The following is a 72,089-nucleotide window of genomic DNA, read 5'->3' as shown; positions in this document are numbered from 1 at the left end:
CATGACCGTTATACACATATTGAAATTTGGGCAAATTTTACCAGAGTTATGCCCTTGATTACTAACAAACTTGTAATTTGGCAATTTCATCAAGGCATGCTTGCTTTCTGAAATCAACTTCCCTCACAATGTTTATCCCCTACTGGCCAAAAGGCCCGAAGGGGGATTGTCATGGCGATGTCCATCCATTCGACCGAGGAAGGGTACTCGCCTTCTGAAATCAACTTCTCTCACAATTGTTGGAGGAATTTCACCAAACCTGGTAAAAAGCATTGTTATGTCGGTACTACGCATATTGTAATTTCGTTAAATTTGGTCACATTTTACTAGAGTTGTGGCATAGTTGCCAGCGGGGGATATTGTGCTCTTGGAGCACTCTTGTTTAAAGTGAGACGGCCTTTCAATTTCATAAAATCGGTGAAATTTGGTTCCCTCTGAAATTTGGTAAAATCTCACAAAATATCAGGCCATTCTGTGGCTGGGAAGTTATTTAATTTGAGGGGATTCCCGAGCAAATAATGTGCGTGAAATCGCTCGCTTCGTGCAGTCAAGCAGACCATCTACAGGTTTACCTTTGACGGTGCACTGACAGGGATGACATTTTGTCGCTGAACGAACAGCTAATCACACCGAGGTGCTCACCGACCGCCGATATTTATTAGTTTGGTTCTGCGTTTCCTTTTCTTCACAACCTAACGCCTTTTCTTCTCGCTTTCCGTTACTGTAGTCGGTCTTTCCAGTTTCATTCTCACACTCACGTCCTCCATTTTTTTCCTCTCCTGTTTCAAATCCGCATCCCACAATGCCTTGCGTGAATGGGGAAAGCCCACCACATGATGCATGACGTAGTATCTTGTATTGCGTCATGGTGAAGCAGTTAAAAATAGCAGAGAATTTAGGGCCACGTGGCCCTAAATTCATTGTTCTGTTTTTTAAAAAATAATAAAATTGGAAGTATGTGATTTGAATTCAGTAGGTTTCGGTCCACTAAACAAAAATAATTGGATGTCAGGGAAAATTCTTCTTTTTATGACCTAAACTTGAAAAATCTGAAAGGCAGTCTCCCTTTTAAGATTATATTTTTAGGTTTTTATTTTTGTGGGATGGCGTTCTATTTAAATAATAATATTGGCTGGCTATTTTTCGTGGTATATCAGATATATTCCATTCAGCTAGCATGATATTGAGCGATTCAAAGACGAGTTCAGTATCATGTTAGCTGAATGGAATATATCTGATATACCACGAAAAATAGCCAGCCAATATTGTATTATTTTACGTACATACACACTTTTCCAGTTTTTCGAGGTCTGTTGGTGTGTTTTTCTGTTGTAAATATGCATGAAGAATACCTCATGAAGTTTTGGTAGCCTTTCGGGTGTTCAATGCGTCTTTCTCAGCGAACACAAATGCTTCTACGCATGTGCAGCAGAAAACTCTCTCATTGGATATTTGCATCAGCTGTGACGTGTGACATCACGTTGTCTTGATAACCATGCAATATCGTAAACCATATTCAGCGCTCATTCTCCATTGGGTAGAGTGATGTAATACACATAGGATAAGCGATATGCTAACAATATTGCAAATGAATGAAACCTGCAAGAAGGGAATAGAATACATGTTTTTATTCCATCGAAAAAGTGTCCTGTATGTATAATATTGTAGGATGTTCGAAGGCGTCTTGAATATTACACAGATTTAACTGCTCACACTAGAGCTCGCGATGGGTTTGCGAATACCTGGTGATGAAAAATTAGTAGCATCGCCACCAATTGTGCAATGCATGGCAAATGTTCTCCAAGCTTCGAGAATTTTTTTTTTTTGTATCCATCCATCCATCCATCCATAACCGCTTATTCTGTGCAGGGTCGCGGGTAAGCTGGAGCCTATCCCAGCTGACTATGGGTGAGAGTTGGGGTACACCCTAGACAAGTTGCCAGGTCATCACAGGGCTGACACATGGATACAAACAATTCACACTCACATTCAGACCTACGGTCAATTTGGAGCCACCAATTAGCCTAACCTGCATGTCTTTGGACTGTGGGGGAAACCGGAGCACCCGGAGGAAACCCACGCAGGACTCGGAACCTTCTTACCGTGAGGTGACAGTGCTAACCACTACACCACCGTGCCACCCCAACCCTGAAGGTCTGTTATGTTATTCCTCACATAATACACTACCGTTCAAAAGTTTGGGGTCACTTTGAAATGTCCTTATTTTTGAAAGAAAAGCACTGTTCTTTTCAATGAAGATCACTTTAAACTAATCAGAAATCCACTCTATACATTGCTAATGTGGTAAATGACTATTCTAGCTGCAAATGTCTGGTTTTTGGTGCAATATCTCCATAGGTGTATAGAGGCCCATTTCCAGCAACTCTCACTCCAGTGTTCTAATGGTACAATGTGTTTGCTCATTGCCTCAGAAGGCTAATGGATGATTAGAAAACCCTTGTACAATCATGTTAGCACAGCTGAAAACAGTTGAGCTCTTTAGAGAAGCTATAAAACTGACCTTCCTTTGAGCAGATTGAGTTTCTGGAGCATCACATTTGTGGGGTCGATTAAATGCTCAAAATGGCCAGGAAAATGTCTTGACTATATTTTCTATTCATTTTACAACTTATGGTGGGAAATAAAAGTGTGACTTTTCATGGAAAACACAAAATTGTCTGGGCGACCCCAAACTTTTGAACGGTAGTGTAAATGACTCTGTGGTGTTGTGTTACCACAGTGAATGGATTATTTTTTTCCAATAACTGCATATCCTGAAGTGTTTCAATTTAATGATGAATGGTATGTCCTTTATCCTCTGTCCTCCATCCCAAAACCTTTTGTGTCAGAAAGTTTAAAATTACAGCTATAGATAGATACATGTACTTTATTGCCCCCAATTGGAAATTCAGGACTGTGACTGTTATAAAGCACCGACACTGGAGCCTCTAAAAATGATAAACATCTTGTCACAGAAAACTTCACCATATCAATAATTGCACATTTTTAAACCAAAATAAATGTCTATCCTGTGCATGTAGGCTGCCAGTATAAGTTGTTACTATTGAAATGTTAATTAGTATTAGAACTACAAGGCACTGATGTACAGTACTGTGCAAAAGTCTTAGGCATGTGTAAAGAAATGCTGGAGACCAAAAATGGCTGAAAAATAATGAAATTTTTCAACATTAAAAAAATACTATAAACAGCAGTAAGCCATAATAAATGAAACACAGTCAATATTTGATGAGAGACAATCCTTTGCTTTAAAAAAATATATAGTAGGGTCAGGTACAATGAGTGCAGTTTTAGAAGGAAATAAGCTTTAGGTTTTACTGAGCATCTTGCAGAAGCAGCCACAGTTCTTCTGGACACTTTGTCACACTTGGTGTCTTGCAAAAGTATTCCTCCCCCTTGGTGTTTGTCCTGTTTTGTCACATTACAAGCTGGAATTAAAATGGATTTTTGGAGGGTTAGCACCATTTGATTTACACAACACGCCGACCACTTTAAAGGTGAAAATTGTTGTTTTATTGTGACACAAACAATAATTAAGATGAAAAAAAACAGAAATCTGGAGTGTGCATAGGTATTCACCCCCTTTCGTATGAAACCCCTAAATAAGAGCTGCTCCAACCAATTCACTTCATAAGTCACATAATTAGTTGATTAAGATCCACCTGTGTGCAATCAAAGTGTCACATGATCTGTCACATGATGTCTCTATAAAAATCAACCTGTTCTGGAAGGACCCTGACTCTGCAACACTACTAAGCAAGCAACATGAAAACCAAGGAGCCTCCAAACAGGTCAGAGACAAAGTTGTGAAGAAGTATAGATCAGGGTTGGGTTACAAAAAATATCCCAAACTTTGAATATCCCAGGGAGCACCATTAAATCCATTATAGCAGAATGGAAAGAATATGTCACCACTACAAACCTGACAAGAGAAGGCTGCCCACCAAAACTCACAGACCGGGCAAGAAGGGCATTAATCAGAGATGCAACAAAGACACCAAAGATAACACTGAAGGAGCTGCAGAGATGGGAGTATCTGTCCATAGGACCACTTTAAGCTATACACTCCACAGAGTGGGGCTTTATGGAAGAGTGGCCAGAAAAAAAGCCATTGCTGAAATTAAATAAGAAAACATGTTTGGAGTTTGCCCAACAGCATGTAGCAGACTCACCAAACACATGGAAGAAGATTCTCTGGTCAGATGAGATTAAAATTGAACTTTTGGGCAATCATGGGAAATGCCATGTGTGGCGCAAACCCAACATTTCCCATCACCCTGAGAACACCATTCCTACAGTGAAGCATGGTGGTGGCAGCATCATGCTGTGGGGATATTTTTCATTTGCAGGGACAGGAAAGCTGGTCAGGACTGAAGGAAAGATGGATGGCACTAAATACAGGGCAATTCTGGAGGAAACCATGTTTGAGTCGGCCAGAGGTTTGAGACTGGGACGAAGGTTCATGTTCCAGCACGACAATGACCCTAAACATACTGCTAAAGCTACACTAGAGTGGTTTAAAGGGAAACATTTAAATGTCTTGGAATGGCCTGATCAAAGCCCAGACCTCAATCCAATTGAGAATCTGCAGGATAACTTGAAGATTGCTGGACACCAGCGCAACCCATCTACAGTGCCTTGCAAAAGTATTCATACCCCTTGAACTTTTTCACATTTTTCCACCTTACAACCATAAACTTAAAAGGTTTTTTTTATTGAGATTTTATGTAGTAGACCAACACAGAGTAGCACATAACTGTGAAGTGAAACGAAAATGATAAATGGTCTTCAAAATTTTAAACAAATAAAAATCTGAAAAATGTGGTGTGCATTAGTATTCAGCCCCCTGTACTCTGATACCTCTAAATACAATCCAGTGCAATCAATTGCCTTCAGAAGTCATCTAATTAGTTAATAGAGTCCTACTGTGTGTAATTTACTCTCAGCATAAATACACTTGTTCTGTGAAGGCCTCAGTGGTTTGTTAGAGAACACTGAAGAACAAACAGCATCATGAAGACCAAAGAACTCACCAGACAGGTCAGGGATAAAGTTCTGGAGAAGTTTAAAGCAGGGTTAGGTTATAAAAAAAAATCCCAAGCTCTGAACATCTCAAGAAGCACTGTTCAATCCATCATTCAAAAATGGGAAAAGTGTGGCACAACTGCAAACCTACCAAGACATGGCCGTCCACCTAAACTGACAGAGCGAGCAAGGAGAGCACTGGTCAGAGAAGCAGCCAGGAGGCCCATGATCACTCTGGAGGAGCTGCAGAAATCCACAGCTCAGGTGGGAGAATCTGTGCACAGGACAACTATAAGTCGTACACTCCACAAATCTGGCCTTTTTGGAAGAGTGGCAAGAAGAAAGCCATTGTTGAAAGACAGGCATAAGAAGTCCCATTTGCAGTTTGCCAGAAGCCATGTAGGGGACACGGCAAACATGTGGAAGAAGGTGCTTTGGTCAGATGAGACCAAAGTTGAACTTTTTGGCCTAAATGCAAAGCGCTGTGTGTGGCGGAAAACTAACACTGCTCATCACCCTGCACACACCATCCCCACTGCTAGATGTGCTAAGCTAATAGAGACATACCCCAAGACTTGCAGCTGTAATTGCAGCAAAAGGTGGCTCTACAAAGTATTGACTTTGGGGGGTGAATACCTATGCACACTACAGATTTCTGTTTTTTCATCTTAATTATTGTTTGTGTCTCAATAATAATTTAAAAAATCACCTTTAAAGTGGTCGGCATGTTGTGTAAATCAAATGGTGCTAACTCTCCAAAAATCCATTTTAATTCCAGCTTGTAATGCAACAAAACAGGACAAACACCAAAGGGGATGAATACTTTTGCAAGACATTGTACTTCTTAATTTTGCACCAAAACCCAGTAGCCTTCATTGTGTTTTCTTTTTTATCTGAAAAGTGGTCCCTGATGTAATATGCTGCTCAGATACAAACTTTTTTTTTTTCTGTAACGTAATTTTGTGCTGGAAAACGAATATTTGGATTCTAAAATGTTTTTGTACTGACTCGATAATGTAGAAATCATAAAATAGAAATCTGTAACAAAGTTTGTATTAAAAAAAATAGGGTACCTAAGACTTTTATACAGTACTGTATATCTTGGATGTCATTAAAGATGAACATTATGCAAGTCTTTCTGTGTGGATTTCAATTGTAGTTCAGGATAAATCCAATAGGTGGTGCTGCTTCTTAGGCTACGTTCACACTGCAGGCTGAAGTGACTCAAATCCGATCTTTTCGCCCATATGTGACCTGTATCCGATCTTTTATTGACAATATGAACGACACAGATCCGATTTTTTCAAATCCGACCCAGGCCGTTTGGATGTGTGGTCCTAATTCCGATCCCTATCCGCTCTTTTCATATGCGACTTCAGTCTGAACCGCCAGGTCGCATTCATCCGACTTACACGTCATCAACAAGCCACAAACGTCACTATTCTGCGCTGAAGTAGGCGGCGGGTCTCTCAAAAAAGTTACAACAACATGGCGCATAATCACGGGCGCAGATAGAGGGGGGGACTCGTCCCACCCAGATTTAAATTCACCTCGTTCGGTCCCCCCCACTTATAGGGAGGAAAAAACGTCTATGCTGTCTTTCTTTGTATAAGGCAAACCTCACAGAAAAATCAAAAGACTAATTACCATTCGGTTTATTGAGGTGCACAGCAGTACATACATAGTTGCAACAACTCACATAAAACAAAGACTGATATTCGGTTGGTTGAGCTGCGCAGCCTGCACAGGTTGCGAGCTCGAGCTTGGTTGCTATGGTTACTAACAACAAGTTTGACAGGCATATCGGGGTTGGGGTTGGTTTGCTGGCAGCTTTGTCCCCCCCAGTTTTTTGTCCCTCCCAGTTCAAAAAACGTATCTGCGCCCCTGCGCATGACATCAATGCGAGGGACGCTTCGGGCTGTGAAGGTTCAGAATCTTCTCAATGGAAGGACGCAGAGGTTAGGGAGCTGATTTCCATTTGGGGGGATACAGCTATTCAAGCTAGATTGGATAAGTCATACCGCAACCGGGCGGTTTTACTTCCGTAAACACTGGCCATGCTCACTGCGTGTGACGTCGTCGTATCCTGCAATGCGCATGCGGAACACTTTTAGGTCGCTTTTCGTTCATACTGAGGATCACATACAAGTCGCATATATTTGTTAATGTGAACGACCTCACAAAAAAATCGGATTTCACAAAAAAATCGGAATTGAGCATTAAGCCTTGCAGTGTGAACGTAGCGTTAGAGCAGATCTGCTGGAAGGCATGGCAGCTAAATTAGTTCCTCAGTCCAGTAGCTAGCATTTTAGCTGTGTATGGTTATAATCTTGTAGAAAGGAAGAAACAATACTGCAGATAACGTGTGAAAATGTCATGACACGTTTTCTGAAATTCTGGGTATTAAAATATAAATCTTAATTTTACATATGCGTATCAGCAGAAATTGGTTTGCTCATTCGTCAGTTATACTTGGACTGAACTGTAGCTAATTCTATGTTTTTGTTTTGCAGTCACCATTTATCACCATTGTAAGTAGACTCGATGTAAATCACTTTCTATGAGGGAAGAAAGTAACAACTTGATAAAAAAAAAACATTTCTGAACATCGATTTGATGTTAAATTTTGAAAGCGTATCAAATGTGAAAGATTTAATCGTCTCATCTCATTATCTCTAGCCGCTTTATCCTGTTCTACAGGGTCGCAGGCAAGCTGGAGCCTATCCCAGCTGACTACGGGTGAAAGGCAGGGTACACCCTGGACAAGTCGCCAGGTCATCACAGGGCTGACACATAGACACAGACAACCACTCACACTCACATTCACACCTACGGTCAATTTAGAGTCACCAATTAACCTAACCTGCATGTCTTTGGACTGTGGGGGAAACCGGAGCACCCGGAGGAAACCCACGCGGACACGGCGAGAACATGCAAACTCCGCACAGAAAGGCCCTCGCCGGCCCCGGGGCTCGAACCCGGACCTTCTTGCTGTGAGGCGACAGAGCTAACCACTACACCACCATGCCACCAGATTTAATCATATTCATATATATATATATATATATATATATATATATTAAAAAAATTTTAAACTGCAGATTTCATAAAAGCGTGTAGTGTACTTCAGCATACATCATTCCACAAAATGACCACGATCAGGGTGGTCAAAGAGACTGATGAAGTATTTTTTTTTTTAATGCAAAGGGTAATAAAACGGAAGTTGAATAGCAACTTAACACTTCTCATTATTGTTCTCCGTCACGTCTGTGATTGTCCAGTTGAAGCACACTATTCTTTTTTTAGATTTGAATCTTACAGGCAGGATTAATTACATCGGTGACCTATAAAAGAAACACAACTTAAGTGAAACTAATGGCATTATAAACTCAATCAACATCCAGCAAGATATCACTGCCTATGTGTATGATTTAAAGTCCATGGTTTATAAATGTAATACACTTTTTCATTAATTCTTTTCAGATCAGCCATTTGTTTCTCCCCCTCCTTGAACTGCCACCTTATTGTGGTGGAGGGGTTTGTGTGCTTGAATGATCCTAGGAGCTATGTTGTCGGGGGCATTATGCCCCTGTCAGGGTTTCCCAAGGCAGACAGGTCCTAGGTGACAGGCCAGACTAAGAGCAGTTCACCAAAACCCCTATGGAGAGAAATCCGAGGACCGTGACGTCGCCCGGGATGACGCAGCCGGGGCCCCACCCTGGAGCCAGGCCCGGGGTTGGGGCTCGTATGCGAGCGCTTGGTGGCCGGGCCTTTGCCCATGGGGCCCGGCCGGGCTCAGCCCGAAGAGCTGACGTGGGCCCGACCTCCTGTGGGTTCACCACCCACAGAGGTAGCAGTAGGGGACTGGTGCAATGTGGATTGGGTGGCAGTCGAAGGCAGGGGCCTCGACGACCTGATCCCCGGACACAGCGGCTGGCTGTTGGGACATGGAATGTCACTTCGCTGGGGGGGAAAGAGCCTGAGCTTGTGCGGGAGGTTGAGAGGTACCGGCTAGAGATAGTCGGGCTCACCTCCACGCACAGCTTGGGCTCTGGAACCCAGCTCCTCGAGAGGGGCTGGACTCTCCACTTCTCTGGAGTCGCCCGTGGTGAGCGGCGGCGGGCTGGTGTGGGCTTGCTTATAGCTCCCCAGCTCAGCCGCCATGTGTTGGAGTTTACCCTAGTGAACGAGAGGGTCGCCTCGCTGCGCCTTCGGATTGGGGAGAGGGCTCTTGCTGTTGTTTGTGCCTATGGCCCAAATAGCAGTATAGAGTATCCGGCCTTCTTGGAGTCCCTGGGAGAGGTACTGAGGAGTGCTCAGACTGGGGACTCCATTGTGTTACTGGGGGACTTCAATGCTCACGTGGGAGATGACAGTGACACCTGGAGGGGCGTGGTTGGGAGGAACGGCCTCCCCGATCTGAACCCGAGTGGTGTTTTGTTATTGGACTTCTGTGCTAGTCACGGTTTGTCCATAACGAACACCATGTTCGAGCATAGGGGTGTCCATAAGTGCACGTGGCACCAGGACACCTTAGGTCGGAGGTCGATGATCGACTTTGTAGTCGTTTCATCTGATCTCCGGCCCTATGTCTTGGACACTCGGGTGAAGAGAGGGGCTGAGCTGTCAACTGATCACCACCTGGTGGTGAGTTGGATCCGCTGGCGGAGGAGGAAGCTGGACAGACCTGGCAGGCCCAAACGTATGGTGAGGGTCTGCTGGGAACGTCTGGCCGAGCACTCTGTCGGGGAGGTCTTCAACTCCCACCTCCGGGAGAGCTTTTCCCAGCTTCCGAGGGAGGCGGGGGACATTGAGTCTGAGTGGACCATGTTCTCTACCTCCATTGTGGACGCAGCTGTTCAGAGCTGTGGCCGCAAGGTCTCCGGTGCCTGTCGTGGCGGCAATCCCCGAACCCGGTGGTGGACACCAGAAGTAAGGGATGCCGTCAAGCTGAAGAAGGAGTCCTATCGGGCCATGTTAACCTCCAGGACTCCCGAGGCAGCTGACGGGTATCGGCAGGCCAGGCGTGCTGCAGCTCGGGCAGTTGCGGAGGCAAAAACTCGGAACTGGGAGGAGTTCGGGGAGGCCATGGAGAAGGACTATCGGTCGGCCTCGAAGAAATTCTGGCAAACCGTCCGGCGCCTCAGGAGGGGGAAGCAGTACTCTGCCAACACTGTTTACAGTGCGGGTGGGGAGCTGTTGACCTCGACTGGGGACATTGTCGGGCGGTGGAAGGAATACTTTGAGGATCTCCTCAATCCCACCGTCATGTCTTCCACTGAGGAGACTGAGGCTGATGACTCAGAGGTGGACTCGTCCATTACCCAAGCCGAAGTCACTGAGGTGGTTTGCAAGCTCCTCGGTGGCAAGGCACCGGGGGTGGATGAGATCCGCCCTGAGTATCTCAAGTCTCTGGATGTTGTGGGGCTGTCTTGGTTGACACGCCTCTGCAACATCGCGTGGCGGTCAGGGACAGTGCCTCTGGAGTGGCAGACTGGGGTGGTGGTCCCTCTTTTTAAGAAAGGGGACCGGAGAGTGTGCCCCAATTATAGGGGAATCACACTTCTCAGCCTCCCAGGGAAGGTTTACTCCAGGGTACTGGAGAGGAGAATTCGACCAATAGTCGAACCTCGGATCCAGGAGGAACAATGCGGTTTTCGTCCTGGTCGCGGAACACTGGACCAGCTCTATACCCTTCATAGGGTGCTCGAGGGTTCATGGGAGTTTGCCCAACCAGTCCACATGTGCTTTGTGGATCTGGAGAAGGCATTCGACCGTGTCCCCCGTAGTATTCTGTGGGGGGTGCTTCGGGAGTATGGGGTTCGGGGCTCTTTGCTAAGGGCTGTCCGGTCCCTGTACGAACGGAGCAGGAGTCTGGTTCGCATTGCCGGCAGTAAGTCAGACCTGTTCCCAGTGCATGTTGGACTCCGGCAGGGCTGCCCTTTGTCACCGGTTCTGTTCATAATTTTTATGGACAGAATTTCTAGGCGCAGCCAGGGGCCAGAAGGAATCCTGTTTGGGAACCACAGGATTTCATCTCTGCTTTTTGCGGATGATGTTGTCCTGTTGGCTTCTTCAAACCAGGACCTTCAGCATGCACTGGGGCGGTTTGCAGTCGAGTGTGAAGCGGCTGGGATGAGAATCAGCACCTCCAAGTCCGAGGCCATGGTTCTCGACCGGAAAAGGGTGGCTTGCCCTCTCCAGGTTGGTGGAGAAGTTCTGCCTCAAGTGGAGGAGTTTAAGTATCTCGGGATCTTGTTCACGAGTGAGGGAAGGATGGAGCGTGAGATCGACAGGCGGATCGGTGCAGCCTCCGCAGTGATGCGGTCGCTTTACCGGTCCGTTGTGGTGAAGAAGGAGCTGAGCCAAAAGGCGAAGCTCTCAATTTACCGGTCGATCTACGTTCCGACTCTCACCTATGGTCATGAGCTTTGGGTAATGACCGAAAGGACAAGATCGCGGATACAAGCGGCCGAAATGAGTTTCCTTCGCAGGGTGGCTGGGCGCTCCCTTAGAGATAGGGTGAGAAGCACAGTCACTCGGGAGGAGCTCGGAGTAGAGCCGCTGCTGCTCCACATCGAGAGGAATCAGCTGAGGTGGCTCGGGCATCTTTTTCGGATGCCTCCTGGACGCCTCCCTGGGGAGGTGTTCCAGGCATGTCCCCCTGGGAGGAGGCCCCGGGGAAGACCCAGGACACGCTGGAGGGACTATGTCTCTCGGCTGGCCTGGGAACGCCTCGGTGTTCTTCCCGAGGAGCTGGCCGAGGTGTCTGGGGAAAGGGAAGTTTGGGCTTCCCTGCTTAGACTGCTGCCTCCGCAACCCGGTCCCGGATAAAGCGGAAGAAGACGAGACGAGACATTTGTTTCTCCATCCGTCCATCCCTTATCTCTAGCCGCTTATCCTGTCCTACAGGGTCACAGGCAAGCTGGAGCCTATCCCAGCTGACTACGGGCGAAAGGCGGGGTACACCCTGGACAAGTCGCCAGGTCATCACAGGGCTGACACATAGACACAGACAACCATTCACACTCACATTCACACCTACGGTCAATTTAGAGTCACCAGTTAACCTAACCTGCATGTCTTTGGACTGTGGGGGAAACCGGAGCACCCGGAGGAAACCCACGCAGACACGGGGAGAACATGCAAACTCCGCACAGAAAGGCCCTCACCGGCTGCTGGGCTCGAACCCAGGACCTTTTTGCTGTGAGGTGACAGCGCTAACCACTACACCACCGTGCCGCCCAGGCTGCCACACCAGAAAAAAGAAAAAAAAATCAGTAGAGCAGCGGCTACAATTATCGACAAGTTAACAATCTTTTGGCCGTTGCAAAAGTAGAAAAGACTTTCCATACATAAATTGTGCATGAATAGGTACTCAAACTTCCACTGGGAAAAAAAAAATGACTTGATTCCCAATTACTTAGTTTATCAGATCACGTGACACCGTTCCACAATTATCGACACTTTTGTCCACAGTTATTGACATCGAGATGATTATTTATAAAAAATAATCGGTATGCGGTATTAAGTTAACAAAACAGTTTTTATTTAAAATTTGTTTTACATCAACTTATTTAGTACAAAATGTCTTTTATATAAATATATCAATGTCAGTGCTTACGTAAATGAGGAAGTAATTCTAATGTTTGTAAACAAATGAACTGATCATGTTTAGCCTGTGCCAGAAAATCTTTTTATTCCACTTTCTACCCACTTTCGAAGTATTTTTGTAGATCATATTTTGATAATCATTCATTGTTGTTTGTCTTCATTTCTAGTTTTGTAGTTTATCAGTAAATGTCAACAGGCAATTGACATTGTAACCACATGAAAATCCAGGTCAAAGATCGCATGTCATTCCTCGAACCAAAGCTTTTTATATTTTTACGTGTAAAAAAATATAAAATGTCTACTGATATTGTAATATGTGGTAGATATTTACAACAAACTGCAAAAAAAAAAAATTCTGAATGGAATAAAAAAATCTGAATATTTCAAGCATATTTTTTTATATGTTAGGAATTTAATTCTGGTCTAATTCTATTGCGACAGGATTCCAAATACTCTATAAACATTCCATTCTGTTATGAATCAGAAAAAAATATATAAATCGCAACACTTTTTTTTTTTAAAGTACTTCATCTACTTCAACAATGTTACACAAAGATCGATCCATAACGGATGTAAATGTCCCTTAATTCCACAGGGTGTCGATAATGGTGGACACCGGTGAAAGTGATCACTATTATCGACACCTCATGTGACTTCTCAAATGCACGTTTAGATACAAAATGGCGACTGTTAAATGAAAGAGTAAGAAACAAAGTAGGTTTCGACAAAGAGATCATGAAATATCGGTGAATTTGAGAAGTAAAAACATGTCCATGATCTTTCCACCATGCTCACCTGCGATGATGATGTCCGGCTTTTCCTCAACTTGCTGATCGTGCTGAAAAAATATCCATCTCCGGTAACGAGCTGTGTCATCAGACGACAAGATCAAAGGGCGAGGGGGGGTCTGCTGGTTGATTAAATTAACCAATGATAACTGTTGTAACTGAAACTCACCTTTGTAAAATTGCTTTTTATTGGTAAACCTGAAAAGGTGTCGATAATTATATAACTTTATCATATCTCATCTCATTATCTGTAGCCGCTTTATCCTGTCCTACAGGGTCGCAGTCGAGCTGGAGCCTATCCCAGCTGACTACGGGCGAAAGGCGGGGTACACCCTGGACAAGTCGCCAGGTCATCACAGGGCTGACACATAGACACAGACAACCATTCACACTCACATTCACACCTACGGTCAATTTAGAGTCACCAGTTAACCTAACCTGCATGTCTTTGGACTGTGGGGGAAACCGGAGCACCCGGAGGAAACCCACACGGACACGGGGAGAACATGCAAACTCCACACAGAAAGGCCCTCACCGGCCACGGGGCTCGAACCTGGACCTTCTTGCTGTGAGGTGACAGCGCTAACCACTACACCACCGTGCTGCCCACTTTATCATATAATAACGTGAAAAGTTTGTTATAACAATATACTTTTTCATGTTATTACATGAAACTTTTAAACTCATGTTTGAATCTATGGTTTGAATGAGGTGTGTGGAGAATAAACTGGGTAATGTGGCTCATTTACATAATTTAATCAAGTTCTATTTCATGCTTGGGTTAAAGTTGGAAATCTATTCATAGATTCAAACTTCCTGGATCAATAACTCTTAAGCAAAACATTGTCAACACAATAGATGCCTCTTTCCTACTGTACCAAGGTAGACAATGAGCTACAATCTGATTTTAATCAAAACAAGTCATTCTCTGAGCTGGATGAATAACACTAGTCTCTGTGTGCAGCCAGCTGTGAGACAAGTGCGCATGGACTGCCTAAAAAGTGCAAGGCCGAAAAGAGATGCTATGAAAATATCCAATAACTTCACTCTTATTCTAGTGTCACCAAAATCACTGCACACATCAACAGTCTCTTGTTAGTGATTTTGGTGACACTACAGTGTATAACAGTAAAGTTATTGAATATTTTTCCCAATAAAAATTCCCCAAAATTATGCAAAAGCACATTTTTCCAAGGCAGCACGGTGGTGTAGTGGTTAGCGCTGTCGCCTCACAGCAAGAAGGTCCGGGTTCGAGCCCCGGGGCCGGCGAGGGCCTTTCTGTGCGGAGTTTGCATGTTCTCCCCGTGTCCGCGTGGGTTTCCTCCGGGTGCTCCGGTTTCCCCCACAGTCCAAAGACATGCAGGTTAGGCTCACTGGTGACTCTAAATTGACCGTAGGTGTGAGTGTGAATGGTTGTCTGTGTCTATGTGTCGGCCCTGTGATGACCTGGCGACTTGTCCAGGGTGTACCCCGCCTTTCGCTCGTAGTCAGCTGGGATAGGCTCCAGCTTGCCTGCGACCCTGTAGAGCAGGATAAAGCGGCTAGAGATAATGAGATGAGATGAGACATTTTTCCAAAATAACTGTTGTAGTATAACAAACGAGACTATTATTCAATGTTATTAGTCCAACTTGTTTTGATTAAAATTAGGTTGTAGCTTGTTGCCTACCTTGGTACAGTAGGAAAGAGGCATCTACTGTGTTTTAACAACGTTTTGCTTAAGAGTTATTGATCCAGGAAGTTTGATTCTGTGAATATATTTCCAACTTTACCGCAGTTCAACCCAAGCATGAAATATAACTTGATTAAATCATGTAAATGAGCTATCTTACCCAGTTTATTCCCCATATTACTCAGTTTATTCTCCACACATCTCATTCAAACCTCATTCTATCCTGACCTTGTGACTGCCATTCCTTTTTTGCCCATGTGGGGTCCTCAGTGTCTTTGTTTGGTCTAATTATCTAGGTATTGTGTTCACCTGAGCCTGGTTTCTGTGCCTATTCACCCCCCCCCCCCCCCCGAGTTCTCTGCTCAGTCTTGAGTTGATGTTCTGTTCAAACCCAGTGATTAAGCCTGTTCTGAAGTCCATGCGCTGAGTTTTCTCCTGTTTGTTTATCCCTGCCTGCCACTTTGGATTGTAAGCTACTTACTGGATTTTGACCCTTGTCTGGACTCTGATTTATTGTCTTCTTGCTGTTTGGATATTCTTGCCCTGCTATCAAGTAAAAACCCTTCATCTACTGAACCTCATCTCTGTCTCTGCACCCGGGTCTTATAGTGGTACAGGGGTAGAGCTTTGGCCTGTTATACCAGAGAACCAGGCAGTGGCGTGCACAGATAGACACGAGGTGGTGCTCAAGCACCTGCCCCTCTGTCCAAAAAAGTGCCCTTTTGAATTTTTTTTTTTTTTTTACAGTTTACTGAGGCCAATGTCGACATGATCTTTTAGAAAAGCCGCGGCATTAAAAGCGTGTGTGAAAATAATGTCCCGATGTGTGCCCCCTCCGCACACATACCGGACCTCTGTCTCTCTTGCTCTGTCACGTGAACAAGCGTGCAGTGCATTCAATGTGAGGTTGCAGCAGCATAGCATCCTGGAAGCCACGGCCTTGTCGTAGCGCAGACAACACATCGGGCAGTCAGTCAGCTCTTCCCCTGCCCCACCAGCCAGGTAACACATGAATCGAGTGAAAATGTATTGTTTGCCCTCTAAGCCCAAGCTGTAATTATTTTGTCGTGAAGTAGCCCGTCGCATACAGAAACAACTGCACATAAGTATTATATTTTTTGCTAGACCATTTTCAGATTTAGGAAAACAAAAATTTCTTTTTCTATTTTGTTCAACTAGAGATTCCTGGCAAAGTCAAAAAGCCTTGATGTAATAAATTAACATTAAGTGGTTGTTTTACACCTTTAAAAACTAAAACGGGTCAGTGGCGACCCGAACACAAGAGGAGGGTTAAATCTCAGACTTTTATAATAAGGTGTTCCACATGCGCAAAAAAGTGCCCTTTTTTCCCCCCAGAGCACTTGCCCCCCCAAAATGTCTGTGCACGCCACTGGAACCAGGTTCAATCCCAGGTGAACCTGATGGTAAGACTGAGCCATAGAAGACTTGGCAGAGATCAGTGATTGACCAGGCATATGCAGCAGTCACGATATAACGGTGTTCTCATGAAGCTGCATTTAGCTGACATGAGCAAGTTCTTAACAAGATCCACCAAATCCACTTGAACACCTTTGTTGAGTGTCAGCCCCCTTCAACAACTGCTGCTCCACCAGCTCCTTCCCAGCCTGTCTCTGAGCCTAGCTCCCGAGAGATCTGATGGTAACCCAAAAGTCTGATGGTGGTTTCTTGACCCAGTGCTCTCTTACCTTCGGGCTCCAGTCCTTCGCCTTCCCTACCAATCGCTACATCACCCTCCTGACTGGGAAGGCCCAGGACTGGGCCACTGCCATATAAGAACAGCAGGGCCCCTCTTGTAACAGCTACCAGAGCTTCACAGAGGAGATGCGGCAAGTGTTCGACCATCCAGTTGGGGCCAAAGAGGTGGCCAACAGACTGTTCCAGCTGTGTCAGGGCAATTCCAGTGTGACTGAATATGCTGTGCACTTCCACACCCTGGTGGCAGAAAGTAGGTGGAATATGCTTTATATATTTATTTATGCTGCTTTCCATCACAGTCTATCTAATTGCATCAACAATGAATTGGCGACGAGAGAGCCAGCCATTGACCAGACGATCCGGCTTGACAACCAGCTGTGTAAGAGAAGGCATGAATGGCAGCCTGAGCTTCGTCCTAGCAGTTCAGCCCTGAGTCTTTTGCAGTGGTCACAGGACTTCCAGAGTTTCTCCTCAAAGGAACCTATGCAGCTAGGAGGAATCAGACTTTCTCAATCCAGACAAAACTGTAGAGTGAGGGAGAAGTGCTGCCTCTATTGCGGGAAACTGGCCCACTTTGATTCATCATGCCCCCAGCTTTCAGGACAAAGTGCAGCCCCATCCAGGTGGGGGAGTATTGTGACAGGAGGGACCTTTACCCCCACAGCCTCTACTGCATGCCTCTACCGGGTACCAGTCACAATTTCCTGGGGACACCAGCGTTGTATATAACTTTATTTATTTATTTATTTATTTATTTATTTATTGCTGTTATTCATAAAACTTCTACAAATGCATCTAAGCTCTTTTTTTTTACCACTAGAGGCCGCCAGTGGACACTTGAAGTCTGGAGAAACGCCTCATGAGGTTTTTACTGGGAAAAATAAACAGGTTTAGTCAAATGTAGGTCGAACCCAAAAGGCCAAACCAAAAGTAAATTATAACATCATCTGATCAGACAGACACATTAAACTAGGCTGAGCTTATATCAAATGTTTTGAGGGTGTGACCATGGAGTTGCCAGGTCTCAGCAAAACCTTCATCCCAACTACATCTGAAAATACCTATAAAAGTAACGAAACTAGCCCAAAAATCTTTTTGTAGGAAACAAGTTCACCGTGATGTGCACACATTTCTAATTTGCAAGACCTGTAATGCACCTCATTGGCTAGTATTTTACATTATTGACTCCTTCCTTTCCATACTCTGAATCTTTGTAGTATATCTGACAACAGGAATGGTTTTGTATGTTGTAGATGATGCATTGTAATGATACACTTGCACTTAGACATTCCCTTTGTTTGCCATAACCATAGTTTCCAAAAATTGATTATATTTAAAGGTGCTGACTGCAAAGTCCTATGAAATTTTTGATTGTGCATGGCATTTTCCTGTGTCTCACAAGAACAATATTGGATGAGATGTGATCATTTTGATGTGCTGAGGGTCGCTTTTCTCCATTTTTGGGACCATTTTCCTTCCCCTTGTGGTAAACAGCATGGCCCTACAGAAACAGCCAAACAAGAGGAGCTTTAACTAATTAGCGTAATTATGGAACTGCATCACACCAAGATGGTGATGCATGGAAAGATTTTCTTTATTTTAAAAGTGTAACGTCACGTGACCACGTGGTTCCAAAGTTAGCATCCCTGAATGAATAGTGGCTAATATGAGCCTGGATCTGCAACCCTGGAACAAACAAGTTGATTTTTGAAGACTGTTGATGGTGGTACTCCAATGGTGGCATGAGAGAGCAGATCACATGACTGGGGTTGTTGTTCATAGTTTTCCTGAGGTAGAGATACAACCCCAAATCAAAAAATGTTGATGGTATTTTGAAATTGAAACTAAAACTGCAAAAAATAAATTGTAAATAATATTGGACCTGTATTGCACTCAAAACAATACAACAGCACATTATTTGAAGTTTTACCTCATGACTTTTTTTTCCAAAATAAACTTTTCAATTTTGTTTCTTGCAAGACTTTTTTTTTTTTTAAGTTGGGATCGTAAAGCATTTACCACTTTTTATGTTGCTCTTCTTTCTAACAACACTTAAAAGAAGTTTGAGTGAAGACACCAAGTGATGAAGCGTTTCAGGTGTTCTTTTGTCCCGTTTTTCCTGCAAACAGGTCTTAAAGTGTGCAATAATACAAGGTCATCGTTGTCGTAGTTTTAGTCTCAAAATTCACCACACATTCTCTATTAGGGATCAAGGGAACAGGTGCCCTCCTCTTCCACAGCCATGCCTTTGTAATGTGTGCAGAATGTGGTTTGCCATTGTCTTGTTGAAAAAAGCAATTAACTTGTAGCAAAAAACAATTCACAGATATGAGACAAAACTATTTTTGCTTCATAACTGATTCAAGATTCAAGATGTTTATTTGTCATATACAAAATAACACAGCGGTTTATTATTGGGTAATGAAATTCTTATTTTGCAACTGCCTGACCAAACTACGCTTACCGATATAAAAAGAAATATATATATAAAATAAGTGCATATGGAATGCAAAATATAAAGGTAGAGTGAAAAATGAAGATAACATTAAAAAAAAAAGAGAGGCAAACAATGTGCAAACATAGAGGTAGATATATTGTGCAATGTCTTGTGCAAAATTGCTAATATAATCCGTGGTTCAAAAGCCAGATGGAAATATAGAGGTAGATGGTGACTATAATCCGTGGTTCAAAAGCCTGATGGAAATATAGAGGTAGATGGTGACTATAATCCGTGGTTCAAAAGCCTGATGGAAATATAGAGGTAGATGGTGATTATAATCCGTGGTTCAAAAGCCTGATGGCCTGGGGGTAAAAACTGTTTGCCAGTCTAGTAGTCCTTGCTTTCACACTCCTGTAGCGTCTGCCAGATGGTAGGAGCGTGAATAGTCTGTGTTGTGGGTGTGTTTGGTCCCTGATGATGCTCTGTGCCCTTTTTGTGACCCAGGTGTTGTAAATGTCCTGTAGTGGGGGGAGGACAGCTCCACAGATGAACTGTGCCATTTTAATGACACGCTGGAGAGCCTTTCTGTCCTGAGTTGTGCAGTTCCCATACCACACAGTGATGGAATTTATCAGGAAGCTCTCTACTGTGCACCTGTAGAAGTTGCTGAGGAGTTTGGTGGACAGTCCAAATTTCCTCAGCTTCCTCAGGAAGAAGAGTCTCTGTTGAGCCTTCTTGATGGTCTGCTGTGTGTTGTGTGTCCAGGTGAGATCCTCACTGATGTGAGTTCCGAGGAACTGAACATTCTGGCTTTGTAAAACATACCACGAACAAATTAAATTGTTGTAATTAATGGCATTTTTTTCCCCTGATCAAGTAGAGGAAAAGTTATAGAATCACCTTGTAATTTGCATTTCTAAAACAAATACCTGCACAAGTCTAAATATGCAAATTAATCTGCAGTTAAAAGAGAGTGCTTGCAGACCTTAACGAGCTGTTGTGCCTGGCTGATTGAAAGAAAGCATTGCTCCAACAAGAGAGCTGTCAGTTGAAACAATGGAAAGGACTATAAAACTCCTTCAAGAATGTAATTCAGCACGGAGTGTGGCAAAAGATGTTGGTTATCCCCAGTCAGCTGTGTTTTAAAATTTGGAGCAAGTACAAATAACATGGGAAGGTTGTAAAAGGAAAACATGCGTCAAAGTGTTAGGACAGAAAACTCCAAGCAACATGCCCTGAAAATAGAAAACGCACAAGAAAACAAATGGGCAGAAATGGCAGTCAATGTTTATGAAGTTAGAAGTTGATGCCTGCAACATGCTCAAAAAAGAAAAGTAGAGACGGAGGCATTATTACCATTGTGTTACATCACCTTTCCTTTTCATGACACTTTTTAATCACATGGGATCTAAGGATACAAATTGTTGCAGTTTTGCCATTGGAATTTTTGTCCATTCTTGCTTGATACAAGACTTCAGCTGCTCAACTGTCCATGGTTGCCCATTGTCTGATTCTCCTCTTCATGATACGCCATACATTCTCAATAGGAGACAGATCTGGACTGGCAGCAGGCCAGTCAAGCACACGCACTCTGTGTCTACGAAGCCACGCTGTTGTAGCCCATGCAGAATGAGGCCTGGCATTGTTCTGTTCAAATAAGCATGGACTTCCTGGGACGAGATGTCACCTTCATGGAACACATCTCTCTAAAATCCCAATATATGCCTCTGCGCCAATGGTACCTTCACACACATGCAACTCACCCATGCCGTGGGCACTGATGCCCCATACCATTACAGATGCTGGCTTTTGCATCTTTCTCTGCAAACAAATGGAATGGTTGTGTTCACCTTTGGCACGGAGAACTCGACGTCCAGTTTTTCCAAAAAACAAGCTGAAATATGGACTCCTCTGACCACAGCACACATTTCCACTGTCTTTTGGTCCATCTGAGATGAGTTTGGGCCCAGAGAAATCAGCTGTGTTTCTGCATAGACTTAACGAATAGCTCCCTCCTTGTGTAATACAGTTTCAGGTTGCATTTCTGGATGCAGCGGTGGACTGTATTAAGTGACAACGGTTTTCTGAAGTATTCCCGAGCCCATGTGGCTATATTTCTCACATTAGCATGATGGTTTCTTAGGCAGTGCCGCCTGAGGGCTCAAAGGCTACGCATGTTCAACAGTGGTTTCCAACCTTGCCCTTTATGCACCAAAATGTCTCTGAATTTCCTGAATCATTTCACAGTATTATGTTCTGTAGATTGTGAAAGAGCGAAGTTCTCTGTAATCTTGCATTGAGAAATGTTCTTTTTGAATTGACTAACAATTCTGTCACAAATTTTGGCACAAAGGTGTGAGCCACGACCCATTCTTGCTTGCAAAGACTGAGCCTTTGGTGCTGCTCCTTTTATATCCAACCATGATACTCTTGCCCGTTACCAATTAACCTGCTTATTGTGGAATCTTCCAGAATAGTGTTACTTGAATATTCTATAAACTTTTCAGTCTCATTTTGCCTCTATCCCAACTTTTTTTGAGTGTGTTGCAGGCATCAAATTTTAACTTTGTTTATCTCATCTCATTATCTCTAGCCGCTTTATCCTTCTACAGGGTCGCAGGCAAGCTGGAGCCTATCCCAGCTGACTACGGGCGAAAGGCGGGGTACACCCTGGACAAGTCGCCAGGTCATCACATCACAGGGCTGACACAGACAACCATTCACACTCACGGTCAATTTAGAGTCACCAGTTAACCTAACCTGCATGTCTTTGGACTGTGGGGGAAACCGGAGCACCCGGAGGAAACCCACGCGGACACGGGGAGAACATGCAAACTCCGCACAGAAAGGCCCTCGCTGGCCCTGGGGCTCGAACCCAGGACCTTCTTGCTGTGAGGCGACAGCGCTAACCACTACACCACTGTGCCGCCCAACTTTGTTTATATTTGCAAAAATATAATTAAGTTGGTCAGTAAAACTACTGAAAATATTTTCTTTGTACTTTTGTCAGTTAAATAAAGGTTCATGTGAACTAATAAATTAGAGTTTTTTGTTACCTCCGCCAAGGAGGTTATGTTTTCGGAAGCGTTGGTTGGTTTGTCTGTTAGCAACATTACAGAAAAAGTAATGAACGGATTGCTCTGAAATTTTTTCCAGAGGTGTGACTGGGCACAAGTAACAATCCATTAAATTTTGGTGGTGATCCGGATCACCCTCTGGATCCTGGATTTTTTTTAAAGGATTCTTGGCGGAGGTCTGCGCTCTCCGAGTGCTTTTCTAGTTTTTATTGCATTTTGGAAAATATCCCAACTTTTCTGGAAATAGGGTGTGTGTGTGTGTGTGTGTGTGTATACACTATATATAATCAGCCATAACTGATGACCACTGACAGGTGAAGTGAATAACATTTGATTATCTCATTTATAACTGCACCCGTCAGGCGGTGGGATATACAGTATTTGGCAGCAAGATAGTCAGTTTTGACACATTTCTGTTTTAGCCAGCATTAACTTTTTCAGCGGTTTGTGCTACAGTAGCTCTTCTGTGGGATTGGACCATATGGGCTAGCCTTCGTGCCCCATGCGAAACAATGAGTCTTCAACACCCATGACCCTGTCACCAGTTCACCAGTTGTCCTTCCTTGGACCACTTTTGGTAGGTACTAACCACTGCATGCCTGGGACACCCCACAAGATGTGCCATTTTGGAGATGCTCAGACCCAGTCATCGAGCCATCACAGTTTGGCCCTTTTCAGAGTTGCTCAGATCCCTACACTTGCCCATTTTTCCTGCTTCCAACACATCAACTTCAAGAACTGATTGTTCTCCTGCTGCCAAATATTTGCCACCCTTTGACAGGCACCAATGTAATGAGATAATGTTTTTCACTTTACCTGTCAGTGGTCATAATGTTATGGCTGATTGGTGTGTGGGTGGGTGGATGTGTGTTTTCAATCACTTCTTGGTACATTTTGTACACTCCCTGCATCAACCAGCTTGGCTCCGGACAAACATCGTCTTTATTTTTCCATCGGGAATTCTTCTTCTTCGGCTATTTGGAGGCTCCAGCTGAATTATGGGACAGCGTACTGTAGCGTACATTTGTGTACTACGGATATAGTAGATCATCTGGGTACTGCTTGACTACTATTAAATGCCTACTGACTATTCAGCCACCTTACATACTGCTTTTTGTGTACTAATAGTATGGAAGTACGAGTATTCAGATGCAGCCCTAGTTTCTGGTTTGTTGATTTAGCTGAGGACTTGAATCATGCAAGGAAGAGGCAAAGAGAACACTAATATATGCAGGGTGTGACTCCACGGGTGAGAAACACTGTTCTTGCTCCACTCGTACTACTTCTGAACATGTGAACATTGTTTCTCATTTCTTATGCATGTCTGTCTGAAAATATTTTCCTTCAACTAAACATTATATTTTATTGATATTCATAAATGCCAGTAATCTTTCAACTGAGGCTCTTGCACAGTTTCAGAATTTCCAAGGCAAAAGGAAAGAAATTATTGAACATTTTCCTTGCAATAGCTTCCTAATTTGATACACAGTCCACTTCCTGTAAAATTTCCAGTTTTTACCAACAGCAAACTGACTGTGTTTGACACAATATATACAGTATGAGTCAAAAGTTTATACACCCCTTCTAATTCAATGGGGTTTTCTTTATTCGTTATGACACTTCATGTCTCAAAGTAATGATGGACTGTTGTTTCTCTTTACTTAGTCGAGCAGTTCTTGACATGGATTACTCCAGTTGTGGAATAGGGCTATTTACTCATCTCACTATCTCTAGCCGCTTTATCCTGTCCTACAGGGTCGCAGGCGAGCTGGAGCCTATCCCAGCTGACTATGGGCGAAAGGCGGGGTACACCCTGGACAAGTCGCCAGGTCATCACAGGGCTGACACAGACAACCATTCACACTCACATTCACACCTACGGTCAATTTAGAGTCACCAGTTAACCTAACCTGCATGTCTTTGGACTGTGGGGGAAACCGGAGCACCCGGAGGAAACCCACGCGGACACGGGGAGAACATGCAAACTCCGCACAGAAAGGCCCTCGCCGGCCACGGGGATCGAACCCGGACCTTCTTGCTGTGAGGCGACAGCGCTAACCACTACACCACCATGCCGCCCAGCTATTTACTGTATTTTTACTATTTACCGTTTGATCTCAAACACATTAAGAAGGCAAGAAATTGCACTAATTAACTTTTGATGATGCACATCTGTTAATTGAAAAGCATTCCAGGTGACTACCTCATGAAGCTGGTTAAGATAATGGTAATAGTGTGTAAAGCGTCATGAAGGTAAACTGTGGCTACTTTGAACAATCTAAAATATGAAACATCTCATTATCTCTAGCCGCTTTATTCTGTTCTACAGGGTCGCAGGCAAGCTGGAGCCTATCCCAGCTGACTACGGGCGAAAGGCGGGGTACACCCTGGACAAGTCGCCAGGTCATCACAGGGCTGACACATAGACACAGACAACCATTCACACTCACACCTACGGTCAATTTAGAGTCACCAGTTAACCTAACCTGCATGTCTTTGGACTGTGGGGGAAACCGGAGCACCCGGAGGAAACCCACGTGGACACGGGGAGAACATGCAAACTCCACACAGAAAGGCCCTCGCCAGCCACGGGGCTCGAACCCGGACCTTCTTGCTGTGAGGAGACAGCGCTAACCACTACACCGCTGTGACACCCAATATGAAACATATTGGGGTTTTTTAAATACTTTTTTTGTTTACATTATTTCATATATGTTCTATATGTTTTATTTCATAGTTTTGATGTCTGCAATATTGCTCTATAATGTAGAAAATAGTCAAAATACAGAAAAACTATGAATGAGTAGGTGTGTCCAAACTGTTGCCTATTACTGTAGCTCCACTTTCTTCATGAAGGGCATCTATAAACATTCAGCATGTTGCGTCCACTCGCGTTTGTGCGCTGGGCGCACCACAAGGGCAGATTATCAAATGCAACTATCCCAGATCAGAACACAATCAGCGTGTGTATATATGTACACCAATAGCTCAAGGACTTTGCGAATTATATGCGCAGTACCCCATGTCTGTGAATACTAAGCCCTGTAGCCCTGTGTTTACTCTGGTTTTGACTTTTTGTTTATTGGACTCTGCCTTTTTTGTTGTTTGCTCCTTTCATTGCCCTTGCCTGTTTCCTAACTCTTTCCTCACCCAATGGTTCTGATCTGTATGTCTGATTGTTTTATAAATAAACATCATTCCTGCACTTGCATCCGTCTGCAGCCCATTACTGAAAGAATACTTTGCCTAAATATGGACATAGCGGACGAAGGCAGGCATGCTGCACAGCACCACACCCGGGTTTCCATCCCTCAGCACAGATCTATATGGTTTCTCTAGCGGCTAGGGTTGGACGTACCGGCAACTTGTGATGGAGTGGAGTATTCACCCAACAGATTTCAACAGTGTGAACTGTTTTATGCTGACCTTGTGGAGCCCAGGCCTTCAGAGCACGTCTGGGTGGGCTGCATGATTTATTGGCTCACTGGACCAGCATACTGGTGGGCCAAATATCTAGTCACGGTTGAGCGCCCATGCCTCCAAAACCCCAAGTCATTCGGCGCTATGCTAATGTACTTCTTCCAGGCTCGAGAGAAGGAGGATGCCCTAGAAATTTTTTTGAGGGGGGCTGATACTGCTGAGGCTGATGCAGAAGAGGATGCCTTCACTCCAGAGCTCCCTCCATAGGCTGACATAATGGCAGACATGGAGGCCTGAGCTCACTCTAGAGGCCGACGCAGCAGCAGAAGACGTGGCCTCTGCCCCAGAGCCAGTGTCGGAGGCTGACAGGGCGGCCTCCTTTCCAGAGCCCGCTCTAGAGGCTGACAGGGTGGCCTCCTCTCCAGAGCCAGAGGCCAATAGGGCAGCCTCTACTCCACAACTCATGCCAGAGGCTGAAAAGTACCATCTTATCGCCGGGGCGCACACCTCACCATCCATGGACCACTCGGGCATTAGAGGCACCTACCAGCTCCTCAGGGTTAATTACTGGTGGCCCCACATGCTCCTTAATGTGCACAACTATGCCTCATCCTGTGCCTAATGTGCCCATGCCAGAATGCCAAAGCCCATGACAACACAAGAGCCTATGCCCATGCCAAAGTCTATGTCTGTCTCTGAGCCCATGTCTGCGCACAAAGCCATGTCCATGCCTGAGTCCAAGCCCAAGCCAAGGTCAGAGTCCATGCCCATGCTGACACTGGGGTCCATGGTCATGCTCAAGTCCAGGTCCATGCTTGAGTCCATGCCCATTTTCAAATCCATGTCTGTGTCATGCCAGGGTCCATGCTCATATTCGAGTCCATACCCATGCTCAAGCCCAGGTCCATGCTGATGCCCGAGTCTATGCCCATGTTCAAGTCAATACCCATGCTCAATCCCATGTCTAGGCCTATGCCTGAGACCATGCCCATGTATGAAGCTATGCCTGAGCCCATGCTCAAGCCCATGTGACTATGCCAGAATCCATGCTCATGTTTATACCTGAGCCCCTGATCATCTTCATGCGAGTCCAAGCCAGAGTCTAAATCCTTTTCCAAGTCCATGCTAGAATCCACATTCTTGACCAAACCCATGCTCTGGCAGGAATCCAAGCCTCCACTTACTGCCATGGCCCAGTGCCAAGCCAACCCTGAACCCAAGCCTCCACCTGCATCCATGCTGCTATTCAAGGCCTGACCAAAACCAAAGCTTCCACCTCAGCCCAGGTTCTGTTGCCATGTTCTTCCCGAGCCAGAGCAGAGCCCTGAAGGGACTTTGTCCAGCACTGGATCCTCTTCCCTGGGGCTGACCAAGGAAGTTTTTAGCTCCCATAACGAGCTCTTGGGGGGGGTCTGTCACATCCATGCGCAGTGCTGCATGGGCTGATTATCACCTGCATCTATCCCAGATTAGAGCACAATCAGTGCATGCATATAAGGATGCCAATAACTCAAGGACTTTGCAAAATATACACAAGTATCCTGTGTCTAAGCCTTGTATCTTTGTGTGCTTGCTCTGGTTTTTGCTTTCTTTGTTTATTGGACTCTGCCTTGTGTCTCTGCATCTGTTGTTCCGTTTGTGCCTCAAATTACCCATGCCTGTTTCCTGACACTCTCCTCACCTAACGTTTCTGTTTATAAATAAATGCACTTCCTGCACTTACTTCTATCTGCAGCCAAACATTAGACACAGCATCTGTTTTTAGCTGATAAAAGATGATTTAAAATATATGTTTAAAATATATTTATTCAATTTTTTTTTATTACAAATACACGTTTCTGAAAGTAATAAAACCATTCTATCAAAACAAAGAAAACAATATACACTTTCTGGTGAAACAGTTAAACTTCTTTGCTTTGTACAAGTCTTCCGCTCACTCTGGTGATTACAAAGTAAAGTCCAAGTATTGCTGGACTCGAACACAAAAAAGAGCATCTGTAATCCAATAAAAAAAAAAAAAAAAAAAAGGATATTATGTTCAAATAGTCAAGGAACTTTGGTTTCCCTAGGTCGGGAGCTAGAATAAAACATCACAGGAGAGAACAATTAACTTTTGTTCCTGTTTGTTTATAACACTTTAACACTGAGATCATTGTGTAACAATAAATGATGAGGTGTTCTGAGGTTAGTGTATGAAGTCATTCATTTAAAAAAAAAAACATGCAACATTCACAGAAAGATGTGGGTTTTTTTTTTTAAAGAATAACAGCAGAGGGAATAAAAATCACCACCACCACATACAGTGGGCTCTGAGAAGACAAGTGTAAATGCTTCTGTTTGGCACTCTTTTTAATTTAACATAAAGGTTTTCATTACAAATGACATCAAAAGCCACTTGAGTGAAAAGTAGAATCTTAAAAATATTTACATAAACTTCAGTGTTTCTTAGTATTTGGTATTTCACATTTTTGCCTTAATGACAGTGTATATGTATGGATGAATTATGATTTGTAAAATCATAGACAGATATGCAATTTGAGCATATACGGGCTGTTTCACAATCACTGTTGTCTTTTTGAACAACAATAACAAACTCCTGCAACTGGGTCCAGTGTGTGTATATATACACACTGGAATTTCTTATACCTTATTCTACAGGGACACACCAGCAGTAATGCCTTTTTATAAGTTCTTATAAATTATGTTTAAGAGTCAAATACGGACTCAGTTTTGTCCTTGTGGTTATTTCATTTAATTCCGCTTTAATTATCACACTCAGATTTTACTGGTTAAATTCAGGATTGCATTTTTTTTTAGCATTAACTATGTTTTACTTTGTGACCTATACTTTCATTCACAATAGAAAGATATTTAAGAGCAAGTTATATATATATATTTTTTTGGAAGCTAAGTGCCTCCAACAGTATCCTTTGTCTGTCAAAAATGTCCTCTCCGAATAATCGCTCGCCATACGATGAGGTTGTAAATGATTTTTTTTCAGAAAATATTTGTCTCTTTTGAAGCAGAATGATCTGTTGTTGCACAATAAAAAACAGGACTTGAAACAGATGCGAGACACATTTGCAGCAGAGCTTCACGTGGTTGAAATGTGAGCCCGTCAAAAAATGTCCTTTCCAGAAAACCACAAGGATCATCACCACTTTGGTTATTACAGTTACCACCATGTACACGCATTGCTGCACAGTACTTGAAAATTTGTATTTAAAAATAACATTTCAACAGTTTTTCCACTTTGTATACCTTACTCTTGTGGACTATAAGAAAGGTGGTCAGTTTTAGAAACGCACTACTGTATATTCCGTCTTCTCACCACAAAACACGCCCACTATATGACCTCTAGCTATGAAATTCTTTTTGAACTACCATGGAACATAAAAGTATAACCTGATTGTGAAACAGCCCATAAACTCTGCTGATACAGTGATGCTTGAAAGTTTGTGAACCCTTTAGAATTTTCTATATTTCTGCATCAATATGACCTAAAACAACATCAGATTTTCACACAAGTCCTAAAAGTAGATAAAGAGAACCCAGTTAAACAAATGAGACAAAAATATTATACTTGGTCATTTATTTATTGAGGAAAATGATCCAATATGACATATCTGTGAGTGGCAAAAGTATGTGAACCTCTAGGATTAGCAGTTAATTTGAAGGTGAAATTAGAGTCCGTTGTTTTCAATCAATGGGATGACAAGCGGGTGTGAGTGGGCACCCTGTTTTATTTAAAGAACAGGGATCTATCAAAGTCTGATCTTCACAACACGTTTGTGGATGTGCATCATGACACAAACAAAGGAGATTTGTGAGGACTTCAGAAAAAGTGTTGTTGATGCTCATCAGGCTGGAAAAGGTTACAAAACCATCTCTAAAGAGTTTGGACTCCACCAATCCACAGTCAGCCAGATTGTGTACAAATGGAGGAAATTCAAGACCGTTGGTACCCTCCCCAGGAGTGGTCGACCAACAAAGATCACACCAAGAGCAAGGCGTGTAATAGACGGCGAGGTCACAAAGGACCCCAGAGTAACTTCTAAGCAACCGAAGGCCTCTTTCACATTCACCAATGTTCATGAGTCCACCATCAGGAGAACACTGAACAACAATGGTGTGCATTGCAGGGTTGCAAGGAGAAAGCCACTGCTCTCCAAAAAGAATATTGCTGTGCGTCTGTAGTTTGCTAAAGATCACGTGGACAAGCCAATGGCTATTGGAAAAATGTTTTGTGGATGGATGAGACCAAAATAGAACTTTTTGGTTCAAATGAGAAGCATTATGTTTGGAGAAAGGAAAACACTGCATTCCAGCATAAGAAGCTTATCCCATCTGTGAAACATGCTGGTGGTATCATGGTTTGGGCCTGTTTTGCTGCATCTGGGCCAGGACGGCTTGCCATCATTGATGGAACAATGAATTCTGAATTATACCAGTGAATTCTAAAGGAAAATGTCAATATATCCATGAACTGAATCTCAAGAGAAGGTGGGTCATGCAGCAAGGCAACGACCCTAAGCACACAAGACATTCTACCAAAGAATGGTTAAAGAAGAATAAAGTTAATGTTTTGGAATGGCTGAGTCAAAGTCCTGACCTTAATCCAATCGAAATGTTGTGGAAGGACATGAAGCGAACAGTTCATGTGAGGAAACCCACCAACATCCCGGAGTTGAAGCTGTTCTGTACGGAGGAATGGGCTAAAATTCCTCCAAGCCGGTGTGCAGGACTGATCAACAGTTACCACAAACGTTCAGTTGCAGTTATTGCTGCACAAGGGGGTCACACCAGATACTGAAAGCAAAGGTTCACATACTTTTGCCACTCACAGATTTGTTTAACTGGGTTCTCTTTATCTACTTTTAGGACTTGTGTGAAAATCTGATGATGTTTTAGGTCATATTTATGCAGAAATATAGAAAATTCTAAAGGGTTCACAGACTTAAACACCACTGTATGTATCCAAACTTAAAATGACATTTAAAGGAAATATTGTAAACAATAGAAGTGAATGAATAAAATAATTAAAATATTTACAAAGCCTATGTTTTAAAGCATATAAAAAAAACAAACGTAAAAATGAACTAACAAACTGTCCACTCACGACATGATTAACTTGGCATTTCAATGTCCAAATATAAAAAACAAACAAACAAACAAACAAAAACTTATCCTTTGAAACCCTCTGGGTATTTGTATTCTTTTAAGGAGTTTAGAGCAAGAGCTGGATTTATGAGACTCTGAAGTAAGTTAAATGGCAGTGTTGGTTCACTGTAGATCTTTATATAAATTGATTGACAGGCATCTTCTTCCAGTTGATGAAGCTGCTTATGTGACGTGTTGGTCAGCTGTGCAGAGTTTTTCATGCTGGTCTTCTTCACACTGATCCTTAGTGCACGTTTGTAGCAAACACTTTAAAGAGAATGGCGAGAAAGAGAGACAAATATAATCACATACTTAAGACACAGTACACACTAAACACCACGTGTCCGTTGACTCGGTTTGCTCCTTGCAGGTTAGTTTAGCAACCGGCATTGATGCAACACAAACTACCCTGCCTGTTTACTTCACTTCCGACAGTTGAGCTGAGTCAGAGTCAAATCTCTTTCCCACTGCAATCAAACCACCATCTGAAAACATGTTTTGTAGGCCTAGACTTCCCTCAGGCAGTTTTTTTCCCTTTTTGGCTCATTTAATTATGTGAAGCGTGAAACCAATCCAAACCAAAGATCAAACAAACGAAAGTTATCCATTTGGCTCTGCTTCAGACTGCCAAAAAGGTGTTAAAGTGCCCTTAAACAGTTCTTCGTCACTGCTCGGTTGAGAAAAGCCTGACAACCATAAACATATACTGTAGCTGTCAACAGTCCTGTGGACAAAATGATGATGATGCCTTTTATTGTCACTAGTCACATGTACCAGCGAAATTAGCCGTCAACCTGTCCGTACATATACAACATACAATTGACATAGGGTAGACAGGACAGGAAGACAGGGATGAAGATAAAAAGGAAACAACATGAGAGATGAGGAAAAAAAGACACCCCCCCCCCCCCAACTATGCTCCTATCAGGAGTACAGTGTGGGAACATTTAAAAAAACTTTGCACATAAGCACACAACAACACAAGTGCACTTTAAACACGGGACTTGAGGGGGGGAATCAGGGGTAGGGGTAAGGGGGGGGGAGCGGAGGAGGTAATCCAGCGCAAGCAAGCAGCCGTCCGCTCCTGCAGCCATGAAGGCGTTGGTCACGCACCCGCTTGTCACACTGGGGGTAAAAATGGCGACTGCGGAAAGTTAGAGAAGGAATGCGAGAGTGTCTCCCGGCAGTGACCTTCAGGGGGAAATGTTGCCTCAGCAACGGCCTGAACCGAGGCCGGTGCTGTCTCAGGGAGCCGAATGTCGATAAGATATAAATTGTTTGGTCTTTCCAGACGCAGTCTTTGCACGTCCACACCAATCAAGACACTGATCAAGAGTGTATGGAAAAAATTAGCTGTATTGTATAAGATGACCACCAAGGTACAAGCCCAAATCAGAAAAAGTTAGGATGGTATGTCGAAATCAAAATTAAAACTGAAAATGATTTGTAAATAATCTTTGACCTGTATTGCACACAAAACAATACAACAGCACGTTATTTGATGTTTTGCCTCATGATTTTTTTTTCCCAAAATAAACTTTTCAATTTCGATTCTTGCAACACATTTCAAAAAAAGTTGGGATCGTAAAGCATTTACCACTTTGTAATATTGCCATTTCTTCTCACAACACTTAAAATATGTTTATGGACTGAAGACACCAAGTGATGAAGCGTTTCAGGTGTTGTTTTGTCCCATTCTTCCTGTAAACAGGTCTTAATGGTGTGCAGCAGTACAGGGTCGTGGTCATATTTTTCTTTTCAAAATTCGCCACACATTCTCTATAGGGGACAGATAAGACAGGCGCCCTCTTCTTCCACAGCCATGCCTTTGTAACATGTGCAGAATGTGGTTTTGCATGGTCTTGTTGAAATCTCCCTGGAAAGATGTCGTCTTGAAGGCAGCATATGTTGCTCTAAAATCTGTGTACTTTTCTGCATTAATGCTGCCATCACAGAGATGCAAGTTACCTTTGCCAAGGGCACTGACACAACTCCATACCATGACAGACCCTGGCTTTTGGACTTGTTGCTGGTAACAGTGTGGATGATACGTTTTCATCTTTGGTCCAGAGCACACAGCTTTCATGTCTTAGACAAATCCATGATTACAATCACCTGTTGCCATCACCTGTTTCAAATCACATCACTATTTAATTGTTTTACCTCATTATTAGCCCTAAATTATCCCCATGCCAAATTTTTTTGGAATGTGTTACAGGCCTGAAATACAGGAATCGTTGGCGGTGGCAGCTGTCTATTGCTAGTGATGATGACTGCTTCATTAGGATGCACAGAAACGGAGATGGACCGCGAGGCCCGCACCAGAGTTCCTTTCCTAATGAAGCACCTTGCACAGTAAGGTAAGACAAATGATGCCGTGCCTCCATCATGTTGTCTCTCTGGACCTCCAGACCTGATGCCAAGTGGTGCACAAAAGCGCCACAGGCCTGACAGGTACGGAAGTTGCCCCACAGTGACAACTGACTTGCCGGGTGATTCCATCCGTTGGCCATTTGAGTGGTTCTTCCGCATGCCATCAGATGGTGTGCCATTGACCCTGTTGGGTTCATCTGCCACACTGCACCAAAAAGCACCCTGCTGCCAGCACCTTATTGGTGATTGCATTATTTAACCCATAGCTGGAACCCAGGCAGGTGCTACCATTCTGGGTCAGAGTGGACCTGGGAGCAATGGTGGTTCAGGGGTAACTCCACTTTCCCCAATACTCAAGTCCTCCCGGACCTGAGACTCCCTACCGGTTGCAGTTTAAAATCATACCCAGGACTAAGAATGACAGTATAATGCATTCTGGATAGAAATAGAGAATAGAATAGGATAGAGAAGGATAACTTAGGAGAGAATAGAATATGACAAATTAGTATATATTAAGATAGAACATAGAGAAATAGAATGCATGTTCACAGAACAGAACATGACAAAAAAAAAAGAAAATAGGATAGACATTTGAGCGATATAATGGAGTACTGTATGTTATGAGAGAACGGAAGCATTTTGAAAATGTAGGAAAGAGTATGACAAAATGCTACACGTTATTTTTAATTTGTAGAAAAGAATAGATTAAAAGAAAGAAGAAGGGAATGCGCCAGAATGGAAAGCATTATCTTTCAGGATAATAACACAGGAATGGATGTATGACAAATGAAATGAAGTTGACTAGACAAAACATTAAAAATCTTGGGTTCATACTGTCCGCTATGAAATACAAGTCAAGGTAAATTTATAAATCGCTGCTTTCTTTGCTTATTTGGATTTCCTATACCATCGCAACTTTTTTTTCTGATTTGGGGTTGTAGATGTACCGAGTAAATATACTGTACACAGCCAGTAAGTGTACACATTGGTTAAAAATCCCAGCAATGCTGTTGTGCATGATTCACTTGTACTGTGTACCCTGCTGTAAATCATAATTACAAAGAATGAAGTGTTATAAACCTGCAAATGGACCTCAAACTTCTCAACAACAGAAATTTTCATGTTTATCTCATCTCATTATCTGTAGCCGCTTTATCCTGTTCTACAGGGTCACAGGCAAGCTGGAGCCTATCCCAGCTGACTACGGGCGAAAGGCGGGGTACACCCTGGACAAGTCGCCAGGTCATCACAGGGCTGACACATAGACACAGACAACCATTCACACTCACATTCACACCTACGGTCAATTTAGAGTCACCAGTTAACCTAACCTGCATGTCTTTGGACTGTGGGGGAAACCGGAGCACCCGGAGGAAACCCACGCGGACACGGGGAGAACATGCAAACTCCACACAGAAAGGCCCTCGCCGGCCCCGGGGCTCGAACCCGGACCTTCTTGCTGTGAGGCGACAGCGCTAACCACTACACCACCGTGCCGCCTGGCTATTTACTGTATTTTACTATTTACTGTTTGATCTCAAACACATTAAGAAGGCAAGAAATTGCACTAATTAACTTTTGATGATGCACACCTGTTAATTGAAAAGCATTCCAGGTGACTACCTCATGAAGCTGGTTAAGATAATGGTAATAGTGTGTAAAGCGTCATGAAGGTAAACTGTGGCTACTTTGAAGAATCTAAAATATGAAACATTTGATGCCAAGATCAGACAAAATTTCCAGCATCGGGCCTGAACATGAACCTTGAGAAGGACGAACAGGACTTGTGTGAAAAACAGCAACGTGACCTCTGTGACGCCCCATGACACCCCGACAAAAAGCCTAGCAAGTCAGAATATTTTGTTTTTTCTCACCTAATTAGACAACTCCTGTCACATGTTCCTTGACGCTCCTTCTGGAGCCATGCAGCAATTTCCACGACAGAATTGTGTCCATTTTTAATGCAGTGTCACCTGAGGGCCTGAAGATCTCGAGCATCCACTGTTGGCCTTCGGCCTGTTTCCTTGCATACAGAGATTTCTCCAGATTCTCTGAATCTTTTAGTGTACCATATGATTTGATCCCCCAATTTTTTTTTGCAATTTTACATTGAGGAATGCTATTCTGAAATTGTTGCACTGTTTGCCCACGCAGTCTTTCACAGAGCAGTGAACCCCTCCCCTCCACTTGGCCTTTTGTGCTGTCAATTTTTTGAGGGCATGAAGGCCATAAAATAAAACAATGATTTTAAGTTCACGTCTATAATGAATTTAATTTAAGGACTAATGACTCTTCTGAGGAAGACTGGAGTCTCAGTCGAAACTATCAAGCAGGTAAAGAAACATCTACACTATTATGTCTGAAGATAAGAAAATATTGAAGACATCGAAACTCATCAATCCATCACTCACTTCAAAAATTGTAAAACTTATTAAACCTATATCCTCCCATAATTTTTGTTCAATTGACACCGAATGTGCAAGAGCATCTTCAGACTGTACTACTACACAGATTTTTGATTGATCAAAACTGAGCCTGGAGTCCATCAAAATGTTTGACTGTAAATGGAACATATACGAGCATGCAGGCTACTGATTAACCCATAAGAGCCCAGACCGATTTCTCAATCAAGGAAAATTATTGAGGAAATAGAATGAACTAAATAGACGACAAAGAAAACATTTCTGGCCTTTTATTTTTTAAAATAGCACTTTCATGACTCGAGATCTGAAATATTAAATTGCAAATTTGCAGAACACTGCAACACTATTACATTGTTAACCCCAAAGTTCATTCTATGCAAACAGTTTGAGTAAATACCACTTTTAAAGATTAGTTTTATTGCATTACTTAAACAGTATGAGCATATGAAGAGTATATGAGACAGTCATTGGGTGTACTCATTTTTGTAATTTAAATAAACTTAAACTATCATGTTTTACCTCAGGCCACAGTGCTGCCCTGTTGTGATCGGCTCAAAACTCAAGACAAGTTGAGTTGACGGCTACAGAGGAAGTTGCGCCATTTTCTAATTTACACAGAGCAATTTAAGGTCTTTGCACTTTTGACAGCAAGCTAATTAGCATTTGTTAGCGGCTACAGTCGGTACTCGGGACGTTAAAAGTGGGCCAACGTTGTAACGACATGTTACTGTACAAGCAATGCTTATTTAACGGTAACAAACTTAAGCCCTATATGCTTAAATTCCTATCTTATTCGTTCGTTAATTTATCACAGTCTTCCCTCAGTCAACTTCTTCCCTCCTTCTGTGAAAATTCAACGTCTCAGACGCGGACACAAGTGGGCGGGGGATGCGTTTGATTAAGTCTCCTGGTTGGCTGGTGATAGACTGGTGTCATTATAGTACGTCGCAGCGGTTCATGCCAGGCTCGAGTCCGATCCACCATTGATGAGTTGCCCAATAAGAATCCAGAATGTCATCAAAAGATGTATTTTTTTCTCAACAGACACAGGTGATGTTAAAGCCTATTGGCAGTCACGAGGCAGACTACAAAACCGCAGGGCATCAAGGCCACTGTGGCCTTACGGCAGATATTTTTTTTCCAAGGGCACAAGGCCAAATTGAGAGGGCCCTGCCTCCCCATCTTTACTTTGGAGAGACTCAGCCTCTCTGGGATGCTCTTTCTATACCTAATCATGTTCCTGACCTGTCGCCAATTAACCTAATTAGTTTTGGGGGGTTTTTAAACATTACACAACTTTTCCAGTCTTTTGTTGCCTCCGTCCCAACTTTTTTGAAACATGCTGCTGGCACTAAATTCAAAATTAGCATTGGTTTTTGAAAAATAGATAAGGTTTCTCAGTTTCAAAATTTGATATGTTGTCTTTGTGCTATTTTGAATGAGATATAGGGTTTCCATGATTTGCAATTCATAGCCTTCAGTTTTTATTTACATTTTACACAGCGCCCCAACTTTTTTTTGGAAATGGGGTTGTACAACCCCGATTCCAAAAAAGTTGGGACAAAGTACAAATTGTAAATAAAAACGGAATGCAATAATTTACAAATCTCAAAAACTGATATTGTATTCACAATAGAACATAGACAACATATCAAATGTCGAAAGTGAGACATTTTGAAATTTCATGCCAAATATTGGCTCATTTGAAATTTCATGACAGCAACACATCTCAAAAAAGTTGGGACAGGGGCAATAAGAGGCTGGAAAAGTTAAAGGTACAAAAAAGGGCACAGCTGGAGGACCAAATTGCAACTCATTAAGTCAATTGGCAATAGGTCATTAACATGACTGGGTATAAAAAGAGCATCTTGGAGTGGCAGCGGCTCTCAGAAGTAAAGACGGGAAGAGGATCACCAATCCCCCTAATTCTGCACCGACAAATAGTGGAGCAATATCAGAAAGGAGTTCGACAGTGTAAAATTGCAAAGAGTTTGAACATATCATCATCTACAGTGCATAATATCATCAAAAGATTCAGAGAATTTGGAAGAATCTCTGTGCGTAAGGGTCAAGGCCGGAAAACCATACTGGGTGCCCGTGGTCTTCGGGCCCTTAGACGGCACTGCATCACATACAGGCATGCTTCTGTATTGGAAAATCACAAAATGGGCTCAGGAATATTTCCAGAGAACATTATCTGTGAACACAAGTCACCGTGCCATCCGCCGTTGCCAGCTAAAACTCTATAGTTCAAAGAAGAAGCCGTATCTAAACATGATCCAGAAGCGCAGACGTCTTCTCTGGGCCAAGGCTCATTTAAAATGGACTGTGGCAAAGTGGAAAATTGTTCTGTGGTCAGACGAATCAAAATTTGAAGTTCTTTATGGAAATCAGGGACGCCGTGTCATTCGGACTAAAGAGGAGAAGGACGACCCGAGTTGTTATCAGCGCTCAGTTCAGAAGCCTGCATCTCTGATGGTATGGGGTTGCATTAGTGCGTGTGGCATGGGCAGCTTACACATCTGGAAAGACACCATCAATGCTGAAAGGTACATCCAGGTTCTAGAGCAACATATGCTCCCATCCAGACGACGTCTCTTTCAGGGAAGACCTTGCATTTTCCAACATGACAATGCCAAACCACATACTGCATCAATTACAGCATCATGGCTGCTTAGAAGAAGGGTCCGGGTACTGAACTGGCCAGCCTGCAGTCCAGATCTTTCACCCATAGAAAACATAGAGCAACATTTATTGACACCAGAAACTGCTGAGAATGGTCAGAATGGTTCCAGCGGACAACCACTCTTTACAACCTTGTTGACCAGAAAACCGTTTCACAGTGGGCACAGGCTCATGAAAACTGGACAGCTAAAGATTGGACCAGGTAATGTTCAATCATTTCAATCGCGAATGATTTTATACGTTGCTTTGTTGCCACATGACTGGCTGAGTCGATAACGGCATAAATGAATGAAGCACTTTTTTCAAAAATCATCCTGCATTTCAGGAAAACAAAATGACACAAAATGTGTTTTCACTGAGGAGTTTTCTTTCTTTGGAAAACAAGCAAAGGAGCCCTTACTTCTCTCCCGCAGACCCTGGCCGAAGCAGCGGTACAGACGGAACAAACCCCAGAACAGCACACATTTGATGAACACTGAGATCACACAGCCCGTTATAGACGCAGCCTCCAGTATGTATGTTTCACTCTGGCCCCACTCAGAAATGATCTACGAGGAAAGAAAAATGGGTTTTTTGACTGTCCACACACTTCTACAAAGATGTATTTTCTGTTGTAGCTGCGGTTGGACAATATGCACGGATATGCAGTCTTTAACAGAATGATGTCCAGGATGTAAACAAGACCGTAAATAAATGGGTGTTTCCAGACTTACCGTGTATAGCAAGTAAATGAAATAAGCCAGCTCAGGTAAGTTCTGGAGGACAAAAATCCAGACGAGTGGCTTCACTTCTTTTAAAACCTTAAAAAGAGATGAAAAGTAAATGCTAACTGAATTTGAGATGACAGTGATGTACCAGTAATAATATAGCGAGAGCAATAATGGGCCTTATTCATCAAAGTTGTGTATAGTCTAATCAGATCATAAAATGAGCTTTTCCGTCATTTAGTTATGTATTGATTTGGATTATTGCCATATTTAGAGAATCAAATCCATGTCTGGCTCGGGTGTGTGCAAATTTGAGCTTACCCATTTAACAACCTTTAAAAAAAAAAAAAAAGCCTTTATTTGCAGTTTACAAAAACAAACAAATATTTATCGTACCAGTGTTCTCCAGAAAATCTGAAGTAGCCGGCTAAAAACCAGTAGTAGGTGTTTTTGGAATTTACAGTGCGCCGTTGGCAAACTAATGCAAGGAGGGTCTGGAGGCATGCTGTGCCAGAAAATTTTGAAATTGACATGCCTTCTGGTGCATTCTCAGCTAATAAATTACTAACTACTTCCCTGTAAAATACTTGCAAAATATGCATGAAATTTCCCTCCAGATGTTTGTGTGCTTGGCTTTCTCAGTTACCCTCTGTAGTACGCTGTCTGGCTCTGTAACATAACTACATACGCTACGGCATGGTCACGTGGTCCGGCTCAGCCAATTGGAGTGTGAGAAGAGATCAACAAATATGGCATCGCTTCTGGCCATGCTAGACCTGAATCAGACAATTTTGTGGTGAAATAATTGGATTTGCAGCAAATTATGGGCAGCGGAGACGATATAAAATCGCTTGAACATTGAAAGGCGAGTTTTTATATTTTTTTTTTTTAGGGATCGAGTAGCCGGCGCAAACCGTCTGTGTAGGCGGAGAAAACCGCTTGTGGACATCTCTGAGTACAGTGTAGTGTTGTAGTACTTGAGACTGGTCTCAAGACCACTTTTTGAAGGTCTTGGTCTTGGAATCAACCACATTTCTACTTTGTCTTGTCTCAGTCTCAGACATGGAGGACTCGGGATTTTATTTCAAGACGGGTCAAAACCACAACTGTGAGGATTTCACCAAATTGCCTGTGCATTGTCTGATTTGTTTACATCGCTACTGTGATTAGATGTAAAAATCCCTGCTTCAAATGCAACCAATAACGTGACTCAATTTTTCTTCCTGTTAAAGCTAGACAGCCTTTCGATTTCACAATCTCAAAAAATGTCAGGCCATTCTGTGGCTGGGAAGCTCTTTAATTTGAGGAGATTCCCTAGCAAATAACGTGCATGAAATCGCTCACTTCGCACAATCAAGCAGACACAGGAAGTCCATGTGCACATGCACAGGTTCACCTTCTTCTTCTTCTGGGTTTTACGACATCCACAGTGTTGCATTACTGCCATCTACAGGTTTACCTTTGACTGTGCACTGACAGTTCCATCATTCTGTCGCTAAACAAACAGCTGATCACACCGAGGTGCTCGCTGACTGTCAATATTTATTAGTTTGGTCCTGCGTTTCCTTTCCTTCGCAACATAACGTCTTTTCTTCTCGCTTTCCGTTACTGTAGTCGGTTTTTCCAGTTTCATTCACACACTCGCGTCCTCCATTTTTCTCTCCTGTTTCAAATTTGTATCCCACAATGCCTTGCGCGAACAAGGAAAGCCCACCATGTGATGCATGACGTAGTATCTTGAATTGGGTCATGGTGAAGCAGGAAAAAATAGTGGAGAATTTAGGGCCATGTGGCCCTAAATTCATTACTTGTTCTATTAAAAAGGAAACTAATAAAATTGGAAGTCTGTGATTCAAATTCAGTAGCTTTCGGTCCACTAAACAAAAAATAATTGGGTGTCGGGGAAAATTCTTTTTATGACCTACACTTGAAAAATTTGAAAGGCAGTCTACCTTTAACGCCCGTCACCCCTCCCTACCCACTGGTCTGGTCCTGGTCTTGACTGTCTTGCCCTGCTTTGGTTTTGGTCTTGACTTGATTTCAACCCCTCAAAGTCTTGGTCTTGTCTCGGTCTCGATACACTCTGGTCTTGGTCATGACTTGGTCTCTGTTTCAGTGGTCTTGACTACAACACTAGTACAGTGAACAGATTAGTATTCAATACGTAATAACATTAACACTGATCATCCCAGTTACATATGCAATTTGTAAATGTGAATGAACAGGCATGGATCTTCATCAACTCATTCATCAGCAATTGGAGCAACTGCCTACAAGAATCGCCTTGAAGCTGAAGCTACATACCTTGAATACCTTGGATATAATTGAATGTGTTTTGAAGTTCTCATCTCATTATCTCTAGCCGCTTTATCCTGTTCTACAGGGTCGCAAGCAAGCTGGAGCCTATCCCAGCTGACTACGGGCGAAAGGCGGGGTACACCCTGGACAAGTTGCCAGGTCATCACAGGGCTGACACATAGACACAGACAACCATTCACACTCACATTCACACCTACGGTCAATTTAGAGTCACCAGTTAACCTAACCTGCATGTCTTTGGACTGTGGGGGAAACCGGAGCACCCAGAGGAAACCCACGCGGACACGGGGAGAACATGCAAACTCTGCACAGAAAGGCCCTCGCTGGCCACGGGGCTCGAACCCGGACCTTCTCGTGGTGAAGCAATGGTGCTAACCACTACACCACCGTGTTCTGAAGTTATTTCAGAAATTTTTATATATCAACACTAAATGTGTGATTTTTATTAATTTTAGTAGTCCGCATGGCAGTGTTTCTTGTTTCATTTGGCGTTTTCTAGGAGTTGTTCATGATGGAAACTTGGTTCATCTAGACTGGAAAGCAGTTGAATTTTGGACAATAAATATCTCATCTCATTCTCATCTCATTATCTCTAGCCGCTTTATCCTTCTACAGGGTCGCAGGCAAGCTGGAGCCTATCCCAGCTGACTATGGGCGAAAGGCGGGGTACACCCTGGACAAGTCGCCAGGTCATCACAGGGCTGACACATAGACACAGACAACCATTCACACTCACATTCACACCTACGGTCAATTTAGAGTCACCAGTTAACCTAACCTGCATGTCTTTGGACTGTGGGGGAAACCGGAGCACCCGGAGGAAACCCACGCGGACACGGGGAGAACATGCAAACTCCGCACAGAAAGGCCCTCGCCGGCCCCGGGGCTCGAACCCAGGACCTTCTTGCTGTGAGGCGACAGCGCTAACCACTACACCACCGTGCCGCCGACAATAAATATCTTTACTAAAAACAAAAAAACAAAACAAAAAAAAACACACACTTCTGTAGACAGTTTTATGAATCAGACACAGGTTTGTTCAGATGGCATTTCAAGTTTGACGATTAAGTGCCATTATGTGGAGAAAAGATTTACCAACTGGCTGCAGGAGTAAATAATGTAACAAGTGAAATATTGAATATCGCTTCTTCTACGTTAACAACACTAAAAGAATGCTAGTCGCTTCCCTGTGATCATTCATTATACTCTAGTTCACGTGCAGAAGCAGAAACTAGAACTAAGCCTCTTGTGAACAAATGAGTGCATTCAGTAGATAACACAGAGCACAGGGATTTCCAGGGTCTCTTGGAGGTCTGCAGACCACCACAGTTTAGAATAATCCTTACCGTAGCATGCAGAATTTACTTATCAGCTAACAATTGCATTTCGAACAGAGAAACTCAGAAATCTTGTGAAACATCTGATTTATAGTTACTTACAGAAATGGCTCCAGTCACAAAAGTGATTATTGCCCAGCCGACACCAATTCCCAGAATGATGGTGTGAGTGGTGGACACTGAGGGGCCTGATGTCAGGATCAGGATGCATAAGCACAGCTGGTGAACAGGACAAACACATTTGAACAGTCATTCCTCAAAAACATTTCATTAGCCAGGCTTGTAGTACTTGAGTCCAGGACTCGAGTCCAACTCGTGCCCTAATTTTAAGGACTCGTGACTTGACTTGGACTTGAGCATTGATGACACTGACTCGTACATTAACTGCATTCAGACTTGTAAATTGGAGACGAGGACGCGGGTTTTTTCTTTATTTTTTGTAATATGCCATAATAATTTGGCATAAGATATTTATATCTACATGAATTTTTATACAAATTTTGTGCAAGAGAATGCACATTCATCTGTTCAGGAACAAACTAACGTTAATGGCGCTAAAATGCCTGGAGAGAAGCCCCTAGGATTGTCCGCTTTGCTTATACAGACTTCTCGTGCAGTGGAGGAAAAAAAATAAAATAATGCATCGCTATGGGTTCCATATGTACAAGAACTATCGAGGAGACGATGGGGACAACCTCGAACTTCAGTCGTCATTTGGCGAGACTCCACCCAGAGAAGGAAGTGAAACGCTATGTTCATTGCTCTGTCGATAGCGGGGCTTGCTTACTGAGCGATGAACTAGCTAGTGTTAACCCTCTCGCACGTTATTTGCCCTGTTGATAGTGGGCGGGGCTTGCTGAGCGATGAACAAGCTTTTTATCTGTAGCCTCTGAACTAAAATGGGGCAGTCGAGCAGCAACGTTCGTCCAACACGGTAGCAGAGACACTTTCACATAAAGGCAGCAACAGCCACCGTCAAATGGTGCGGTTGGAGTCTTGTTCTCGGACTTGAACACTGGGGACTCGAGACTGGACTCGGACTCGAGGTTTAGTGATTCGACTCCAACAATGTTATTAGCTGCAAAGTTCCTTATGGAACTGTAGACTTAAAAGATTTTTGTGGTGTAAAAAATGAAATCAAGATACCTCACGTCAGATCATCATTAATGTAACATAGCTGCCAAGAAAATCAAATTGAGAAACAAATTAAAAACATACAATGACCCAGTTGCATATCTGTGCATGTCCCTTAATTAATACTTTGTGAAAGCAAAGTTCTTTTGCTTGTAATACAGCACTCTGCTTTTTGGGTAAGAGTCTAACAACTTGGCACATCCTGATTTGACTATTTTTGTTCCACTCTTCTATCAGATTGTGAGGGGATCTCCTGTGCACAACCTTCAAGGCATTGCACAGGTGCTTTGGGTTATTATTGTACAGGAAGGGAACATTTTTCATCTTCAGCTGTCTAATAAAGCCTTGCGGGTTTTGTGGCATCGCATGATGCAGAGCATGGCTTCAGAAGTTGGCTGAAAACAAGAACAAGTCGAGAAAATCCAACAGAAACAGCTGATCTTTATTTGGGGTTAATCACAATCACTTCATTGATGACAGATGTATGATAATTACTTTTGAACATACGTGGAAAAAGATCTGATGTGTGTTATCTTGGTTTCTTTTTATATTATATTTTTATATTATATATTAGTGCTGTCAAGCAATTAAAATATTTAATCGCGATTAATGTCGCGACTGTCATAGTTAACTCGCGATTAATCGCAATTTAATCGCACATTTTTGTCACATGAAAAACCATTGTAATTCTCTTATCAGCATAAAAAAGTGAATGGGCTTGCTCACCGTTCGAACTACGGGGTACTCGGGGGATCCGAGATCCCCTGAAACAGACATGAGATCCCTTGAAAACATGATTTGGGAAATGTTGGGGGGTCTCTAAAATATTGGCAAAATGATGTTTATTGACATAGCAATCGTGTGTAACGGGAAGCATTTACATATCCGAAGTGAGCGCGCGATGGAGATCCGTGCTCTGAGACAAGCGCAAGCACCCCCCCCAAGGGAAAAAAAGGGACCCCCCGAAAATATTGGCATAGTTCGAACACTGGTTGTACCAAAGTTTTTTTGTTTGTTTGTTTTATTGCAGAGCATAACACGTCTTGTCACAGCCACTGCAAAGTGGGACTGGAGCCGCAGATGGGAAAACGAAACCTAAGCCGAGCACCGTGGCTCTTCAGGGGAGGGCAGAGGACTCTGGCTGTGCGGGGCGTGGCATCATGTCACAGAGCGTTAATCTCGCAATAAAAAAAATTATCGCCGTTAAAATTGAGTCAAGTTAACGCGTTAATAACGCGACATTTTTGACAGCACTAATATTATATATATAAAAAAAATCACAAAACTTGTGATTTTAACAGGGATGTGTACAGTGCTGTGAAAAAGTATTTGCCCCTTCCTGATTTGTTCCATTTTTATATATTTGTCATGCTTAAATGTTTGTCAGCAAACTAATTTTAATATTAGACAAAAGATAGCCCAAGGAAATACAAAATGCAATTTTCAAATGATGATTCCATTTATTGATGGAAAAACGTTACCCAACCCTACCTGGCCCAATGTGAAAAAGTAATTACCCCCTCAACCAATTAACCAAATTTAATTGATAATTGGGTTCAACTTCACGAGCCACACCCAGGCATGATTACTGCCAGATCTGTTCAATTTAAATAGCGCATAAATAGAACCAGGCTGGCAATGTGAAGTAGGCTAAAAGATCTTAAAAAGATGCCTCGAAGTAAAGAGTTACAAGAACGGATGCACAACAAAATAATTGAAATCTATCGATCTGAAAAAGGTTACAAAGCTATTGCCAAGGCTCCGAGACGCCAGTGAACCTCAGCGAGAGCCGTTATCTACAAATGGAAAAAACGTAGAACAGTGGCGATCCTTCCAAAATTCAACCAAGAGCGCTTTTTTGTCTGAACTGAATGAACTCTTTAGTTATCTCACCTCTCTGTCCTGCTGTAATTATGCTTGGTGACTAACATCCATGCTGATACCAAATGTTCTTACACCTCGGAGTTCATTTCTGTTTTGGATTGTTTTAACCTGATACAGCATGTTGACTTCCCCACCCATAATCAAGGTCACGCTCTTGACCGGTTTTGTTCCACTGGTCTAAGTGACATCTCTGATCATAAGCTCATTGTATGCAGTTTCCATGCTACCATTCCTCTTCCCTCCTCTGAGAAAACGTCTGTCACCTACCGGAATAAGTTAAGTTCCCTCAGTGACTGTCTATCAGACCTAAAGTTCTGGATGCAGAATAATATTCTAAAACTTAACACAGATAAAACAGCTTATCGGCCCCAAATCTCCATCGTCCATATCTTCTAGCTTTAGTCTTAACATAGACGGCGCACTTGTTAAATCTTCACCTGTTGTCAGAAACCTTGGACTATTACTTGACTCTTCACTCAACTTTGATCCCCACATTAAATCCCTCACCAAGACTGCTTTCTTCCACCTCTGGAACACTGCCCACCTTCACCCCTTTCTTTCCACTAGTGATGCTCAAACTTTGGCCCACTCCTTCATTATGTCCCGCCTAGATTATTGTAACTCCCTTCTCGTTGGCCTCCCTACTAAATCCCTTCAAAGACTACAATACATTCAGAACTTTGCAACGAGACTCCTCACCCATACCAAACGATCTGCTCGTATCACCCCTATTCCTTCTCAGCTTCACTGGCTACCTGTTCTATCCCGTATTAAGTAGAAAATCCTACTATTCACCTTCAAAGCCCTCCATAACTTACATCTGTGCTCCTCCTTACCCTGGGTGGCAAGTCCTTCAGCGCCATGGCCCCCAAGCTCTGGAATTCCCTCCATGACTGCTCTTCCCTTCCTTCCTTCAAATCTCATCTCAAAACCTTTCAGTTTCATGAACACTTCTCCTCTACGACTACATAAACTTACCACTCTTTAGCAACTTTTTTTGTTTGTGTTCTGCTTTCTTTGACCTATGTAAAGCGACCTTGAGTTTGAGAAAGAGGTTATATAAATGTAACTTATGATTCGATGACTGATCCAGGAGATCACAAAAGAACTCCAATGAACATCTAAAGAACTGCAGGCCTCAATTGCCTCAGTTAAGGACAGTGTTCATGATTCTACAATAAGGAAGGCAGTGGGCAAAAATGGCATCCATGGGAGAGTTGCAAGGTGCAAACCACTGCTGACCAAAAAGAATACAAAGGCTCGTTTCACATTTGCCAAAAAGCATCTTGACGACCCCCAAGACTTTTGGGATAATATTCTGTGGACTAAGCAGTCAAAAATAGAACTTTGTGGAAGACATGGGTCCCAGTACATCTGGCGTAAGGCGAACACAGCATTCCAAAATAAGAACATCATACCAACAGTCAAACACAGTGGTGGTCGTGTGATGGTCTGGGGCTCCATTTCTGCTTCAGGACCTGGACGACTTGCCATAACTGATGGAACCATGAATTCTGCTTTCTACCAGAAAATCCTGAAGGAGAATGTCCATCCGTCCATCAGTTCGTGACCCAAAGCTCAAGCGCAGCTGGGTTATGCAGCAGGACAATGATCCGAAGCGCACAAGCAAGTTCACATCTGAATGGCGCAAAATAAATAAAATGAAGGTTTTAGAGTGGCCTAGTCAAAGTCCTGACTTGAATCCAATTGAGATGCTGTGGCAAGACCTTAAATGGGCAGTTCATGCTCGAAAACCCTCCAATGTGGCAGAATTGAAACAATTCTGCAAAGAAGAGTGGGCAAAAATTCCTCCACGGTGATGTAAAAGACTCATTGCAAGTTATCGCAAACGTTTAATTGCGGTTGTTGAAGCCAAGGGTGGCCCAACCAGTTATAAGATTGAAGGGGACCATTACTTTTTCACATGGGTGATACAGCTTTTGATTAACCCTTTACTTTTGATAAATGGAATGATCATTTAAAAGCTGTGTTTTGTGTTTACTTACATTATCTTGTATTAGACTTAATTGGATGACCTAAAACAGTTAAATGTGACAAATAAGCAAGAACAGAAGAAGCAGGGGGTGAAATACTTTTTCACAGCACTGGATTTCCACTGTAGCAACATAACCTGTTCTTTCCATCACTCCATCTCTCAGTCTCCCACTCCCTTCCTCACTTCATGTTTGAAAAAGGAGGAAATTGGCACAAAGCTACACCAGTGGGATCTGATAAAGGCACAAAGCTCATAAAACGCCAGAGAAACAGCCCTTAAACGCAGGCAATAAAGCAACCTTATTTATTGATATCCACCACACCGCTCAGATTTAACGACTTTCTTCATTCTATTTAACACTGATGTTCAAAGCAGAGATAAGCACAAAAATCACCAGCATTCTCTGTCGATGAAACCATGATAGTTGAGCCTTATAGTGTGGGCTCTCATCACACACGAGTTTCTGCTATTTATCCCGTCCTGTAATTTGTGCTTTGACTTGACGAGGCTTGCTTAATCTCATGTGAGATAACTCCATGGCGTGTTTCAACCAGTGTAGTTGACCGTAATTGCAGTCTAAATCTGGGGTAGAAATAAATCTACTTCATAACATGTTGTTATTCAGATAGTCCTCACTGCAGAACCAAAAGTCCAGGGGGCCGAGGCAGGACCTGTTCCAATTCCTCCTTCAAGCCTAACCCTTATCCGTAACGTACAACCTTGATTCCAAAAAAGTTGGGACAAAGTACAAATTGTAAATAAAAACGGAATGCAATGATGTGGAAGTTTCAAAATTCCATATTTTATTCAGAATAGAACATAGATGACATATCAAATGTTTAAACTGAGAAAATGTATCATTTAAAGAGAAAAATTAGGTGATTTTAAATTTCATGACAACAACACGTCTCAAAAAAGTTGGAACAAGGCCATGTTTACCACGGTGAGACATCCCCTTTTCTCTTTACAACAGTCTGTAAACGTCTGGGGACTGAGGAGACAAGTTGCTCAAGTTTAGGGATAGGAATGTTAACCCATTCTTGTCTAATGTAGGATTCTAGTTGCTCAACTGTCTTAGGTCTTTTTTGTCGTATCTTCCGTTTTATGATGCGTCAAATGTTTTCTATGGGTGAAAGATCTGGACTGAAGGCTGGCCAGTTCAGTACCCGGACCCTTCTTCTACGCAGCCATGATGCTGTAATTGATGCAGTATGTGGTTTGGCATTGTCATGTTGGAAAATGCAAGGTCTTCCTTCCCTGAAAGAGACGCCGTCTGGATGGGAGCATATGTTGCTCTAGAACCTGGATATACCTTTCAGCATTGATGGTGTCTTTCCAGATGTGTAAGCTGCCCATGCCACACGCACTAATGCAACCCCATACCATCAGAGATGCAGGCTTCTGAACTGAGTGCTGATAACAACTCGGGTCGTCCTTCTCCTCTTTAGTCCAAATGACACGGCGTCCCTGATTTCCATAAAGAACTTCAAATTTTGATTCGTCTGACCACAGAACAGTTTTCCACTTTGCCACAGTCCATTTTAAATGAGCCTTGGCCCAGAGAAGACGTCTGCGCTTCTGGATCATGTTTAGATACGGCTTCTTCTTTGAACTATAGAGTTTTAGCTGGCAATGGCGGATGGCACGGTGACTTGTGTTCACAGATAATGTTCTCTGGAAATATTCCTGAGCCCATTTTGTGATTTCCAATACAGAAGCATGCCTGTATGTGATGCAGTGGCATCTAAGGGCCCGAAGATCACGGGCACCCAGTATGGTTTTCCGGCCTTGACCCTTAGACACAGAGATTCTTCCAGATTCTCTGAATCTTTTGATGATATTATGCACTGTAGATGATGATATGTTCAAACTCTTTGCAATTTTACACTGTCGAACTCCTTTCTGATATTGCTCCACTATTTGTCGGCGCAGAATTAGGGGGATTGGTGATCCTCTTCCCGTCTTTACTTCTGAGAGCCGCTGCCACTCCAAGATGCTCTTTTTATACCCAGTCATGTTAATGGCCTATTGCCAATTGACCTAATGAGTTGCATTTTGGTCCTCCAGCTGTTCCTTTTTTTGTACCTTTAACTTTTCCAGCCTCTTATTGCCCCTGTCCCAACTTTTTTAAGATGTGTTGCCGTCATGAAATTTCAAATGAGCCAATATTTGGCATGAAATTTCAAAATGTCTCACTTTCGACATTTGAGATGTTGTCTATGTTCTATTGTGAATACAATATCAGTTTTTGAGATTTGTAAATTATTGCATTCCATTTTTATTTACAATTTGTACTTTGTCCCAAACTTTTTTGGAATTGGGGTTGTACACAATACATTACATTTAAAACTTATCCACATTGAAACACACTGAGCAGTCACCACCTCCTGGACTTTTATCTTGACTTGGCCCAGGTAGGAGGAGCTAGATCAGATCTGATACCACCCCATGGACCATGTTCTTCACGGAAAGATTCTTGTTTCCACAAAAGTAAAATCATTGTCTTATCTCTCAACTCGAAAATTACGCTTAAAAGGTGAAGGAAAATGCTAAAAACAATCTTTTGATGGGGACATATTCTGAAAAACTCACTTTTTCAGTGCTTGTGCACATACATTTAGGTATCTGGAGGGCCTACCAACCCACCAACTCTGAAATACGACACCGTCAGTTTCTTTTTGCTACCTATTTCAGAAAACGTGATTTCAACAAGCCGTTCCTATTCGGCTCCACTTGTCACAAGGCAAGGTCGATGGAATTATCCCACCATTCTGAGTATCTTCAGTCATGGCTTGAGAACTGCCGTTGCTCATGAATATTCATGAGGAAAGTGCTCATCAGCCGTTTTGAACAGGGCTGTTTAGACAGGGTGAGACGGGAGCTTTATCCTTGTCATATTTTGACCAAAGCATGTCACAGACATTTTGTTGAAACCTCAGGTAATGGTGTCAACTTGTGGAAAAGGGGTATAATATGTCAGCATTAACCTCCTGAGACCCTGCATCCTTTTCTCCTGCAATGGAATGGGGACATTCCATTTCACAAATTAAAGGGGGAACTGAAGTCATTTTTAAACTTGCTTTATTTCTTAATTAACGTGTTATTCAATTACATTTTCGGTTTTAGTAACCTTATATCGTGACTCGTATTGGCAACTAATTGCAATTAAATATTATACTTATCGGCATATTTGTTTTTTAGCCGTGTTGAATTTAGTTCGTTTGGTCCACGGCAGGCGTCACTTATCCGCGCGATCTTCACGAGACTTGTGCGAGACTTCGAAACGTGAAGCGTCAGCCAGGTGTCAGTGCCGCCATTTTGAAAACTGTTTTCCAAGTGAAATATTGCACAAAAACGAGTTTAAATGACGATTACTGCCTATTTTTTACAAACTTTCCTGATTGCTATCAAAACAAACAAAACTTCCGGCTTGATTACATCAGCGTTCAAAAGAGGGCGCGCGCGTCTTTTGACAATGTTGGCAGATGTCGGTCACTTTGATTTCCGCTGTACGTTTTACTTCCGTCCTACGATGTCTCGCACCGGTCTCAACGAATCTCGTTTACGGCCAGACATACAGACTGATATATTACATCGCATATTTCAAACACTCATAACTTGCTATAGCAGTGACAAAATAGGGATCAAAAATGCATTCCGATATTTAATAAAATGAGAAATAGAATTTTGATAATAAAAAGTCTTCAGTTCTCCTTTAAAATGCATTCCAAACAAAAACCCGGGTCTCAGGAGGTTAACATTCTAATACAGGAAGTAATGACGCACATGCAATTACAGCCAAGATCAACCGTTCTTGCACTAAAGGAAAAGCATGACATGGTAGTCTTGTGACTTCTACGAGTGTTCCTTTTCTGTAAGAGAATGACTGGAACACGTGCTTCTTTTTCACAAAAACATTCACAAGTTTAAGACATTTTATTAATGTACTTTCAATCATTAGATTAAAAATAAAAATACATAAAGCCCACTGAATATCTGGCAATGTGTCCCTTAGCCCATTTCACTAGCCTGGCAAGCCAGACTAAATGTGAATATTTAGTCTGGCCTCGATCCGTAGACATTTCCGAAGGGTGTGGGAGGAACAAACCGCTGTCTTTCAAACTGTCTCTGTGCGTATAGGCCAACGCTCTGACCAATCAGCGCAACAGTGACTGACGTAGTCAGAGCGACAGAAAGCAGTGGGGGCGGCCTTGAAATAAATAATTTTTCAAAATGCGTATTAATTAATAAACAGGTTCTAGATATTAAGAAGTTTGGAGATAATTACCACAAGTTTGGAGTCTGTACCACATACACTCCCCCCCCACCAAGTGTTTTTCAAGGGTTTGCTTAAACTGTTTTTGAGAGTTTTTATTTAGTGGTGTTTGGTGAAATAATTTCCCTTAAATGTAAAATAACGGGAAAATAAGAAACAAAATCAAAAAGTAATGTTTCAAAGCTGTTTATTAATTCTTCGTACTGCACAAACTAGCCCCATCCTTTTGGCTACGAGCGGAGCCAGCTGGTAGATCAGACATTTGCCATAGCCGGTCGGCAAAACAGCGAAAACGTCCTTCTTGAAAAGGAATGAGCGGAAAGCCTCTTCCTGCTCATGTTTCAACGAAAACTCCAAGTCTAATTCTTCTAAAACTGATTCCAAAGCGGAGTCAAACGCGCGCTGTTCACTAGCCGTAGCCATCTTTCCTGTTGTGCTTTCTCCAGCGTCGCACAGCTTTGTCGTCACTCCTGCAAAAGCCCACCCAAAGAATCCAAACAAAAACCTTGTGTTGTGATTGGTGGGCACGATTTGATGCTCGGGGTGTTTTTGTTTATATGGTGCGAGGCTAGACCCACTCGCTAGGCAAAAATATTTTTGGCCGCTCGGCGGGTGGGTCTAGTTTACTAGGCTACCATTTCACCTCAATCAGCCACTTTTGACAGCGATCATATATTCTCAATATGGTTAGGGCTTGTGAAGGTCATTCCAGAAGCTTAACTTTCGCCTGGTTTAGGCATTCCCCAAAGAGTTTTGACGTTTGGCTCACTGTCCAGTTGGAACAGTAATCTTCATTATTCCTTCCACTTTTTTTCCCTTCTGATTTTCTCCCTAATTTAGTCTTGTCCGGTTTCCAATCTCCACTCGCCAGTCAGCTCTTCCCTATTATACGCCAGTTACAACCCGGGGAAGGTACAGGCTATCACATGCTTTCTGCGAGACATGTGAAGTTGGCCAAGTGCAACTTTTTGAAATGCTGTTCATGCTGTGGCACGTCTCGACATGAATTGAAAGGGGAGTGCTGACTGGTGAGTCATCCCTGAAACCTGGACAGAACAGCCTGTTTTACTCAACTAGACTCCCAGCAAACACTTTTCTCTTATGCCACTCTGGATTTTGTCCGCTTTATGCAATGCACCAGTTGTACCGGCAGCTAAATAGCTCTAAAGCTTAATACAGTACTACCACCACCATGCTTCTTCTTTTCTCCTACATGCATCTGGTGAGAGAACTTCTCTTCTCCAGAAAGCTTTTTTTTTTTTTTTTGTTAATGTGATCAGTAACAAATGACCGTAGAGCCTGAAGGTGGTGATTTTAGAGCAGGGGCTTCTTTCTTGTGCTCGCACTCACACATCTTCCAGCAGGTTTGAATTCATGGCAGACCTGCTGTGTGGTTTTTTTTTTTTTTTTGGATTACAGGTAACAATTTCCTCTGAACCCACATGTGTGAGGATTTGTTTTGTGTGCAAAAATATGTACCGGTATGTGTTACCATTATTATGTCACAGGGGGAAAAAAAAAGTTGCAGAAATCACTGAAGTCCAGGGACTGCTATGTCCTACATGTCCTTTATAAGTGTATGTAAACTTTTGGCCTCAGCTGTATATTTAACAATTATTCCACTAAATCAAGTCGTACATGAGCTGATAGTCGATGAGGCACGTAGCGCCGAGTCGGCTATAAGCCACATACGACAAGGTCGAGTGGAACGACTGTTTTATTCTATCCACATTCACTGGATTTTGAGAAACTGAGCATTTTCATTTTTGTGTTTTGCAAATTCCATAAATAAAAAGTTTACACAAAACGTCCGACAGAATCATTTCCGCTTAGAATGTAAACAAACCGGCGAAATGACACGAGCAATTTGTGAAAAATGCGATTAAAAATAATTAGGGGTGGGACATTAACGCGTTAATTAAGATTAATTAATTTCAAACAAATTAATTCGTTAAAAATATTAACGCATTTTATCGCAGTTTGCATGCCAAACAACCCGGAACCGTTGTTAGTGCACCGTGTTATGGTGCGACAAATATACTGACGCACACAGTTCCAGTTACAGCAATGGAGCTTGAAAGCGCGCCGGGTCTGCTGGACGGTAAATTTATATTCAAAAAAACGGCCCGATGGAACTGTTGATAAAACCACAGTTTATTGCAAACTGTGCAGAAAGGAGTTTGCTTATCACAGAAGCTCGTCAACTTTACGGTACCATTTAAATGCCAAGCATGTCACCGCGATTACTGAAACAGCTGCAGCTCGAGGTAGCAGTTCTGGTCAACAGTGCAAACTCGAAGAAATGGCTGGATTCCAGAAGAAAATGAGCAGGGCAATGTCGGAAAATTTAACGAGCATGCTGGCCAAGTGGATTGCCCTGGACTGCAGACCGCTATCTGTGGTAGAAGACAAGGGTCTACGAGATGTATTGCAGATTGCAGCGTGTGATCCAGAAGGTAACAACTAAAATGGTTAGTAAAATAGCACTGAAACTTTAGTCTCTTCAATTTTGGACAGGGACCATACCTTTGTTTACTATTTTGAAACGAAATGCAATTTGTTTTTTCCAAGACACTTTTTAAAGCCACTTAAACCTTAGGCCCTGTCCACACAGCAACAGATTCAGGTGAATCTGATAAAATTGTTTATCGTTTCAGCCTGTCGTCCACACGGCACCGGCGTTTTGGGTGCCCCAAAACGAAATCTTTTGAGAACGGGTTCCAGAGTGAAAAAATCTGGCAATTGAGCCATTGCGAAGTCGTCTGGATGAGTAGAACGGATTTGTTTATGATGACGTCACAACCACATGACTGTCAGTGCTTCACGCCAGGTAGAAGTGTAACGAACTCGATGCCAGTTGTCAACAAATCCTATAACTTGGTTCATGAAACGCGCTTACAAAATATTTTCACTGTGAATATTTATTGTGTAATGGTGCAGAGTGAGAGAGAGAGTGAGAGAATAGCCCTTAGGGCAAAGTCTTTAGTCCAAACACTGCGGAAGCAGTACCAAACTGCGCACCGCCCGTGCGCTTTCCAAAAACAAAAACAATCCCGCCAGCAAAAATAGGAAAAAAAAAAAGGAGCGATCTCTCACCTCTTCAGATGTTGGTTTAATTCCGACAATACATTCCTCAAAAAGGGCGTAGAAGAACAAAGTAATCCATCAACGTGTAGCATTCAATTTATTCCGGACCATTAAAGAATTCTGGAGGATCTCAGAATGTTGGCGTACCGGCTTCCATCTACCCCTGTTCATTCCTCTTTCCGCGTCTTTCGTTTTACGCTACTGATTAATAATCAAAACTTTATGTAGCTGATGCTACAGAAGAAGGGGTTTATGCACATGCGTCTACTTCTTCTATTGTTCTGGTGTCTCCAATGGGACCGTCTTACAGCGCACGTAGAGGTGTGGCATGTGTATTGCATCGTTTTCAGCAAGCGTTGCGTTGCCATATGTACCTGATATTTTACTAATAAGTTGCCCATGTGGACGCGATATTTTTTTTAAAAAAAATCTCGTTGCCGTTGTCGTGTGGATGTAGCCTTAGTCTCTTCAATTTTGGACAGGGACCTTACCTTTGTTTACTATTGCAAAATGAAATGCAATTTATTGTTTACAGCCATTAAATCAGCTTGAATCTAAAAATCATGTCTGTGTATTATTTGAACTCTTCACATATTATTTAGTTACATAAAATAAATGTTGCTTTTGGGGCAAATACGGTAGTGCGATTAATTGAGATTAATTAAGATTAATTACAAAGCCTGTAATTAATTAGATTTTTATTTTTAATCTAGTCCCACCCCTAAAAATAATTGTTGAAAAATAAAAAGATATGTTCTTACCATCAAATACTTTCAATCCATATTTTGTTGCTTTTTTTTGGGGGGGGGGTTGTTTTCGAGTTTTTATTTTGTCCTCAGTTGGTTCAGCAACACGCTCGGCCATTTTGTTTTTCTCTACTCACGGTATATGAGCTGATAGCCTAGTAGTAGAGTAGCTAATCGGAGCGTGCGATTGCTCATATCCAGTGAATTTGGATAGAATGAAGACATGTATGCTTCACTTGATTGTTTCTTCCACAATTAAAGTGGAGAAAAAAAAAAAAGTCACCTGCGCCTGAAGATCAAAAGTCACCATTGAGAAGCAGAGATTGAGCAGAAAGTACTGTTCCTGCAGGCTTTCCAAAGCTCCGCTCACTCTGAAGGCCATCGTGTTGGGCCTTCGGATGAGCAGCCCGGCACAGATCAGATGCACCGTCCCCACGCAAATGATGGACACAAAACGCACCTGCAAATCAAAATCATCATAACCTGAGGAGAATCAAATTCAAAAGACAATCTAAATTACGTTCCTAATATCTCAACAGCACTAGTTAACCAGTTAAAGTCTCTCTAATATTTGGCCCCCAAAAAAAATCTCAAATAAACTTCTTCACGGGCGGCACGGTGGTGTAGTGGTTAGCGCTGTCGCCTCACAGCAAGAAGGTCCGGGTTCGAGCCCCGGGGCCGGCGAGGGCCTTTCTGTGCGAAGTTTGCATGTTCTCCCCGTGTCCGCGTGGGTTTCCTCCGGGTGCTCCGGTTTCCCCCACAGTCCAAAGACATGCAGGTTAGGTTAACTGGTGACTCTAAATTGACCGTAGGTGTGAATGTGAGTGTGAATGGTTGTCTGTGTCTATGTGTCAGCCCTGTGATGACCTGGCGACTTGTCCAGGGTGTACCCCGCCTTTCGCCCGTAGTCAGCTGGGATAGGCTCCAGCTTGCCTGCGACCCTGTAGAAGGATAAAGCGGCTAGAGATAATGAGATGAGATGTGAAACTTCTTCACTTGGTTTGTTCTCTTTGTCAAAGTGAGTCTGTGGCAGCGGGGGCGTGGCCAAGCGTCAGTTTGTGAATGGAAGGCGGGGTCAGGGAAGGTGAGTAGCAAAGTCAATGCATGTGTTGTCAATTAATGTTGTGTGTGTATTTGTTGCAGTGACAGCGGGGGGGTAGAAAAGGAGGGAGAGAATGAAGAGAAGGGGCGCTCTCCCGACCAGAACGCATGTGCGTGTCTGAGTAGTGAGCGAGTGAACGAATGAAGCTGAAAAACGATGATCATAAAAATAAAGTGCGTGTGTGTGAACATCATCTCCCACCTGCCGTGCTTCACGACTCCACCCACGTCAGGGCTTACTACAGAGTCTGTCTGGTGATTTTAGACAACACCAATCCGTGCTTCATAAAGCCCCGGGACATTTACGTTACAGGATGGTGAAGGCTTGTAATCTTGTCTACTGTGTATGAACATGCCATCTGGTTTGTTCTGATGCAATAGACTTCCTTTTACATAAAATCACACATATCGGTTTTCACCCACTTCCTACTTTAACTTCCGCATTTGGAAAGCCCCAGGGCCTCAGGTTGAGCTGTGTGCAAAAGTTCTCTTGGCCAAATTCCATCTTGTAGACAAAATTTCCGAGCCTACTAGCTAGAACAGGCAAACACAACTACACCCAGACAAGAGACAGGTTTATTGCAGTTTGCTGGTGGTGGAATGATGGCTGACGTACCGTTAGCAGCTTTTCTTTCTCTTTGAGGACGCTGAAATTGACGATTGAGCGCACCATGACCAAAGCCACACATATCACAAAAATGATCAGTTCCTGCCTGTTTTCTTGCAGCACACCTCGGAGGATGTAGTACACACAGAACACTGGGGGGAAAAAAAAAAAAAAAAAATCACAAAGACACCATATTTACAGTGTTTTGCAAAAGTATTCATCCCCCTTGGTGTTTGTCCTGTTTTGTCGCATTACAAGCTGGAATTAAAATGGATTTTTGGAGGGTGACCACCATTTAATTTACACAACACGCCGACCACTTTAAAGGTGAAAATTGTTGTTTTATTGAGACACAAACAATAATTAAGATGAAAAAAAAAAAAAACAGAAATCTGGAGTGTGCATAAGTATTCACCCCCTTTCATATGAAACCCCTAAATAAAAGCTGGTCCAACCAATTCACTTCATAAGTCACATAATTAGTTGATTAAGATCCACCTGTGTGCAGTGTCACATGATCTGTCACATGATGTGTGTATAAATCAACCTGTTCTGGAAGGACCCTGACTCTGCAACACTACGAAGCAAGCAACATGAAAACCAAGGAGCCTCCAAACAGGCCAGAGACAAAGTTGTGGAGAAGTATAGATCAGGGTTGGGTTATAAAAATATCCCAAACTTTGAATATCCCAGGGAGCACCATTACATCTATTATAGCAAAACGGAAAGAATATGGCACCACTACAAACCTGACAAAAGGCCGCGTACACCAAAACTCACAGACCGGGCAAGGAGGGCATTAATCAGAGATGCAACAAAGACACTAAAGATAACACTGAAGGAGCTGCAAAGATCCACAGCAGAGATGGGAGTACCCGTCCATAGGACCACTTTAAGCCGTACTCTCCGCAGAGCGGGGCTTTATGGAAGAGTGGCCAGAAAAAAGTAACTGCTTAAAGCCTCGGTCACAACCGGCCGTACATGCTCCTACGGCCGGTCTACGTGCAAAAAACGCATGGAGGGCACACGTGTGACGTGCTGATTTTCGAGCCGTAGACTAGCCGCAGACCAGCCACAGAGGTTCTTTGTCATGTCAAAGAAACTCTACGGGCACTTACGTTTTTTTCAGGTTGCAAGGCAAACTTACAGCCAATGTGCGTCTTTCTCCACGAACAAAAAAAAAAAAACGCAATGATTTGGGAAACGCCAAAAATCGCACGGCCAAAAAAATCGTACGTCTGGTTGTGACCTAGGCTTAAGAAAACACGTTTGGAGTTTGCCCAACAGCATGTGCCAGACTCCCCAAACACATGGAAGAAGATTCTCTGGTCAAATAAGACTAAAATTGATCTTTTTGGCCATCATGGGAAACGCCATGTGTGACACAAACCCAACACCCTGAGAACACCATTCCTACAGTGAAGCATGGTGGTGGCAGCATCATGTTGTGGGGATATTTTTCATCTACAGGGACAGGAAAGTTGGTCAGGACTGAAGGAAAGCTGGATGGCACTAAATACAGGGCAATTCTGGAGGAAAACCTGTTTGAGTCAGCCAGAGGTTTGAGACTAGGATGAAGGTTCGCGTTCCAGCAGGACAATGACCCTAAACATACTGCTAAAGCTACACTGGAGTGGTTTAAAGGGAAACATTTAAATGTCTTGGAATGGCCTAATCAAAGCCCAAACCTCAATCCAATTGAGAATCTGTGGCATAACTTGAAGATTGCTGTACACCAACACAACCCATCTAACTTGCAGTTGGAGCAGTTTTGCCTTGAGGAATGGGCAAAAATCCCAGTGGCTAGATGTGCTAAGCTAATAGAGACATACCCCAAGAGACTTACAGCTGTAATTGCAGCAAAAGGTAGTGCTACAAAAAGTATTGACCATGGGGTGGATTGGTGAATACCTATGCACACTTCAGATTTCTGGTTTTTTTTTCCATCTTATTGTTTGTATCACAATAAAACAACAATGTTCACCTTTAAAGTGTTAGGCATGTTGTGTAAATCAAACGGTGCTAACCCTCCAAAAATCCATTTTAATTCCGGTTTGTAATGCGATAAAACAGGACAAACACCAAGGGGGATGAATACTTTTGCAAGACACTGTAATAACACAATGGCTGATTTGTATACTGTTCATCTGTATAAGGCACAGGGAGCATAATGTCTTATTAGTCAATCCCAATCTTTTTTTTTTTAAAGCAATACAGAGCTGAAGAAGGTGTTATTTTATGCGTGATCTGTCAGTGCTGTCTATTGACCGCAATCCATAGCACGCCACAAAATGAACTGCCATCAACCATGACCTATTACGTAGGTACCGCAAAACAATCTCTCATGTACTGTCGTTTTGTATCTGTGCCATACTGTCCTATATTATATGGACACGTGTTTTACTGGGAAATACACCACTTGTATTTTTCATACGAGCTACATCCGGGACATAGAGATTCAAAACCGTGACATATTTAAATAATATTGGCTGGCTTTGAGTGGTATATCACATATATTCTACCCAAATTTGCATAATTGCAATTAATAATGAAGATATGGAGCAATTAAGCCCTAATGAGCAGTTTCCACACAAATCGCTTCTTCTCACTCAATTCTTCACCGATTTTGATTTTTTCTAGCAGGAAGGTAGGGGTGCCTAGGGTGCATAGAACGTCTACCCAGATTTGATTTCTCATGGAGCTGGAGTGAGCTACGTGGTCATTGATGGTCTCATTATTCTCTTCTAATTCGGCCTCATTTTCTACCAAAGTTGCTTCAGAAATGAAAGGGTCACTGTCCTGAAAACATTAAAATTGAGTTATCCAATGAGATTTTTTTGTTTGTTTGTTGTCTCTAGGCTGAGGAGTTTCGAGCTGCTCACTCATTGGTTAGGACTTCATTGCTGGGACAGAAGGCCACGGCAGTGTATGTTTATGTAGGAAGTGACAGATGAATTAACCAATCAGATTTTGATTTATAGTGGGAGGGACCAAAAATGTATCACCCTAGGCCTACTCGAAGGCCAACGCAAGCTTCACTGCAAGTCAGTGCTGCAGTGAAGTCACCTTCCAGCCCGTGTAGCGTTCATTAGTAGTCTTAGTGAATGCTAATAAAGCAGTCAAGCCAGTGCTATCAAGAGCAAGTAGCACAGGCTAACGACCGAGAAACTAAGATTTCTGTCTCCAGACTCCTCTTCCACGCACGCTCGCCTGCCACAGTATTTTTCACTCAGACTTAAGTATTCATTTCCCTGTGTAATTTACTTCGTTACGTTTAAAATCAATATTGACAACTACACACAACAGAGTGACCTGGCAGCCTGCTGCTGATCCCTTGCAAAATGCTTTGCCCTGTTGCACTTCCGGTGTGTCTGGCGAAGTTTTGGCTGAGCTCAAGTCCCAGCTCTAATAGTCACAATTCACCACTGCTTGTAAATATGCGTGAAGAATACCTAATGAAGTTTTGGTAGCCTGTCGGGTGTTCAACGTATCTTTCTCTTTCCCGGCAAACAAAGAAATGCTTCTGCGCATGCGCAGCAGAAAACTCTCATTGGATATTCGAATCAGTTCCAACATGTGACGTTGTCTTGACAACCATGCAATATCGTAAACCACATTCAACGCTCATTCTCCATTGGGTAGAGTGACGTAATACATGTAGGATAAGTGATATGCTAACAATATTGCATGCTATCAAACCAAATGAAATAAACCTGCGAGAAGGAAATAGAATTAATAACCATATGTTATTTGCCAGCTGGGAGGTCTGTATGGTGAAATACTGTGACCGAGGTCTTGAAAGTACTGAGCGAGGCCCTCTGGGCCGAGGTCAGTATTCAAGGCCGAGGTCACGGTATTTCACCATACGGACCGACCTTAAGCTGGTAAATAATATATTTATTTTTTTCATTACCAAATTCTAACAGAAAACGAGAGCTGCCGAAAGGGAAAACCGAGCCGAGCCGCCATTTTGAATCCTCATTCACGGCTGTAATGCAAATCGCTTCCTCCTCGGTATACAAGTGCACTTCCATGGCAGGGAAAAAAACTATATTTTGCCGCCTATGTAGTCCCCTATTTATACAAAATTGAGTCATTCAGGATTCAGCCATGTTTTTGCTCGGCGTTAGCAACAGTTAGAGGTTTTTAGCTTTCTCCTGAAATGTTTTCTTTTATTTCTTCTTCCTCAGGGTAGTAACACTCGCTTTCGCTGTGAACGCTGTCGTTATCGCTATCCATGCTGTAAAATTAATGCTATTCTCCTGAGAAATGCTGGCAAAAATGTATAAGATTTTTGATTCTTATAAATTAATCTTATTAAGAAAAAGAAAATGTGGACAAAAAAATGCTACTATGTTTGTTGTTGTTGTGAACGAGCGAGTCGCCAGAGGTCCATAACCGGGGTCCGTATCATAGGATATGGACCCGCTCGCCAGCCAATCAGACCTCAGGATTTAATGGAAACTGGACTGAGAAAAAAATAAAATGTTTTTATTCCATAGAAAAAGTGTCTTGTATGTATAATAATTCCTGATATTTCACTCTGATGACGTCACTCCCAGTGTTTTCCTGTGTGTTGTCAAAATGGCAAACCGGTTCACTTCAAAATTAAAATTCTTTTGATTAACTTGCATATTTTTTTCCTTGTGGATGTGTTCATATAATATAAAGAACATTACACGGTGTCTCGAAAATATGAGGTTTATCTTCTCGTGTTGAAAAAAAAATATCCATTCACCACTCGAAGATAAACTTCATATCTTCACGCAACCGTGTATACATTCAAGCGTACTGACTGTTCCTTTACAACTGCCCTTAGACCTTTAGTGCAAGTGTGATTTGGCTGAACATGTCCATTCTTTTTCCTGAATCATTTCTGCATTCAGTGGCAACAGACCAGACTAACAGGTCAAAAAATGTGAAAGTGAAACAGAGAAAAAGTGAACTCGGATGGTTGTATCAAGCCAATAATGAAGACGGGTAAATCTGAGTCGAAATAATCATCAACAGCACAAAAACGGATCCTGCTTTGTGGAAAGACCATGCTAAAAGAGGTAAATATTGTTCCTTACGGATGCCCACAAGCTGGATGAGAGAGACTGAGAGGTCATCATCTTCGCCTTTTTTCCAACTCTCTGTTGCGATGTTGACTATAGCGAGGATGAGGAGCACCAGCATGGACAGGAGAGTGAAGCAGAAGTAGACCTTCACTAAGAACTGGAGCTCCGACCACTGCTTTATCTAGACAGATGAAATTAGGCAAAGTGCTGAATGGGGTGTGAAAGAGTGAGTTTTAAGTGAATCATGCCAAAGAGTCAGATGACCTACTGGTCCACATGGCGTGGGTATCAGCTCCTCATGCCTAGGCCTCAGGTTTGGAGAACGATCCCCGACGATCTCTTGGTGCCGAGGCAACAATGGACTGCAAAGTCAAGAAAGAGAAAATATCCACCTTTTAGTGAAGTTGCTTCATCTCACACTGAAAAAAAGAAATCCAACCTTTAAAATTTATTCAGAGGAAAACCAATCCCTCATCGAGAAATAATTATTTTCAGCAAAAATCACCTGTGCCACTATTATTGGCACCCCTGGAAATAATAGTGAACACAATGTAACTGAAGCATGTTTCCCATTTAAGTTGTACATTTTTGAGTTGACTGGAACGTCAACTCAAAGGAACAAGCTTGTAATCCAGGACTTCCTGACTAACTGGACTACAAATATGAGGTGACACACAGGCCAACTTCCCTTAGTCATCCATCAACATGGAAAAGATAAGAGCGCACAAAAGCCAAATGAGGGAGAAGTGTGTTGATCTTCAAGTTAGGGAATGGTCATAAAAAATAGCTACTCGCCTGAAAAATGTCAATTTCTACTGTTGGGGCAAGAAGAAAAAAGTGGACACCAACTAGAACGGTTACAAATTGCCTGGAAGAGGAACCAAGTCTATTCTGACCCCACGTACAATGAAGAGGAGGGTAAGAGAGGCAAAAAAAAAAAAAAAATCCCCAAAGATCACTGTTGGCGAATTATGAGAAAAAATAAAATCTTGGGGTTTCCAAGTCTCCAAAACCACCACCTCCATGCTGATAGATTATTTGGAAGGTTTGCCAGAAAAAAAAAATCCTTTTCTGTCAGTTAACTACAAACATAAGCACCTGAAGTTTGCGAAATGCTATGACAAGTTTGACCAGAACCATGTTTTATGGTCTGATTTTAAAAAAAAAGGAGCTTTTTGGCAATAAACACTCAACCTGAGTTGGGTGTAAAAAACAAGGATGGCTATAATGAAAAGAACCTGATCCCAACTGTAAAATATCGTTGACGTTCTGTGATGTTTTGTGGCTGTTTTTCCTCCAAAAGCCCTGGAAACCTTGTTAGGGTAAATGGCATCATGGACTCCATGAAATACCAGAACATTTTAAATCAAAATTACGAGAAAGAGCTGCCTCTGCCAGGAAACTAAAACTGGGTTGTCATTTTATTCTCCAACCTTATAAAATGTTGTCTGAGAAGACTCGGTGCTGTTTTACTGGCAAAGGGAGGTTGTCCAAAGTATTAAACACAGAGGTGCCAATAATAGTGGCACACGTGTTTGTGTTGAAAATAATTATTTCTCAATGAGGGATTTGTTTTTCTCTGAATAGCCTATATATCTCCACAGAGTACTGTGCAAAAGGCTTCATCCACACGACAATGGCAACGAGATTTTTTTTTTAGTGGGTAAAAAAATATCGCGTCCACATGGGCAACGGATCAGTAAAATATCGGGTACATATGGCAATGCAACGCTTGCTGAAAACGATGCAATACACATGCCACACCTCTACGTGCGCTGTAAGACGGTACCATCGGAGACACCAGAACAATAGAAGAAGTAGGACGCATGCGCATAAACCCCTTCTTCTACCCGGCGTGATGACTTGTTCTAGTCATGTCGTTGTGACGTCATCGTAAACAAATCCGTTCTACTCATCTAGACGACTTCGCAATGGCACCGTTGCCAGATTTTTCCACTCTGGAAACTGTTCTCAAAAAATATCGTTTTGGGGCACCCAAAACACCGGTGCTGTGTGGACGCCAGGCCGAAACGATAAAAAATTTTATCGGATTCACCTGAATCCGTTGCCGTGTGGACAGGGCCTTAGGCACCTCAGCCTTTTGGCCGAAGCCTATAGCTGCACCTGAATGTGTATGTTTAACCAAGTTCGAGCGCATTTTAAGAATGTTATTGGCGATGTAAGCACCATGTTACACAGTGGCGATCCTAGAGTGATTTACTCCCCGGGCGAAACCCCCTGCTGGCGCCCCCCGCCCGTCTTTTTTTTTTTTTCGGGTTTTTTTTTGGGGGGGACCTTTTTTTTTTTCGCGCCCGCACTCATGCCGCCCCCCCCCGCATTGGGCTCTGTATTAGCCAACAGAATGTTAACAGCTTTACATGGTCGTTTAAACATTTCTCGTCGTGTGTTGTACGTCGCGGACACGGCCCGTTATAAATTTGCTGTTACCAGAATGGCAATGATCAAGTTGTAATGTATTACTTAAGACTGTGTAATGTCGTAGTATAGTACTATGGTAGTAAAGTCTTTTTGATGACTAGTACAACGTTCTGCTGGCGGGATTGTGCATATTATGGGGCTACGACAAGTTAGGCACACACACACACTGATGACGTCACCTGCGCTTCCCCATCCAAAATGTTCACACACACACACACACACACACGCCCGTCTTGTTTTGTTTTTTTGGGGGGGGGGGGGGGGGGACCGTTTTTTTTTTTTTTTGCGCCCGCCCCCAGGACCGCCCCTGATGTTACATAACCACCATTTATGATATAATCCACCATGGCTGAGCGGTGTAACATGCTGTACAAAAAAAGGAACACATTCAGCAACAACGGTTCGAATCCTGGCATCAACATTAAAGGCTGAGCACAGGCCTACACAGGTCTTTTCCATAGAAACTGTTAAAAAGAAGAAGAAACCTTTATTTGTCACATGCACATTTCAAGCACAGTGAAATTCATCCTCTGCATTTAACCCATCTGAAGCAGTGAACACATGCGCGCACACACCCAGAGCAGTGGGCAGCCACACCATAGCGCCCAGGGAGCAGTCAGGGGTCAGGTACCTTGCTCAAAGGCACCTCAGCCCAAGGCCGCCCCACGTTAACCACACTGCATGTCTTTGGACTGTAGAGGAAACCCACACAGACACGGGGAGAACATGCAAACTCCGCACAGAAAGGCCCTCGCCGGCCGCTGGGCTCGAACCCGGAACCTTCTTGCTGTGAGGCGACAGTGCTAACCACTACACCACTGTACCGCCTAAATTTCTATTTTATGACTTCTACATTATCAAGTCAGTACAAAATCATTACACAAGAGAGCACTTCTCAGATTAAAAAAAGAAAACATAATGAAGGCTGCTGGGTTTTGGTGCGAAATGAAGAAGCGAGCATGACAGTCAAAGTGTCCAGAAGAACTGTGGCTGGTTCTGGAAGATGCTCCGTAAAACCTACAGCTCATTTCCGCATAAAACTGCACTCATTGGACCTGAGACTACTATTTTTTGTTTTTTTTAAGCAAAGGATCGTCTCACACCAAATACTGACTTTGTTTCATTTATTATGGCTTACTGCTATAGTATTTTTTTTATGTCAAAACATTTAATTCCATTATTTTTTAAAGACATGTTTGGTCTACAGCATTTCTTTACAAGACTTTTGCACAGTACTTTGTGTGTTTTATATAATTATATACATATATGGGTGTGGATCGATCATGCTTTGGGGTTGTGTTGCAGCCAGTGGCACAGGGCACATTTCATTGGTCGAGGGAAGCATGGATTCGAATAAATACCAGCAAATTCTGGAAACAAACATCACACCATCTGTAAAAAAGTTGAATTTAAAAGAGGACGGGTCCTACAATAAGACGATGATCCAAAACACACCTCAAAATCGACAATGGAACACCACAAGAGGCACAAGCTGAAGGTTTTGCCCTGGCCCTCACAGTCGTCTGACCTAAACATCATTGAAAATCTGTGGATAGATCTCAAAAGAGGGTGGCACGGTGGTGTAGTGGTTAGCGCCGTCGCCTCACAGCAAGAAGGTCCGGGTTCGAGCCCTGTGGCCGGCGAGGGCCTTTCTGTGCGGAGTTTGCATGTTCTCCCCGTGTCCGCGTGGGTTTCCTCCGGGTGCTCCGGTTTCCCCCACAGTCCAAAGACATGCAGGTTAGGTTAACTGGTGACTCTAAATTGACCGTAGGTGTGAATGTGAGTGTGAATGGTTGTCTGTGTCTATGTGTCAGCCCTGTGATGACCTGGCGACTTGTCCAGGGTGTACCCCGCCTTTCGCCCGTAGTCAGCTGGGATAGGCTCCAGCTTGCCTGCGACCCTGTAGAACAGGATAAAGCGAATACAGATAACGAGATCTCAAAAGAGCAGTGCATGCAAGACAGCCCAAGAAACTTGTAGAACTGGAAGCCTTTTGCCAAGACGAATGTGTGAAAATCCCCCAGGTAAGAACTGAAAGATTATTAGCTGGCTACAAAAAGTGTTTACAAGCTGTGATGCTTGCCAAAGGGGGTGTTACTAAGTACTGACCATGCAGGGTGCCCAAACTTTTGCTTCGGCCCTTTTCCTTTTGAAAATGTAAAAAGATGAAAATGAAAAATTGTTTTTGCTTAAAATATAAAGGGAATGAGTCACCTTTAAAACTTTATGCCTTTTGGGGATCATTTCATCTTCAACTTGCTTAACTGTTCACAGTAACAGCAATTTTGACCAGGGGTGCACAAACTTTTGCATACCACTGTGTGTGTATATACATATATGCACACTAAGTCTCTCATCTCATCATCTCTAGTCGCTTTATCCTGTTCTACAGGGTCGCAGGCAAGCTGTAGCCTATCCCAGCTGACTACGGGCGAAAGGCAGGGTACACCCTGGACAAGTCGCCAGGTCATCACAGGGCTGACACATAGACACAGACAACCATTCACACTCACATTCACACCTACGCTCAATTTAGAGTCACCAGTTAACCTAACCTGCATGTCTTTGGACTGTGGGGGAAACCGGAGTACCCGGAGGAAACCCACGCAGACACGGGGAGAACATGCAAACTCCACACAGAAAGGCCCTCGCCAGCCACGGGGCTCGAACCCGGACCTTCTTGCTGTGAGGCGACAGCGCTAACCACTACACCACCATGCTGCCCGCACACTAAGTCATGTGATTGATTATTATTGTGATAATATTAATATAAATGAGCATGTACACTACCATTCAAAAGTTTGGGGTCACTTTGAAATGTCCTTATTTTTGAAAGAAAAGCACTGTTCTTTTCAATGAAGATCACTTTAAACTAATCAGAAATCCACTCTATACATTGCTAATGTGGTAAATGACTATTCTAGCTGCAAATGTCTGGTTTTTGGTGCAATATCTCCATAGGTGTATAGAGGCCCATTTCCAGCAACTCTCACTCCAGTGTTCTAATGGTACAATGTGTTTGCTCATTGCCTCAGAAGGCTAATGGATGATTAGAAAACCCTTGTACAATCATGTTAGCACAGCTGAAAACAGTTGAGCTCTTTAGAGAAGCTATAAAACTGACCTTCCTTTGAGCAGATTGAGTTTCTGGAGCGTCACATTTGTGGGGTCGATTAAATGCTCAAAATGGCCAGAAAAATGTCTTGACTATATTTTCTATTCATTTTACAACTTATGGTGGTAAATCAAAGTGTGACTTTTCATGGAAAACACAAAATTGTCTGGGTGACCCCAAACTTTTGAACGGTAGTGTATTAATAATCTAATGCAAAACAACATCTGTCGATAACAGAGCATGCAAGTCAAGCTTTCCGAACCTCACACTCTGCACCCTGATTATCACTCATCATGACTGATATCCACTAGCCAACCGACTATTAAATATACATAAACATTTTTTTTTGGGGGGGGGGGTTGTTTATTTTTTTTTATAATTCACTTTTTACACAAATACATGAAACAAAGACAAACACAGAACATCCACAAGTGAACAGGGAGGACTACAGGCAGATATCAACTAACAAAGTTTTACACTTTATATAAAAAAATGAGGCGGCACGGTGGTGTAGTGGTTAGCGCTGTCGCCTCACAGCAAGAAGGTCCTGGGTTCGAGCCCCGGGGCCGGCGAGGGCCTTTCTGTGTGGAGTTTGCATGTTCTCCCCGTGTCCGCGTGGGTTTCCTCCGGGTGCTCCGGTTTCCCCCACAGTCCAAAGACATGCAGGTTAGGTTAACTGGTGACTCTAAATTGACCGTAGGTGTGAATGTGAGTGTGAATGGTTGTCTGTGTCTATGTGTCAGCCCTGTGATGACCTGGCGACTTGTCCAGGGTGTACCCCGCCTTTCGCCCGTAGTCAGCTGGGATAGGCTCCAGCTTGCCTGCGACCCTGTAGAACAGGATAAAGCGGCTACAGATAATGAGATGAGATTAAAAAAATGAGTGAAGTAACTATACACATTTGTACCTCACTGAATGTTAGAATATCCTCATAAACAAAAGGAGAAAAGGGAGAAAAAGAAACAAAAAACAGACCACCAGCTTACCAGCTTATATCTAAATAAGGCCCCCAAATTTTCATATAGACATCCTCCTGATCTATCATTCTATAGCACAGCCTCTCATAAGAGGCAATCTTGGAGATCTCATTAAACCATTCCACCATTGATATAGCCACTTGTGTTTTCCAATGTCGTAATATTATCCTGCATCCAACTATTACGGCTGTTCGGCACCATGAGGATTGGTGGGCATTCAACCCACTCCCCTGTGGCACAACACCCAAGAGACAGAGTAACAGCTGGCGTACCAGAGCAGTGGTCAGCAGCTTGTTGATAAAAGACATGATCTCAGACCATAGGGGATCTATTATGGGGCAAGAGTATAACATACGGTATGTAAAAGAGTGCCACACTCAGTGTTGCACCTCCAGCACACATCTGAGTTTCTAAGTCCTAGCCGTGCCATTTTTGACGGGGTCCAATAAATCCTATTGATAATTTTATAACGCATCAACCGTGTCTGCATTTCTCTTGAAACTTTATACCATGACTTGATTACTTGTTCCCACGTTTCATCTGGTATACTTTCTCCCATATCCCTCTCCCAACATCTTTTTAAAGGACTCCCTAAAGTGAATGACGCGTGAAATGGAATGACGAATGACCGGTAGTAAATTTGAACAATAAACGGTCCCTTGTCATTCAGATTCTTACAAATGGAATAACGATTGGAATCTTTAGTTTTAGACCTCCCTAGGATAAGATAAGTGGGTGCTTGGTGGGATATCAGCTTTTACAAATGGAATGACAGGGTTTCTATATGTATTGACTTACTTTGAGCTAATGTTGTCAGTGATATCACCTTTTACAAATGGAATGATGAGGTTTCTAGGTGGAATGACATACTTTGAGGCAATGTTATCAGTGATATCAAATTAACAAATGGAATGACATTGTTTCTAGGGTTAGGTTATAGGTGATATCACTGATAACATTGCCTCAAAGTATGTCATTCCATTTGTAAAAGGTGATATCACTGATAACATTAGCTTAAAGTATGTCATTCCACCTGGAAACGCTGTCATTCCATTTGTAAAAGGTGATATCACTGATAACATAACCTAAAAGTATGCCATTCCACTTAGAAACAATGTCATTCCATTTCATGAGCTGAAAGCATGTCATTCCACCTACATTTCAATCGTTATTCCATTTATAAGAATCTGAATGACAAGGGACCATTTATTGTTCAAATCACTAGCTGTCATTCGTCATTCACTTTAGGGAGTCCCCTTTTTAAGCCCCCAAAACTAGGAGGCTGAGATTTCCTTAAAATACTGTAAAAGCCTGATGCTTTCATCTCATCTCATTATCTCTAGCCGCTTTATCCTTCTACAGGGTCGCAGGCAAGCTGGAGCCTATCCCAGCTGACTAAGGGCGAGAGGCGGGGTACACCCTGGACAAGTTGCCAGGTCATCACAGGGCTGACACATAGACACAGACAACCATTCACACTCACATTCACACCTACGCTCAATTTAGAGTCACCAGTTAACCTAACCTGCATGTCTTTGGACTGTGGGGGAAACCGGAGCACCCGGAGGAAACCCACGCGGACAACATGCAAACTCCGCACAGAAAGGCCCTCGCCGGCCACGGGGCTCGAACCCAGGACCTTCTTGCTGTGAGGCGACAGCGCTAACCACTACACCACCGTGCCGCCCAGCCTGATGCTTTCATTATGAAAATCTTTTCTTGTTCCAATCTGGTTTGTAACTCAGTAGCTGGTGCAAGTGGTGACAGTCTGAGATGTGATAGAATACAGCTCCTTAACTGTAAGTATTTCCAAAAGTCCTTATTTGGAAGTCTATATTTTGCTCTTAATTGCTCAAAAGAAAAGAAAGTGTCCCCCTCAAATAAATCCCCAATATGAACAATGCCTAGCTTGACCCAGTCAGGCCAAGAACATGTCTTTTTGCCTATCTTGAGACATTTATTATGCCATAATGAAGTTTGACAAATAAAATTTGGATGTAAGCTCAGGATTTTATGTGAGGCTTGCAAAGTCTCCTGTGAAAATGCCAGTACTGGATTATCATGAGGAATCTTGCCACTAGTTTGTGAAATATACATAAACATTTTAATGATAATAATCGGTTATTTCTTCGTTTTTCATCAGCACCCCAAAAAAAACTTCCTCACCAGAATCCAACCCAAACAGTTGCCACATAAACCCAGTGTCAAATAACAGCATCAACACCCTACGTAGTGCACTACGTCTAAATGGGAGGTATTTGTAACTGGACCTTAGCTGTTTTTAGCTGAATGCTAACGTCAACCATTGCAACAAGTGGCTGCTGCTGCACACTTACCGAAACTCATCCATTGCACCAAATCCAGCCAGGACCCTGATCCTTTCACTTGCGCGTCAATCATGTACTTTCGGATGTTATTCGCTGTCGCAACATTTTCAGAAACATTTCAAGTAGCGGCTGGGAGGAGCTCGAAGATGACAATACACCCACTTCCGCGTTTACATCGAAGCATTTTTCCGATCAATCATGCGTGTTAAAATTGCAATACTGTATATATTTATATTCACCCAGTTGTTTTGTTTTTTTACAATCAGGGTACAAAGTTTGTGTCACAGGGGTCCAAAATTCAAATTGATTCAAACTGGTTCTTGTATCAGTTTTTAAGTGAAGGACAAGTTAAAGAACAGATTTCAGGTAATTTTTTGACATATGTGTATAGTAGTTTTGTGTAATCTGCTATAAGATGGGAGAAACAAATGAAGTGATTCTCAGAGAGGACTTTTTTTTTGACAATTCAGAATCCACTACTTCCATAGTGCTTTTAAATATAAGGCTGTAAGCTTTGTGTTAGTTGTCTCTAATATTTATGTCCCAATATCTTGACCACATTTTAG

General features: G+C 42.8%; 1 protein-coding gene across 2 annotated transcripts; it reads right to left on the bottom strand.

Annotated features, from left to right (window-relative positions):
• Positions 1-30,697: 30,697 nt before the first annotated feature.
• LOC132892985 (uncharacterized) lies at positions 30,698-71,675 on the bottom strand. 2 transcript variants are annotated; one of them, XM_060931619.1, is made up of 9 exons: positions 71,533-71,674; positions 62,934-63,027; positions 62,678-62,846; positions 57,615-57,757; positions 56,181-56,357; positions 42,877-42,993; positions 39,125-39,211; positions 38,812-38,959; positions 30,700-31,197 (listed from the first exon to the last, which is right to left on the bottom strand). In XM_060931619.1, the coding sequence occupies exons 1-9, from the start codon at positions 71,544-71,546 to the stop codon at positions 31,175-31,177; spliced, it is 972 nt and encodes a 323-aa protein (XP_060787602.1). In that variant the 5' UTR covers positions 71,547-71,674; the 3' UTR covers positions 30,700-31,174. The 2 variants fall into 2 exon arrangements, with proteins under 2 accessions (XP_060787603.1, XP_060787602.1); XM_060931620.1 differs by lacking the exons at positions 38,812-38,959; positions 39,125-39,211 and having other exon boundaries at positions 30,698-31,197; positions 71,533-71,675.
• Between the last annotated feature and the right edge of the window lie 414 nt (positions 71,676-72,089).

The sequence above is a fragment of the Neoarius graeffei genome, chromosome 10 (genome assembly GCF_027579695.1).
Source record: "Neoarius graeffei isolate fNeoGra1 chromosome 10, fNeoGra1.pri, whole genome shotgun sequence".
NCBI lineage: Eukaryota > Metazoa > Chordata > Actinopteri > Siluriformes > Ariidae > Neoarius > Neoarius graeffei.
This window is presented reverse-complemented; position numbering and strand designations above follow the sequence as displayed.

Coding starts and splice junctions, on each gene's coding strand:
- LOC132892985 (XM_060931619.1), bottom strand. Junction 56,358..57,614: donor AGAAAGAAAAGCTGCTAACG/GTACGTCAGCCA, acceptor TTTGATTTGCAG/GTGCGTTTTGTGTCCATCAT. Junction 39,212..42,876: donor TTGTGACTGGAGCCATTTCT/GTAAGTAACTAT, acceptor TCTCTTTTTAAG/GTTTTAAAAGAAGTGAAGCC.